Raw genomic sequence first — 71619 nt, forward strand, 5'->3', positions numbered from 1 at the left:
CAGAGGGGTTGTGCAAACCCCGCGGAGAGTCCCCACGGGTGCCAGAGGACCCGAGGACAGCCCTGGTTCCTCACCAGGAAAGGCAGCATCCCCACTGCAGAGGCGGTTTCAGATCAGAAACGCTCTCTCAAGCGATGTGCTCAGCAGGATGCGGTAAGGAAAGAGGGGGTTTTCTGAGATCCGCGGAGATTCAAGATATTCTGCTTTGTTTGAGAGCATAAACTTTTCCTGAGTTCAATCTGAAAGACAAGGAGAATTTTGCTAAATTTAGCGTCGCCGAGATGAAGAGCCATCCCTGCGTTTGACTCCGAGTCGTGCTCTCCCAGGAGCTGTAGTCTGAAGATGAGTGTTTGTGGCGTTTTTTATGTTACCATGGGGATTGCTATAGTAACAACTCTCCTAACCGTTTATTAATTTACTTTGTTATAAAACTAAAGGTAAACCAAATATCCGAAGAAACAACAGCTTTAAAGAGGTTTCGCTGTTCCCGCGATCCGTGTTTAACGTTCCAGCGAAAGGGCCTTGAGTTTGCGTTTAAAGGACAACATTTGCAGATAATTGAATCCAGTCAAAGGAATGAGATTCCACAAGGTTTCCTCCGAGACTGGAAAACAACAGCTGATCTATGTCATAACACATTACGGCGCGCGGCAGTTTAGCAATCCTTCTGCAGAGCATCCCTCGGCAGAAGGGAGCTCCAGCCCTCCCTGCCCGCCGCGAAAGGCAGGGCACGGAGATCTCCAAACCGTCTCCTCTGCCGCCGCAGAGCCGGGCGACGGCGGGGATCGGCGTTCCGGCACGGCGGTAGCGTCTCTCCCCAGCAGCCCGGCTGCCCCGCGGCACGGCCGGGAGCTGGGTGGGATGCCGGCCCCGGGGCTGTCGGCTCTCCCCGTCGCTCAGCCCTGTCCCGGTCCCGGGGGTCCAAGGGGAAAGGGAGCACGTGGCAGCGCTGCACTGTGGGGAAAACGCAGGCAGAGACACAAAGGAAAGGCAGAAAGTATTAAATATTTTTAAATGCCTGTTTTATTTTACAAGGTGCAAATATTACACTTTGCAGTTACGTAGTAAATACCAGATTACTAGGTAATTATGCTTAAACATTACCAAGTACTGTACCTGCAGAAATAATTGCTATATTAAGGGCAGTTATTCAGTCCCTTGATAATCCTATAGTTTAACGGTTAGAAACAAGTATATCATTTATTCTCTTCACATAAAAGCTACGGACCGCTCAGGTATTGCATATGATCAATAGAGGTTTTTAATGGAAGTGCTGCTGATCTAACCTAATAACCGGAGTGTCATAAAAGGCAATAAGCAGCTTAAGCCAACATGTGAAGCACAGTCTATATAGCAAGAGCGGGAGCTGTTCCAGGGCCCCAAAGGGTCTTCAAATCACTTTATTTTTATGGGGTAAACGTAACCACGTCAAAAACCAAACTTGACATTTTAAAGCGGTTTAAAACTCACTGTAAAACCCTACTCCGGGCACAAGCTTTCTTTACAAGGTCTCAGCCCTGCAGCTATTGTTGTGTCTCTGTAGTTCAGCGCTCCTGGGTTTATTTTCCTTGACTAGCTTGTTGTCTTCTTTTTTTGTTTAAGTAAGAATATTACTGACGTGCCTTTTTTCGAAGAAAAAACCACGTTCCTCTTTATTCCATGCTGTGTGCTAGGTCTCTCTGAGAGATAGCTCGGCTGTGCTGGGGCAGCCGCTCCCTTAACGCACAGAGCCACATTTTCATCCAAATAGGCCAAATTAGAGGCTGCAGCTGTGAATATAACACCTGGGCTTCCTAAAGCAGGGGCAGGCGGTTTGGTACCCAACTGCCGCTGCCCTTCAGCGCCATCTCCATCCATAGGTACCTTGCAAACACCCCTGGCCGAGGCTGTAGGAGAGGCTCCGCCAGCCCCGGGTGGGTGCACGGGCGAGGTCTGGGTGCGCTGAGGGGTGACCCAGCAGCGGGACCCCCCCCTTGGCCCGCTCTTCCCTTCGCTGCACGTGTGCGGTGTCACGAAGCACACGTCGCTGTGCCCAAAGGTGGCCTAAAAAAAGAAGGAAAAAAAAAAAAAAGAACCAGTCTACTAAAAGGTGAACTTTGCATTTCTGCCAGCACAGCAAAAGAGGCTTTCTGGCTCGATTTGTGTAATAAAGCTTTCTATGCAGCTCCAGTGCAAGCACACTGCGTCCCTGCACTAAAATGTGTATCTGTGCCAGCAAGGGAAAGCACCTGATCCATTTGATTCCCTGTAGGATAAAACCAGGGGGAGTAAAAAAATCTGGGAGGAAAACTAAGGAAGAAGGGAACTATACAAACAGTATTGATAACCTGCACGGACTTCAGCCGTGCCCGTTGAGCTGACTGGTTTCTGCAGTCAGCAGCGGGTAGGAAACGGAAGCCACCAGGCACGGTGCCACGTGCTGCGCGTGAAGCCGCTGGCGAGGCCATGCCTATGGACTTACCAATACATTACACACGCTGTACAAATACAGCATGGAAAACAGACATTTCACAGATGCCAAGGCACCTTCCTCCATGTGCTGGTGGGGCATGTCCTCTGCCCTTCCTCCCAGTGAGGAGCTGCTGCAGCGCTCCCGTGCTTTGCTCCATCGGACATGGCGGCTTCTCCTTCCTCCTGCAGCCTCCCAGCACCACGGACGAACCCACCTCCTCCTCCTGAACGGGGAAGCACTGAGTCCTTGCCAGATTTAGGAGCTTTCTTTTGGCAGAACTCCTTACCGAACCGGGGATGATGTTACGCCTCACGTCTGCTCAATGACATGAGCCTTCATCTGCAGCCTGGAAGGCAGAAGTGCCTTCTGCTCCAGCACACCTAGGAAGGACCGCGGTGGTCAGCCAGGATGCGCATCCAGCCAGCATCCTGCTCGGGTATCTGCAACTTGATTTTCAACAACGCCCTTGTTAGAGCCTTGCCCCTGTTTAATGGCCACTGCCCGGAGGACCGGGGTGCCTGGGAGGTGAGGGGATGCTCAGCACCTCTCTGATTCCTGGTGACCAAGCGCAGCGCTCGCGTGGCCCAGCTGTGAAGGACCTTCCTGGTGATGCCAGAAGTTCCTCAGTCACCCTCGGTAAAGCGTGACCTTCTGCTGAGACAAATGTCCCCGCGGCCGCAGCCACCTGCGGCAGCTCACCCTGCCTGCTCCGGGTGGGTGCCAGCACCCTCTGCCCGCACGACCTACTCCACTGCACCCCTGGGGCCACGAAGCTACGAGCTGTCCTGGATGCTTGCTCACGGGCTGCCGGATTTTGGGAGCAAACTGCAACGACTCTGGTCGGGGAGAACTCCCTCCCCTGCCACGCTGCAGCCTGGCAAGGAGGAGCCCGGCACGCCAGATCTGCCGGCAGCGCTGGGACGATGCTCGCGGCGGAGACGCAGCTTTGGGGCTGCCCAGCGCCTGAAGTACGTCCACGTGCTGCTGGGTCCACACCAGCATCTTCCTACAGGGAGACGGTCTCGGGGGGTGGGAGAAGCGAGGGGCCCTGTTTGCCTGCCGGCGACGGCACCCTTGGCTGCGCCGAAGCCTCCCCGCGGCTCGGAGCGAGTGACGCGGTGCGGGTAGAGTTCTGCGTAGAGCCAGCGCTAGGAAATCTGTCTCTTTGTGAGGGAGAAAATGTCACTCTCTACTTAGTGCTGCTTTGCATATTCTTTTGTGAGCACAAAACTGTCGTTGGCAGCAAAAATTGCTTTTCTGCGGAAGTTGCGGGGTCACAGCGCAGGTGGAACAGCGCGGAGGGGACAGACAAGGGCGGCTGGGCTCATCCGCAATGTCAGGCCGGATTCTGCTCGGTCCTTACATCACCCAGGTGGCAAGCAGGTATCCGAGCCGTCCAGCCATCGGGGCTGGATTCAGACCGGGTGCTCTGCGTGGGCACAGACCCAGCACCCCCAAACAGCAGCCGATTCCATCCCCCCCCCAAAAAATGATCAAAAGCAATAAAAATCGCCCTGGACTGCTGGAGGAGCAGGGAGTGTGCGTGGGGCTGCAGCGAGCGGTGGGGACGGTGGGGTGCTGGTCCCCGCGGCGGGGTGCCCGAGGAGCTGGTGGCAGGGGGGCTCTGCCCGCCCGCCGCCCCCCGCCCCGCCGCAGCGCTGCCTCGCCGAGCAGAAGTGGCTAACGAATCTCCATCTGGCAGCCGGCTTATGCTGGCGGCCCCAAATCGAGTTAGGATGAGTAAGTGGAATTGTATTTCGGTGTTATTTTTAATATTTGAAATTTAGCCTGCGTTGGAGGCACGGTATTGGCTCGTTTTGTGAAGTACCCACCAAACGCCAGCTCGCGACACCATCTCCGTGTCAGAGGAACCCAGGGAAATGTCACAAGGAGAAGCACGTACCAGAAAGGAATTTATTTTTGAGTTTTCAGTGCCTCTAATACTAGTTGAAATGTTGTAAATCCAAGGTAGAAATTTCTATTAGTATCTCATTTGCAAGAGTCGCAACTGTGCAGAAAGATCTGGATTCTTTCGAGGGCAAGGGAAAGGTTTACGTGCTGTAGCTCCAAACGGGAGGGAAATCCAAGCGTCCCGACGGAGGCACCCCACCACAGCCCGTCTACTGAACACCTCATTCCACAATGAGAAGGATTTATCACGGAATCACAGAATCAGGGAACGGTTTGGGTGGGAAGGGACCTTTAAAGGCCATCCAGTCCTGCCCCCTGCCATGGGCAGGGACAGCTTCAACCAGATCAGGGTGCTCAGAGCCCCGTCCAGCCTGGCCTGGAATGTTCCCAGGGATGGGGCAGCGACCACCTCTCTGGGCAACCTCTGCCAGGGTTTCAACACCCTCATGGCAAAAAACTTCTTCCTTATATCCAGTCTGAATCTCCCCTCTTTCAGTTTAAAACCATTACCCCTTGTCCTGTTGCTACAGGACCTGCTAAAAAGTCTGTCCCCGTCATTTCTTATAAGTCCCCTTTCAGTACTGAAATGTGATTTAGGTGCTTCATCACCTGCGGACTGATGTCCCACGCCCAGGGTGCCTGCGCGGAGCCGTGGCCGGTGCTGGAGCGGAGCCCGGCGGTGCGGTGGGGGTCAGTGGTGAGCATGGACAACCCCGTGGGGAGAGCCCGCGTGCGATGCTGGGGTCCGAGCCGCAGCCTTGCTGAAGTAGGACTAAGGAACAGGAATCATACGGTGCCGTTGGAAACTTTACTCCTTGTCTAGAGAAGTGATTTACAACTTTCAGATTATAAGACATTTTCTGCCCTACTTAGAATTGGGGCAGATTTCCAAAAATGTTTGGGTATTAAAAGATACGGCGAAGCTCTCACCAGGTCCTTCAGCAGGAGCTGAGCCTTGACACCTGTGACAGTGAGCAGCCTAGTTTCCAGCGAAGTATCAGGTGCCTGCCTAGAAAATCCGCTTCCAAAGGAGCGATCCCCACGTGTCGCGGTTGCCAGGCAGATCAGGACCCAAGCCCCAGATCCTCAGAAGGTACTTTGGCACCTCTGAAGCCAACGGTTGTGGCCACGGGCGTTTGCGCAGCCTGAACGCGTGTGTCTGGGGTGAGCGGCGGGGAGCGAGCGCCTCGGGGCACGCTCGGAGCACCCACACCGCGTGGTGGGTCAGCAGCCGAGCTCGGTGGGGCTTGCAGGCGCCGGAGCGAGTGGGGCGATGGCAGCAGGTACCAGGGCTGTCCCACAGGTATCGCTGAGCCTCCTGGGGTGGGCTCCTCAGAAACCTGCTGGAGAAACGGACCCTTCCTTGGGGAGATGCTGGGCAACACCCCGCCGGGGACCGGCCAGGCGTCTTGTGCCCTGCTCTTGGGAAGCCTGCATGTGTGACGTGCAGCAAAGCTTCCATCGTCCCCTGGAATGACCCGAGCACCTTCAGGTCATGTTGGCCTAGTCCATGGAAACGGGAGCAAGGGGAAAAACGGGAATGAAACGGTAAAGGAGGACCTGCCGCAGAGGCTGCCGCGCCGAGGCGGTGCGGGCGGAGGACTCCGCGGCAGCCCCCTCGCACGACGCTGTCTCAGAACTTCCAAAAAACTCCATTAGCTCTCTCCGCTTGAAGGTGACATTTATTTTCAATTCTCCCCGCAGTACGATGATGAAATTACACGAACTTTAAATCAAAGTTTAGTGCGACAGGATAAATAAGCCTCACAGCCGACTGCACCGCGCTGGCGTCAGAACAATCGCGCCAGGGCTGCGGTTTTATCATCTTAACAAATGTTTGTTTTCCGTTTGCATTCGACAATGGAATTAATAAACTATTTCGCCAATTTGAGTTTAATGAAAAGTGCATCCCGCGGCTCGGCTCCTGACCCCGCTTATCTCATTTATAGCATTCGTAGTCTTTACGGCACGGGAAAAGCAGGCACTTTGATTTTCGAACACCTCAGCTGCCAATTTGCTTGGTAATAATGAGGGCATGTAACAACACGGGCGCGTTGCTCCGGTTTGTCTCCCGCCCGCCCCGCAGCCACCGGGCGACTGTTAAACGCAAAAGCCACCACAGCAGATAACGAAGGAGACCATCGGAGTGTAGGCTTTGGCCACAGCGGGTTCAATAATAATTAATATGCAGGCTAGCTAGTTGTGTCACACACCATTTCAGACTCGAATTGCATCTGTCAGTCCAAATTCTGACTGCATGCGAGGCATCCAGCCCCGAATCTAGTTAGACAGCTAACTGAATTAAAACAAAAATCTACAGATGCATGATAAATGCACAGGATGCTATGTCACACATGAATGACTTCTGTGCAGGCCAAATGACAGATGTATTTCCTCGACTCCAGGCCAGACTCCAGCACAAACCACTCTTCATTTATCAATAATTGGGCCTTAATTTCATTTGGCAGTGCTAGAGCAGCATGCTCAGCTTCCTCTCCAATAGACTAACACTAATTAGACTTTTTTTGGGGCATCAATCTTTTTATTTTATCCTCTAATAATCAACCATAAGCATAGCTATATCTTGCCTTTTTCGAGGGACATGGTAGGCTTTACCCATAACTCATTATTAGCGATAATGGAATGGGAATGGGAACCGTTCTATTATTTATGTCTGAGAGAGAGAGCGGCACCAAGGCAGGAGCAGGGGATCATATTCTGCCTGTTCACATTGAATCAATGTCTTGATTCGTTTGCCACCTCTTTTGAATAATAAATGTCATGTTCTATTAGTCCTTATATACCAAAAAGGGGGTTTTAGTTACACAGAGTCTGTTTATCAGGGAGATTTTGGGGTAGAGTTAAATGCAGGCACCGCGATTCGGATGTCAGTGTGGCACACAGTATCCGGCACTGGGACCGTTACGGTTCAGTCCTGAACCGCTGAGTACTTCTGGGTGGCGCTGGGTGTCTCCACGCTGCTTGACAAAAAGAAAAAACATCTCCACGGGGACTACCAGCACCAGGCGTGAGCGGGTTCCTTCACTTCCCAGGGTAGGGACGGCAAACTGTAAGACCCAGAAGAAATCGACCCTGTACAGAATTTTTCCCTCTACCCCACCACATGTACGTAGACGTGTGTGGGTACGTGTATATACATGCATACACGCACACACATGTGCTTATAGGGCATGAAAGGATGCGCATGGGAGCATGCATGTGCGTACAGGCAGAGATGGGATCATTGTACGGCTTACTGACACCGCACGTTGTGCCATCAAAGGGTTCCTCCCTGCCGAGTCGAGCTTGGCAGCTAAATTCCCTGCGGTTTCAAACGCAGTGATTGAACTGACCTTGGTTTACAGAAGTTTTGATCTTATCACCCGTCTTCCCCATAAGCTCCGAGATGAGCGCGATCTCTCCGAAGCCTTTTTCTGCCTTCCAGGGACAGAGTGCAAAGACGGTTCCCATTTGCAGAGAAGCCCTCAGCCTTCGGTAAGTGCTAAGCCCTATTGATTTGCTCCAGGGAGCAGGGCTGCTCGGCGCCGCTCGCGCTCCCCTCAGTGTTTTCGCGCAGAGCGCTGTGTTTATTGGCACAGACTAAATCAGTGATGTGGTCCTCGGGGCTGATTGCTATGCCCAGATGATCTGCTGGAGTTTGCTGCGTGATCCAATCTATGGCATAATTGAAGAGGATGAGGAACAAAATTCATCCTTGTTTCACCCCAGTAACCACGCCAAATTCAACAGAGAGCTCTCCATATGGTCCAACACAAGTTAGGTAATGTGTATATTATGCCATAATAAATGAAGTCTCATAGGTCTTAGTGGCTAGTTATTATCAAAGATCTTTCCTAGCAATTCGTTGTGATTGGAACAGAACGTAGCAACTGGAAAAATGATAAATAGTGCTGCCGCGCCGTTACGATAGCGATGGAAAAATCTGGGCTTGCAGTCTTTTGCTAAATAACAATGTGCCCACATGTGTTCGCTCTCCGCTTTTGGAAAAGCCTAACCGCTCCCAATTCCAAGTCGTCTGTTTCCAGGCTGAATGCAGATGCATTTCAAGGGCCTTTACCCAAATAAGCTGTGTAAGTCCTGGGAGACTTCTCATCCCAGAGGGTGAGGTATCTGGGAGTGCTCATTAGCTCTAGTGCTGTTCCGGCAAGTGAGGAAAGGCACAGCATGCCGGGGAGCCAGGCTCTCCTTTCCATTTACTTGGTGCCACCCAAATAAATGCAGTATTTAGGCATTTCTTTAAGGTTTCAAGCAGTTCCTAAAGCTTTTTTTCCGGTCAGGAATGCACTCAGGTTCACATCCTTCTCCTCCTTTGTGGTTACTATTTTCTCATTATTACTATAATTAAATTTTTTACGCAATGATTACATTCGCTCTCAAAAAAAGTTCAGCTGGCAATATCAGATCACGCAGTAATATTCCACGGGGGTAGCAGAAGTGCCGTCAATGAAGTATTTAAATAAAAAATAAAAAAGTAAAAAGTAAAAGATTGGTTTTCTCTCCAGCTCCATCAATGCCCCTTAGCGCATTAAGGAGCCATATATTCCTTTGCAATTCTGATAAACTATTATTAGAATTATTATAGATAAACTATATAATTATTTGTCACTGCTACCCCCTACAGCAGCAAACTTTATTGCCAGTGCGATACCTGCCCTACTTCTTTATTTCCCTTGGTGAGGACACTAGGGCGGCTCCTTCCTCTGGATCCAGGCGCTCCTGGCTGCTACACACACGTCTCTGCGGACAGAGGAGGTCCATGCAGAGGACATGCAGCCTGGTTACTTCACGTAACCACCTAATTGGAGTCTCTTACCCCAGCAGCACCTTTTTCCCTTTCTCATTATTTTATTACATGCGGTTTTCAGAACAGAGGTTTGCTTCCCGACTGTACCTTTGCTGCTTGAAGTAACCCCGGAGAACTAAACATTGTCTTTAGTTTCATTCTGGGCACGAAAGCCAGAAAGCCCCAACCTTCCGAGAAGTCTAACCCGACTCAGTCGACTGATTACCAAAGTCAACGCCTGATTATTTGAAGATGCGCAACTCCTGCTTCTGTCTATTTACTCAAGCTGCAAGCCTGCCACTTAAAAAAGATTTGTTAATAGGGCTTCAGTGCCACCGGGCCCTTAACATTTCTTTTGGCCTATAAACTAATTTTATTGTTTTACTGTAGGGAGAAAAATTGCTGCAATCGTCTTGGAACGAAAAGTATTACCCTATTAAAGATTAACAAAATCAGGTTTTGAAAAAATATTATTTTGGAGTCAATATGAGGTTGCTGAGCCTCGTGTTATTGCAGAGCTTTGTGCTTTCCTTCTGGCTTCTTCGCGCCCAGCTTCTCGCCCTGCAGCTCTGGGAAGCGGCCGGAGCAGGGAGGCGTGGGCTCTGCTCTCCACGCCGTCCCCGGGTGGAAGATGTTCCAGAGAGCTCAAGCCCCGCTCAGACGGGGAAAGCTGAGCCCGCTGGCTCGTGGCGAAGGACCCTGCTGCAAAACTGCAGCTCTCTCCCAAGCTTCAACCCCCGGGGTGCCATTCCTGCGCGCTTCGCCCCAGAAAGCTCAATGCTTGGACCCCCTGGGGTGTGGGGCAGGACGAGGCCAATGGGATCCTGGGGTGCATTAGGAGGAGTGTGGGCAGCAGGTCGAGGGAGGTTCTCCTCCCCCTCTACAATGCCCTAGTGAGGCCCCATCTGCAGTGCTGGGTCCAGTGCTGGGCTCCCCAGCTCAAGAAAGATGAGGAGCTACTGGAGAGAGTCCAGTGCAGGGCTACGAGGATGGTGAGGGGACTGGAGCATCTCTCCTACGAGGAGAGGCTGAGGGAGCTGGGCTTGTTCAGCCTGGAGAAGAGAAGGCTGTGAGGGGACCTTAGAAACGCTTATAAATATCTGCAGGGTGGGTGTCAGGAGAATGGGGCCAAGCTCTTTCCAGTGGTGCCCAGCGACAGGACAAGGGGCAACGGGCACAAACTGAAGCAGAGGAAGCTCCAGCTGAACCCGAGGAAGAACTTCTTCCCTCTGAGGGTGACGGAGCCCTGGCCCAGGCTGCCCAGGGAGGCTGTGGAGTCTCCTTCTCTGGAGATATTCCAGCCCCGCCTGGATGCGGTGCTGTGCAGCCTGCTCTGGGTGACCCTGCTTCGGCAGGAGGGTTGGAGTAGATGACCCACAGAGGTCCCTGCCAACCCCGAACATTCTGGGATTCTGTGATTCTGAGTAGGTTGGTGGCACGCTGGGCAGAGCCCATGGCCCCTGGTGCCCGGTGTCCCATGGCCGGCTCCGCTCCCTGCCAGCGTGCCGGCGAGGGATCTGCGCTGCGGAGCATCCCCGGAGCACCCACCGCACCTTCCCTCCCGCTGCCCCCACTTATCGATACCTTCCTGTTCCCAGACTTTTCTGGTCCGTTACCATGGCAATCCCTCGCCTCGGTAGGGTCCTTGTGAACTTGTTTACCATCCCAATTATAACATTTTCAAATCCAGGCTGATTACGACAGCTCTGTGTCGCCCATCTGTGCCTGATCCGATCAGCACTTCCACCACAATGCATTGGCAGGTCACCACCGCCCCGCAGCGCGCGCTCCCCCGCGCTCGCCGCAGCCCCAAAGCAACAAATTTAGGCGCTTGCGGAGAGCGCAGCATCCACTGCTCAACGCCCGGCCCGCGAGGCAGACCGCGAGGGCAGAGGCTCATCCAGGGGGCATTCACCACGCTGGCAGCTCCCAAACTTCCTCCAAAGAAAGCAAAATATAAAAAGGGACTTTTCTGTTGGCTTTGGGATCATGTCTCTGCTTGCGTCCGCGTGGGTTTAGACAGCATGGAGGGGAGCTGCCAAACCTCACCGGTGATGCTTGCAAGTGAGGGGTGGAAGGTGCCCTAGCCACGGCAGCTGGGGACCCGTGGGGTGCAGGACCCCCTGACCGCCCAGGAACCATGGGGTGCAGGACCCCCCGACCACCTAGGCATGCCTGAGGGTGCTTCAGGTAAAGCTGGTTTTCCTTCTATCCGGTCCGGACGGACAAGTATCCATGGTTGGGCTGGACCTGAGCGAGGAGGGGATTTAATTCTCCTGAGACTGGACCTGCTGGCACCTGTGGGCACTGGTGACACGGGGGATGCGCCCAGCCCAGGGACACAGCTTGTGCCACCAGACCACTAGGCTTTCAGAGGAATTCTGGCCACCTGAAAACGGTCAAACAATCCCAGTACAATCTCAGTAAGTCCTGCAGGTGCAGTTGAACTCCCACTACAAGAATCACAGCGCACCTACTCCTCTCTCCCTGTACAGTTCATGCAGGGCAGCCTGATCTCAACAGACAGCATTGCTGGTGGTGTGCAGGTGGGAACAAGAAAATTGGTTTTTTACAGAGCTTGAGTTTCAGTGATAAAAGTATTGCCATGCACTGCTTGGGAAATCCCGGGCCGCCTCGGCCACGGTGTCAGCGCGGGGAGACTGCGTCTGTCACGGAGAAGATGGGTCTGATCCTGCGCTGCCCTGCGGAGGGCAAAAAGTTGGTGCAGTTACAGCAAGGATTGACTTGGACGCAGGGTTGAATATTAAAAATGGGTAAGAGACAGACATTGAGAAAAAAGCAAAATCATATTCTTTTTCTGTTGCTTCTTTTTATGGCTGTGGTTCAAAAGACGATGTGGTGATCCTTTGGAAATGAACCACTTTTTCTAGTAAAAATGCAATTGTTGAAGGCATTGGACATCGTCTAGCCAAGCAAAGGTTCAAGCGATAGGCAGTGTCTCTCAAAGTCCACAAAAACCAGACCAGTTTTGAGGCACACAAGCCCTTCTTCAGACCCAAATTTCATGAGGAAAACCTGTTAATTTAACAAAGAGGACAGGAGAAGGTGTGAGAAACCAGAGGCTGTAGCATACCTGCCAAAGAATAGATTGGAATGGATCTCTTAATCCTGCAGGCAGGAAGGTACCGAGATCCATGATGGGAATTACAGCCAAATCATTTCAGGCTAGAGATAAGCAGGTTTTGGTACAAATTTTCAACAGGGATGAAAATTTAGCCATTGAAAGCATCTAGCAAGAACTATAAAAGCCTGTCCCTTCAAGTCTTAAATCAAGATAGATCTCCTTCTGAGAGGGTTTCTCGAGCCGAGCAGCAGGACTGTGCTGGATGCAGCTATTCTGGGGCTTAGATTAAATTAAAGGATGATAATGGTCCCTTGTCTCTGAATCTGTAAAAGAAAAGTACACTCAAAAAAAAAAATATGGGCTGGTGTCACTTGTGCCAACTTGTGACTCAACTGCAACATGCGCATATTTCTCACAGTTCGGGATTTTTCCAAATCACTCGGCGTTCTCAATGGGTTCGTTATGAGCCTCTGAAAGAGCATTGTTAGCATCAGCCGGGGACGGAGCCTCCGCTCCCTCCGCTTCCGTCCCCTCCCCGAGCCCCGGCCAGCCCGGGGAACGCTGCTTCCACTGGGTTTTCCCGACGAAGATAAAGCAAATCTGTCTGTCAGCACGCGTCTGATGAAGTATTTTCTTGCTGTGCTTCAAAAAATAAAAAGGGCTTTGGCGGATAACTGGGAAAGCGCAACGGTGCAGATGTCCAAAAAGAAGTTCCTGAGACACCATATACAAGAACAGTATTTCTCTGGAAAAGAACAAAACAAACCAAAACAAAACAGACCAGGAATTCGTGGCCCCTCAACGAAAACATTATGATCTTCCACAAGTGTCACGTTAACCGTCTGAGCACTTCCTTCGCCTCTGCGGGCGTCTGCCTCTAAAGGCGTCGCTTCCCCACGTACCCAGAAAGCACTTTTTTTAGCAACTAAACGAATTTTGGGTTCAGAACGGATACTAAATTATGGTCTTTTTTTGCTTTTGTCCAGCAGTTATTGAAAGCCGATTCCAGGAATCTAATCTAGCCTGCTGGGGACGTATACACCAGTCGCTCTGCACCGAGCCTTTGCTGCTGGCCCGGGACGGAAGGGTCCTGCTCCCGCGCAGCAGCCGTCTCTGCTGCGGCACCTCCGCCGTCCCCCCGGGATCTCACCCCCCGGGTCGGTTCTGCCCAGCTACGGGCAGCGTTTGGCACCACAGCCGGCACGGCGACGTTTCCCTCCCCGCCACCCCAAGCCTGGAACCGAGCACGGATTTATTCTCTCAGTACAAACATCACAGGAGATTATAGGCTTGCGCAGGCTTCCAAAGCACCGTTTCTCTCTCTTTTTTCCTCATCTCATTTTCATCCCATTTCTGTTTCTCTGATTCCAATTTCCAGTTCTGGAACAGCAATTGAGAGCCTTTTGCTTACGAGCGGCAGCAAAAGCTACCAGTGCCTTCACGAGCGGGCAGCGCTGGCGTGCCAGCAGCTGAGCAGCAGCTTCTGAGCCGCGGGTCTCCATCCTCCTCCTGCCCACGGCCCGGCTGCCGCTCCCCGGGCTGGGAGGGATCGCTCCCGGCCTCGTCCGCGTCCGCCTGCCCGGCACGGCTGCGCTGCGTGCTACCATGTGGCCGTGGGGACCTGCTTCTCTTTCAACCCATTTGTAACGCTGGAAAAATGATGGGTTTTGGGGTGGTTGGGCGGGTTTTTTTGTCAGATCCATTTTCTGGTTTTGTTTGCCATTAAATCCTAACATAATTTCAGATGTGCCTGTGGCAGACAATTTTAGTGAAACGCCGCCTTGGCTGCCAGAATACTTCTACCGTACTTTGTTTTTTAATCCCACGAAGCTGAGAACATCCTTCGCTTAGTTTGGAGAGACACAGCTGAAAAACAAAACAAAAAAAAGAGCACAGAAGGCCCAGTTTTAAAAATGGATGTGTCTGTGCGCCAGGGCCGGGACCTGGGTTCTCTTACCCGTGTCGGCAGCGCCCATGGCCAAGGGCTTGCTCCGGCAAGCCCAGAGGAACAGGGCACGGGGGGTCTTTCGCCCCAGCATCCCTGGTGAGCTTTAGTGACCTCAGGCCTGCCTGGATGTTGCCCTGGCAGAAACCCTCCGGCAGCACAGATCGTGTAAATCACTGTTTGCTGACCGCAGCCCCGGCTTCGCGGGTGGGACGGGTTCCCAAGCCGCGGGAACACAGCGTGCAGCAGCGCGTCACCTACCACGGGGAGCCTGGGCTTCACCCTTGCTTGAAGAATATTTGCAAATGACCTAACCTCTGCCCAAGTGACCCTTTTCCCGTTGGTCATTTCCTTCGCCACAACCAAGCTGCCCCCAAATCAGCGGCATCGCTAACGAGCTCACAGACATCACCGCTCGCTCCTTCCCGCAGACGGGTCCTCCCCGCGGGCTGGCCACCCTCCCCTGACCACGCTGCTCCCCGACGGTACCCCGCTCAGCGCCAGGTGCTGCTGCTGCAGCCCCCCCTGTCCCTGCTCCCCGCGGGCTTTCCCAGCAGAGCTCTATCCCCCGCTCCCCATCCCTCCGGGAGCAGCCGCAGGTCCCGGTGCTCCCGCCCTGGAGAAGCTCCCGGGGCTCTTCTCCCGGCTCGGCCAGGGCTTGTCGCACGGCCCTCGTGCTGGGCATCACACGGGGAAAAGCCCGGGTGGAGGAAGGCTCTTCCCATTCCCCTTCCTGCGGCACTTTCCAGGTGAGGCCACTGGTTTTTCTTGAAGCACAGTGTTCTTTATTAATTTGGTATTATAATAAATTTATGCTGCTATTATTAGGTAGTGAGCTGCTGTGATATGCTAATATTAGAAGTTCCTGGGGAAAAAAAAAAAAATCATTTAAACTCTTCCTGCTCCCAAGCTCAGACAAATGGAAGAAGACCTGGGTTCAGTGTCCCTCCCGAGGATTTATTGTACTGCAGCCCAGGCCTGCCAACATCTTGTTTCTGCCTCGGTGGGAAGAGAAACAGGACCCAAACGCAGCTTTCGGTCTGCAGCACAACGGGGCTTTGCAGATAGCGGGGTGGGCTCCACAAGGCCGGGGGTCTGCGGTGGACGCGAGCCTCCGGCGTGCCCGCTGAAGGGCAGGTTAAGGCTTTCGTTGCTGATCAGATGATTCATCTTCCTTGCTGGATCTTTGGTTTAGATCCCATTTGCAGGGCGTTTGACAAACAAACCAGAATCAGTTTGGTTACCTAAGTTGATTGCTGTGTTGGTTGTTTAGAACAGAAACCTCGTACTAGATGGACTAGATGACCCACAGAGGTCCCTTCCAACCCCTACTATTCTGTGATTCTGTGATTCTGTAATACAGGACAGGACAGCCACCTCGGTTCCTTCCAAGGGACACAGCTGTGTCCTCCAGCTCAACACGAGCCCTTGCTCCCACTCCCTTCGGTCGCTTTCCTCCTCTGACTCGGTGGCACGAGCACAGCCTCCCCTTCCCACAGAGCATCTCCCCTGGTCCACCGCGTCCCCCCGAGCATCTCCAGCTGACTCCACCACTCCCTCTGAGTCCTGGCACGTGCCACAAAGCCTTCAAGCTCCGCTGGCGGAGGTGGACCCGTCGTTTGCTTAACTACAGCCCGGGCTACCTGATTACCGCATGCCCTATGCAAATCCTGCCCATGCCGCTACCTTTCCGGTAATCTCTTAATTCTCCTGACTCTCCGGGAAGATGCTGCCGCTGGATCTCAGGCACATTCTTCAGCGCAGGGCTTTGCACACCAGTGTCTTGCTGCACGTTTGGCTTCAGGCCCAGGGCTGGATTTAGTCCTACAGCGTTGATTTTAAATTCTTCAAAAAAATGAGGGTGAAGTGGGGAGGGTGGCTGGAGATTTCTGCTTTATCACTATTGGGGAGACGGATTCAGCTTCATGGCACAGTGGAGGAAAATTCAAAGAAAATGGGTTTTGGTGAAATTTCCTCTTGCTCTTGATGGGAAACGGGTCAGGAGCTGAGCTGACCCCATGCCCGCAGAGCCTCCACGGGACCACCCGCTCCACCAGCCCTTCCTCAGCTGGAGGGGAAGGAGACTTTCCGGCTTTTTCTGTGGCTAAGCCTACTTCTACGAAAAGGCCCCATTTCTGATGTATCCGGTGTTCCCAGCCAGATGGGGAAGTGCTGAGAATGGGAGCTCTGGGCAGTGGGGGAGGGCTTGGGGCTGGGGGTCCCGACATTCCCGCAGCGGCATGACCCAGAGACCCCTCTTGCAGCAGGCAGCAACGCTGAGCGGGGCATCCAGGCGGGGACATCTGCCCCGCTCAGTTGGTCCTCGGCGACGGACAAAAACTGAAAGGTGAACCGCTTGCATGCGCTTGATCTGTGGGTTTCTCCCAGTTGCTTTTGGGCAGAGTCCTTGCAAACGACAGCTGGGGCTGGGAAGGGAAGGTCCTCACCACGTCTCACCCCTCGCACCCAGCAGAGAGGAGCAAGTGGGCAAAGCAAGGACGCGGCTCCAAACCGAGAGGAGCAAGTGGGCAAAGCAAGGACGCGGCTCCAAACCCGTGCTGGAGGATTACATAAAGCATCCCATCAGGAAATAGAAACGCCACCGGATGACTCATGCAACCAGCATCTCGCTGGAACTGTGAATTTTTTCTTTTATGAAAATGTTTTGGGACTTTTCTGGAAATCCATAGTTTAGAGTTTGTGTTCAAGAATGGTGTGAGCAAATATTCACGGACATTTTCTCCAGCGAAGCCTGAAGAGCAGCTAGCCGTTGTCAGGGTATGTCAACAAAGATCACAGGACGGACCAGGAAAGCAATGCTTGATTTTCTCCACGGCTGATGGCTCAGAGCACCTGCCCTGAGCTGGTCCTGAGCTGCAGAGTTGCCTCTGTCACCCGGACGCCCCGGGCACCGGCAGAGCTGTGCAGGCAGAGCGGAAGGGCATTGCCCTCCATTTTCTGCAGATGCAGGGATTCTGTTTTTGAAGGTGGTTTTTATTCTAGCAGAGAAGCTGAGATCGACCACCTCTGCCGGGTGCTGGAGCCTGAAGCCACGGCGTGGCTGCAGCTACCAGGAGGTTGTCCCCAGCTCGTGTCCCCAAGGCCTGGCCCCTGCCCTGCTGCTGGTCCCAGGCAAAGAGCCAGCCTCTTCTCCTCATGAAGAATAATTAACTTATTAACGCAGAAACCTTCTGGTGTGTGAGGAAACACTACTTTGCACAGGAAGACCCTTTTTTTTTTTATTTTTAACTGGGAAAGACTGAAAGACCAATGATCAATAACAGCAAGAAGAGGCTCTCTCTGCACCTTGAAACGCCCTGTACTAAACCTTGGCTCCCTGGAAACCCAGCTCGCATGTTCACTGGAGATAACGCGGGGGTAAGACGGGTGGGTTCTTTATACCTCACCTTCAAAGCATGCACGCCAGAGCAAGAGACAGTCAGATCTTCACGAAACGTGGTTCAGGAGGAAATATCAAGGGTCGCATCTCAGCTTTGGTAAATTGGTATAAACGACATGAGACAAACTTGTCCATCAGAGGTTCCAAAATGTTTTGATTTGCCTGTTTTTTTTGCTTTTAACCTGGTAGCATCTCTGGCAAAGCTGGTGGCAGCATGGGCAGGGGCAGTGCCTGCCTGTGGGCTGGGTCAGTGGTGGGACGCTGCTGTCCTGCCCACAGGTCTCTCCCTCTCCTTCTCCCTCCCACTTCACCTATGCTGGTTTGCAAATACCATGCATTTAGCTCCAAAACAGTGCTGCTTCCAGTTCCTAGAGGAAGAATTTCTTCCCTCTGAGGGTGACGGAGCTCTGGCCCAGGCTGCCCAGGGAGGTTGTGGAGTCTGCTTCTCTGGAGATATTCCAGCCCCTCCTGGACAAGGTCCTCTACAGCCCATTGTAGGTGACCCTGCTTGGGCAGGGGGTTGGACTGGGTGACCCACAGAGGTCCCTTCCAACCCCGACCATTCTGTGATTCTGTGTGATTCTCTGGAGAGGGTGAATAAAGGTGATTTTCTAAACCGAGGACTTAATATTCAATTTTCTGTATCATTCACCCTTTTTTAATGGTTTATTATGACCGAGGGTACAACTCCATTGAGAGATCAGTGCCTGCTGAAATTTTAAAAAGAATGGGGAAATTGTATACGGTTATAGAATTTTTGAGATGTATGGTAGTTTTAATCTGAGCCACATTATCATAACTTAACAGAGGCGATGTGAAACATTCAGATACAATAGCTGATGTAATTAAATGTAGAAGAGAGTTGCAGGGAAATGACAGGTTTCCATTTTCAGTACAAACACTCTTCCAAAAATTACGGGTGCTCAGCAACAAATATGACACCTATCTAAATTCAGGAAGTACAAAATGTTCACATTCATACGAAAAGAGAATGTGGAAGCAGAAATCAGACAGAACGGTGGAGACGGTGCAGTGGCGAAGGCGGCGTCGGAAGAGAGAGGGGCACGGCTGACCCCCGCTGGCACCTCTTCTGAGCAGGAGAGTGCAAAGCCTGACACTGGTTTTGCTGGGGGAGGCTAAAAGCGGCGTGGTTCTGCCTTCCATCCAACCCACACGTTGCAAGTCCTTCATGTTTTCTGAGCGGTGATGACCCCGTGCTGTTCCCCGGAGCTCCTGGCCAAGCTCTGAGCCCTTCCTCCTCCTCCTGCTCCCTGCAGGCCCGCAGAAGGGTCTGGCAGGACGGGGCTGTGGAAGGATGTGGTGCTTCTGGGGGTGTTCCAGGGATGGAGGGCGTCAGTGCCGAGCCGTACTGCACGGAGAGGAGAGGACCTGGAGGTGCTGCGTGGGAGGTGGGGACGAGGCAGAGCAGTGGGTGTTCGCCGTTTTATTTGGCTTGATGGAAACGCAACAATTGTCTCCATTCAGCGGATGAAGAAATGAGTCACCGAGAAGTTGATGGTTCGCACGTAGCCGTGTAGGACATCTGTGTCACGTCGGGCGGCGGAGGGCTCCCCACCGGCTGGCCTCCACCCCAGCCTCCAACCTCCCTCCTCTGCCCCCGTCTCCTCCGCCACCTCCTTCCTACCCCGACGAGCCGAAACGCTGCGCGGTGAGGGCACGTCAGGGCGAGGGGGTTTCTCGGAGGCGGGAGGCTCTGCAACAGCAGAAGGGACTTGCTTTAATGTCAACTATTCCATTACTGAAAACTAGGGGGAAGAATTACACCGGGCTGGGAGCCGCCGACAAACAGGCAGCTGGCATGGGAGGGAAATTTCTTTATTCTGTTACCTTGCGCTTCTGCAAGGCACAACTTTGCCAGTGGGTGCCTAGCTGCGGTCCAGGCTCCCCGTCTTCCCCACGTCTGCCTGCGCCCCAGCCAGCAGCACCCCAGCAGGCCAGATGCTCGGCGGGGAGCGACTGGTGCGCGGCCAGGGAAGCGGGAGAGCATCCCTCACCCCGGCTGCGCGGCTCCAACGGTGCCGGCCGACGACGGGGAAACCACGGAGGCATTCACCTTTCCCTGGTGATTCCTCATGCGGGAGGGGAGCGACGCGGGGCACTGACCGTGAACTTGAAGCCCAAGTGAAACAGCAGAAACTCCTTGCCCCAGCTGAGGAGCTCGTGGAAATAAAGCGTGTGAAGCTGGGGAAGGGTCTGATCCGCTGCTGGCGTAAATCAACGCCGCAGCCCTGTCAGGAAAGAGCTCATACGCGCGCGGGACATGGTCGGCGAAGCCCAGCCATGGAGGAGACGTTAATTAGTGGTCGGTGGTGCGATTAAAGCGAGCCAGGAGCTGGTTTGGGGAGCACTTCCCGGGGCCAGGGCAGGCGGGCAGTTTCACGGCTGGCGTTTCCCCGGCTGCGGAGGCCGTTGTTGCCCTCCTCGTCCCCGAGGGCCGACCGCAGCTGAGCTTTGGCTGCTGGCTCGAATCCCCCGGCCGGGAGCGACTGCCAAAACCGCGGGGCTGCACTAGGCAGCCCTCCCGTGCCAAACCCGGGAGCGCGGGGGGGATCCCTGAGCTGGGCAGGAACGCGGTGGGGACGACGTGGGGACAGCGCCTGGCCCTGTGCACACACAGGGGATGGAGGGCCCTGCCAAGCACCAACGCACGCAGGATGGATGCGCGTTCCCAATTTGCACCAACCCTATAGAAAACAGGCAAATTCAACTTCTCTGCGTTGAACGGCGTGCAGACCCAGGCTGCTTTGAATATCTTCACGCAGAGACTTTGCCAGAAAAGCACACAGCTGCATGGTAGTGAGATCCTCTCCGATGACTGGATAGAAAACCAGAAGATTTGGTGCTGCTTGTAAGACTTCCTCCTCCTCCTCCTCTGAGGCAGAGCCCGTTCGCTCGGTCGACAGTTCTCCTGAGCATTCTGAGCAGAAGGTAGCGATGGCGACTTGGCAAGACCCGCTCTGAAAATCCGTCTTTGGATCATGAATCAGTACCATAATTTCTGTGTAAAGGAACATTTCAGGAGGATTTATAGCATAGCATGCTAACATCGGATCTGCTTGTCACAGATCGTGTTAAAGGCTACAGATAAAAGGTTTGCAGTTTACAGCCCTGGAAAATTAGAATGAATTCCCTGCTGTGAGCACAGAGCAACGACTAGCAGAAATCCTTCCTGAGACACTGAGTCGGACCGAGAGCCACAGCTGACTGATGGCAAAAACAACTCCAGGACCACGACCGTGTGCCCGGACGTCGCGAACCCGGAGCCCCGGGGGCCAGGCAGGCCGGCGGCGAGGCAGCATGGCGCGGGGAGCGGCGGGGAGCCCCAGAGCTGTCTGCGTGCGGAGACACGCGGCGAGTCGGTTAACCCTGACAAAGGTTACGGGGTACACTGCCATGGCTGAAAAACAAATGAATATCTCTGGAGAGGACCGTTTTTCTGGACACTCCTTTCTTTGCCGAAAAGACCTCTTGCTTTTTAATTCAAGACCTCTGACCCGTAATGAAAATCTTTTCCTAGTTAGTTTTTTTTTTTTTCATATTTATGGTTAAGATCTTAAAACACACACACACTTCTCCTGTTCCAGAAGTCTTGGTGTGAACCAATCCTTCCCCAGCTCTGCAGCCAGGTACCGGCTGAGTTCGGGGAAGTTCAGGTCAAACCCAACTTCCCCGACCAAAGCACCTATCTCTAAATAGCATTTCTGAAAACCCAGAAACATTCTCGCTTCATCCAACCCCCCTTCACAAGCATTCAAAATTACGGAGTTCCACTTAGAGCTGCGATCAAACCTCCGCACCCCTGAGCGAAACCCGTCCCACGCCAGGCCAGCACAGGGAAAACAGGAGCTCTGCTTGCAGCACGCCGCTAGGAAAGGCTCAGGGGACTCACTCAGGTTTCTTCTGGGAGGTTTTCGGATGTTCAAGCTCAACACCCAACGTAAAATTCCTAAAACATTGAAACTAATACGTAGAAAAAAATTAAGAAGTTTGCCGGAAAAGCTTCTATAATGAGATCACAGAATTTTTCACATGGAAGAGATGTACAAAAGCTCCATGAACATGTTTTCTCTTTTCAAAAGCTGTTTTCTAAATGTCAGTTTTATCGCCTTTTTTTTAAACCATTTATGACCATATGTGTTTTTATGATATTCACAACATGCTTGTGCCACACAAGATGCAAATGTAATTTCCTGTTATAATGGCACAATATGCATAGCAACAAATGAGAAATGAGTGACACAAAATAATGAAAAGTGCCTCTCTGGGTGCGTGTGTGTGCTCCTGGAAGGGGGTTTGATCCCCCTGGAAGGGAATTACCCGGAGCCCTGCCAGCGGGTTCAGGCTCCTGCTCCTGCACAGCCGGTGCCCACATGTGGGATCTGCCCAAAACTCACTCCAAGGTGTCATTCAACTCTTCGATTCGCAATTAGAGAAACCTCTTTGTCACAGATGCAACGTCTTGGTACGAGCAGGAGCTGGGTTGTCCACTAATCACCCTGTTACATCTTCCCCTGCTCCAGCCAGTCCTTTCACCAGGTGATCCCCGTCTCCATCCCGTCTGGACCAGCGCGAAGGACGCTTGTGCAGGAGGGTGGAGGAGCGGGCATCTCCCCAGAGCCGCAGCCGGGGGCTGGGGGGAGCAGCCGACCTTGGAGGAAGATTAATCACCCTGGGTTTGTGCATCCCCGCGAGGCGGCACGAGCGCTTGCAGCGTGTGCAGGACCTGGGCATGTGCTCGGAAGTTAAGAAGGTGAAAGATGTCAGCAAAAATGGCTGAAGGAAGACATAAAAGAGTAAGATGACCTGGCACAATCAGCCAAAGGCATTTCACGGGGTCTTAAGAGACCGCTGCTGCCAGTCTGGATCTCGGCTCCCTCTGCACTAACGCTGCGGCAAGAGGTGGTGCCACCCGTGACGGGACAGTGCGGGGACAGCAAGAGCTGAGAAGAACAGGGAGAAAAGGGACACCAAGAGCAGGGCAAGGAGGGGAACAGCGCTTCACCGCCGAGCCCCCAACCCCTGGCACCGCTCGCTTCTGGCACTGGGAGTCCTCCGGCGACGGGAGCTCCTCCACCTCTGCCATGTGGAAACCCTGATCTCCTCCAGGGATAAACACGACAAGTTTGTACGTGGGCAATGCTGCTGCTGTCGCTTGCAGAGCACCCGCCACCGGCTGCTGGGGCCAGGGCCACAGTCACCTGGGAAATACCCCCCCGCCCAGGCTTGCAACCCGTACGGCTGCTCCTGGTGACAGTGGCACACGGCAGCAGAGCTCGCAGCCAACCTAATAAGCAACGCAGCGCGAGATGCTCCCTGGGGCCAGCTCTGCCCCAGGACACGAGCCGCACGCCGCCGGGAAGTGCCACCCTGCCATCGCACCGGGCGACGGCGCAGCACTGCCCGACACGCCGCTGTGACCCGCCGGCTGCCGCGTCGAAATTCGGGGCCGGCAGCCTGCCTGGGGCACGGTGGCAAACCAGGAGACGCGCCGGTGGGACGACGCAGGGGCAGGATGGGAGCAGCGGTGCAGAATGGGAGCCGAGCAGCGCTGTGGCCCGGGGAACCCTGGCTTTGGCGGAGCAGGCTCCTTCTGCGGGGGCCACGGTCACCATCGCGGTGCGGCACCGGCGCAGGGCGGCTTTTGAAAGAAAAAAAAGCGGAAAAATACATCACCAGGAAATGCTTGATTAAATATCACTTGTGCACGTCAGCCGAATCACCGAAACAAATACAATAAGGAAGCAAATAAACAAAAAAATGGGAAAGAATTTCCTGGGAGGCGAAAGGCGTTTGGGGCTGCCGGGGTGGTTCTGGGCCGGGGCTTGACCCCTCCCTGGCCACAGTAACGGAACAAAAAGGGGCTTTCAGGCGGTGCAGCTGACAGCAACTCATATTCCACCGCAAACATGCATTTCTAAACCAGCTGCGAACTTCAAAAGCCTCAAGCGAAATATTTTATTTCCTATTTTAAGTTAGCTCTGAGTGCACGACGCGTTGTGACTTCGGCTGGCCGGGAGAAGTGTTTACTGAAACAGCTCCTCGCAGGAAAAAGCTGGTGGAAGGAACCCCGATTTTGTGGAGAGACCACATCGCGCTTAGCACAGAAGAAACTACAGGGAAAAGTGTTTTGAAACCAAAAAGCGCAAAGTTTTCATCTGCTATTTTAAACAGTTTGATATTTTTATAATGTTTTCATTTGGTGTTCCTGTTACAGAATCACAGAATGGTGGGGGTTGGCAGGGCCCTCTGTGGGTCACCCAGCCCAACCCCCTGCCCAAGCAGGGTCACCCAGAGCAGGCTGCACAGGACCTTGTCCAGGCGGGGCTGGAATATCTCCAGAGAAGGAGACTCCACAGCCTCCCTGGGCAGCCTGTTCCAGGGCTCTGTTGTCTTACCGGTGTGAGGTATTGCCGCTTATTCGGTCAGAAGAGGATAAAGTATAATGCTGCAGCGCTTCGCTATTTTCACCCTGCTTATTAATCATTCAGGAAATTCGCTATTTTCATCCTGCTTATTAATCGTTAAGGAAATTCGCTATTTTCACCCCGCTTACTAACCATTCAGGAAATTCGCAATGAAATATCAATTTTACGTTGTGTCCTCCGAAGAACAAAGTACTTTGCATTACTGTACGCTGGTTCCTAAGCCTGATTTATGGCTTTATTTGCGAATCCACGATCGATGACACCTCATCGCGGAGTCTCCTTTGCCCCCCACAAAGTGCCCAGCCCTCCCGAGCGCGCGCCGTCGGTTTGGCCACCGCGCCAACGCGGGGGAAGCGCTCAGAGAGCCGGTGCCGACACGCACTCCGCTGCCGGGCCCAACGCTCCCGGATAACCGAGACGTATAGCAGCGCGCAGAATTTAAAACATCTGAGACGAAATTTTGACAGATCAGAGAGTCCAAAAATAGGAATAGGCGGGGAAATCCTATTTCCTGAGAAATTTTAAACACATTCGTACATTTTTTTTCGAGCCAGGAGCAAGTGGCAAGTGTTCTCCTTTGGCACAAAGTGCAAACGGAGCGTTTGGGCTACTTCTGGCTCTGACCTTCAGTGACTCGTACAGTCTGTTAGAAAGGGAAGAAAAAAGTTGTTGTACTTAAAATATTCATACCTCGGCTTGCCGGCTGACACATGTAGCAGTTGGGAGGAAAACATTCCTCAGGGCTTCAGCCGCCTGATTTTAGCTTTTGTAGGAATTACTCATTGAATAATAAATTTCTATGAATTATTTACAGATTTTTCGTGTAATACACGGGAAGACAATTCCCACCTTGACGTGCATTTTGAAGCAGGCAGCTTTACCAGGACTTCGGAGACAACCCTGCCCCTCGCCCCTCGCGCGGGCGCCGGCGACTTCCCCCCACACCTCGCCGAGGTCACGGGTTGAAATCCCGGCAGAGACCAGGTGTGGGCTTCCTCCACCATCTGTGGATGCGGGATGGAGTCTCCTGCCGTGCCGGTGGAACGCCGTGCCGCTGCCTGCCTGCTCCCTGCCCGGCCGGGGATGCGCTGGGAGGCAGCCGGGGTGAGGGGGGAGCATGGGTGCCTGCACCCACGCCCTCCCCTGGTCCTGCTCCTGGGTACGTGCCTAGGAACGGCACCTCAGCACCGTCAAGTGCAGCAATAAAGCAAGAGAATTTCCTGCAAGTGCTGCAAAAGCAGCTGATGGCTTTAATCACATATAAATTTTGGTTCAAATCGACTATCTTTTTCCATCTATGAGTTGTGTCTTCCAAGTTATTCACTCTAAGGCCCTGGCCCAGGTTGCCCAGAGAAGTTGCCCCCTCCCTGGCAGGGTTCAAGGCTAGGTTGGACGGGGCTCTGAGCACCCTGGGCTGGTGGAAGGGGTCCCTGCCCATGGCCAGGGGGTTAGAACGGGACGCTCTATAAGGTCCCTTCCAACCCAAGCCACTCTCCATGATCCTGTGGAGTTATTTGTGCTCAGTGCAGGTACCATTGGCCTGCCTTGCCAACCTGTGGTCACTTGGTACCTGCAGTGCGTCCTCTGCTCAATCCCTGCTGGGCATTCACCTGTCTCTGGTAAGGCACAGGCACCCACTCTCACCCATGGGCAGCCGTGTGCCAGCCTGGGAAGGCTCTGGAGAGCAGCAGGCACAGCAGGGACAGAAGGACACCTCAGTGGACACTTGGTCACACCGGCATTTGCACCCACAGGAAAGTTCACCTCGCATGAGGATGCTGCGGGTGGTCACACTGCCCAACAGCGTACCCACTCACCAGTCTGGCCCAGTGACCAGCATACCGCCCGTGTCTCGGGGTGCCAGTTCTCAGGCACAAAGCATCATCTCCCGCTTCCATGCATGGACCTTTCCTCCCCCTGCCCTCTCAGCTGCCTGCCCATACCGTTAGGCTGGTTTACAGAACCACAAAATCACAGAATGGTAGGAGTTGGCAGGGACCTCTGTGGGTCACCCAGCCCAACCCCCTGCCCAAGCAGGGTCACCCACAGCAGGCTGCACAGCACCGTGTCCAGGCGGGGCTGGAATATCTCCAGAGAAGGAGACTCCACAGCCTCCCTGGGCAGCCTGGGCCAGGGCTCCGGCACCCTCAGAGGGAAGAAGTTCTTCCTCATCTTCAGCTGGAGCTTCCTCTGCTTCAGTTTGTGCCCGTTGCCCCTTGTCCTGTCGCTGGGCACCACTGGAAAGAGTCTGGCCCCATCCTCCTGACACCCACCCTGCAGATATTTAGAGGCATTTCTAAGGTCCCTTCACAGCCTTCTCTTCTCCAGGCTGAACAAGCACAGCTCCCTCAGCCTCTCCTCCTAGGAGAGATGCTCCAGTCCCCTCCTCATCCTCGTAGCCCTCCTCTGGACTCTCTCCAGTAGCTCCTCATCTTTCTTGAACTGGGGAGGCCAGAACTGGACACAGCACTGCAGATGGGGCCCTCACCAGGGCAGAGTAGAGGGGGAGGAGAACCTCCCTCGGAGGTGTCCCGCCACTACCACCTGGAAGTGGCTTTCTCTGAGCCGCAGCTCAGCTGGGGGATGCGCAGTGGACCCGGGGCAGGCACCGGGAGAAGGCTGGGCCAGGCTGCAGGCACCGAACACTGGTGGAAAGGGAACAAATTGAATTTTCTTCCTCGACAAATACTCTGGAATCGCAGCGGGGGACGGAGTTTCAGCGGGGTCGGGAGCGGACGCGACTCCCTCTGCTAGAAGTCAGGGCTGGCTTGCTCCCCCCTGGGCTGGAGCTGGACGGGCGTCTCCCTCCTGTGCTTAGAAATCATACGCAGAGGGATTTTATTTTCCAAATGTGTGCGAGATCATGTTGTCTTCATTTAGGAGCTTTTGTATCTCATCATAAAGAGCCCTAGAACAAGAGGATTAAGGCAAAACTCGGAAAATCAGAGCCCATGCTATTGCTTCTTGACGGACTAACAATTCAGATCTAATTGATCACGGCATTAATTATACATAATCTCTATGTACTCGGGTAGCCTTGTGGGATATTTCTAATCAAATTAAAACTAATTCAAAGCAATCTGACATTACAGAATGTTTTGTCTCTATTTTAGGACAGCGAGTCAGGGGATATGAAATGCATATTACATCTTGATCTGAGTGCACGCGCTGTAAAAAGGCCTCTAATAGAATGACTTCCACGCAGCGCTGATTACGAGTACGGTAGTCGTGTGGCTCACAGAAAGGAATTTTTAACAAATAAATTAATCTGGCAACATGAAAAAGCTACGAAGTTGAAACGTCAGCGTGGGTAGGCGAGCGGATGCCCAAGGCGGGAGCCGGGGAGGACAGCGGGCGGCTCTCCCACCCCGCACGGCGCACGGCACAGCTCCGGTCCACAGCACGCCGAGGAAAAAGGGTTTTCTGAGCAGGGGCAGGCTGCTTAATCAAAGCCCTAATAATATAATAATATCCATACATTTGAGGATTAGAGGGCTTTTCATCATTTTGAACTGAAAGCACGGGTCGATATGTTTTGATTTCTTTCTATGAAAACACTCCGAGGAGTTGGGAGGATGTATTTAAGTTAAAAATAGTGGGTTTTAATTGAAAGTAAAAAGGCGGCGCGCTTACCTCACAGCTTGAATGGAGCCCATCCAAAAACACACAGCGAGAAAAAAGGCGCGGGGATGCGATGCTCATCTGGTGTAAATCAGCGCGGCTTTATGGGCTTCACCCCGCCGAGGGCCTGGCCCCCCTCACCGCCGGCCCCGGGGGCAGCAGCCCGGCGGGGCGCTGGGTGCCGGGGGCTGCCGGGGTGCCGGGGGCTGCCGGGGGCTCCTCGCCCAGGTGCTGCCGCCCGTCGCTCCCCTTTGACCCGAACCTGTTAAAATCTTTGAAGGTTTCACGTTGGCGGCTCTCTGGACGTTTAGAATAACAGAACACGTTGGAAACTTCAATAAAAAGTGGTTTATTGATTCTAATTAAATCTTTTTTTTTTTAAAAGGTATAGCAGACACCGATCCTAGTTAACTTTAATTTAGGACTGACATTTACATGCTGCCTAAGAAGCGGGAATTCAGAGTGGACAATTCATTTTAATTTTGGTGAAAAATATCATTTAAATGCCAGAAAACTGCATATTTAACATTTGCAGTAATTAAGTGACTTTAATTTAATAATAAATCTCTCTTGTCTCTATCTATTTACACTCATTCCTCTGTCTTGGCCTGGCACATTCTGTAGTGATTGAACTGCCACTAATTACTGCTTTTCAAGTGTAAATATGGTTTAATACTTTTTTCTAGCCAGGTAGCACGTTTACTATTTAGCCGACAACAACGTTTTGTAATGAAATCCTTAATTCGGGGGCTTCTTTCCCACGTCAAGCTTTCGCGTCTGTCCCGGAGCAGAAACAAGTCGAGACTAACCAGCCTGCATCTGGTCTGGGCGTAAATTCCTCTAAAGCACCATCTGGAATGGTTTTTGTACACACAGAGAGAAAATTCTACAATACACCCCCCCCTTCGCCCTTAGACATCCTCGAACCGTTGTTAAAAAATTCACTTTTTCCATTTTCCTCCTTGGTAGCATTTTGTTTTATGGCACCCAGGACGCAAATACAGAGCCCTGACGAAGTTTTCTGCTCAAAGACGGGGATTCAAGTCTTTCCGCAGCATTCTGCACCACGACCTGACGGACAGTGCCATGTTCCCCCTCTGACCCCCTCCTGGTTTCTCCTTTATTTCCTACCCAGTGCAGAAGGAGAGAAATGTGGTTTCCCTCGGCAATTTCCCCCTTGGCGCAAACACCCCTTAGGGGCTTCTACCGTGTAAGGAGCTAAACCTGGAAGATTTGATCTGGATTTCATGCTGAAGTGGTAAAAAAACCCAATACTTGCCATCTTCTGATGCAAAACGAGCTGCCGTGGCCAAGATTTTAAAATATTTCTGAGCCATGGTGGGACTCCAAGTCTACCAAGCCTCCAAGTGAACAAATACGGGGAGAACCTGCAGGGGATGGGGAAGGGGAAGGGGAAGGGGAAGGGGAAGGGGATGGGGAAGGGGAAGGGGAAGGGGATGGGGAAGGGGAAGGGGAAGGGGAAGGGGAAGGGGAAGGGGAAGGGGATGGGGAAGGGGATGGGGAAGGGGAAGGGGAATGGGAAGGGGAATGGGAAGGGGATGGGGAAGGGGAAGGGGAAGGGGAAGGGGAAGGGGAAGGGGATGGGGAAGGGGAAGGGGAAGGGGAATGGGAAGGGGAATGGGATGGGGAAGGGGAAGGGGAAGGGGAAGGGGAAGGGGAAGGGGAATGGGAAGGGGAAGGGGATGGGGAAGGGGAAGGGGAAGGGGATGGGGAAGGTGAAGGGGAATGGGAAGGGGAAGGGGAAGGGGAAGGGGAATGGGAAGGGGAAGGGGATGGGGAAGGGGAAGGTGAAGGGGAATGGGAAGGGGAAGGGGAAGGGGAAGGGGAAGGGGATGGGGATGGGGAAGGGGAAGGGGGTGGGGAAGGTGAAGGGGAATGGGAAGGAGAAGGGGAAGGGGAAGGGGAATGGGAAGGGGAAGGGGAAGGGGAAGGGGAAGGGGATGGGGATGGGGAAGGGGAAGGGGAAGGGGAAGGGGAAGGGGAAGGGGAAGGGGATGGGGATGGGGAAGGGGAAGGGGAAGGGGAGCTCAGCAGGCAGCGTTGTCTGTGCTCCCCGGCAGCCCCCATGTTGCCCTGGTGCCTGCCGCTGCCCCGTGCCCAACCCGCCTGCGTGCACCAAGCCTGCTTGCCCCGCGTGAGCCCACCGCAGCCCATCCTCGAGGCGCCCAGGGCTCGACCCTCCCGCCCGCCCGCTGCCCTTCAGCCGGCCCTGCTCGCGTCCTTGCAAAACGCACCGGTAGCGAGCACCTGGGGTTCTGTGCTCTGCACGATGCCCTTCACCTTGGGTCGCATCCATACATCTTCCCGGGCCTCGACGTCCAGCGCGGAGCTGCCGCTGCGCCTCTTTGCTGACTGCCGAGGATTTTGCTCCATATGTTATCGCTAGCAGCGTACATGTGTCAACCCCCTTTTTGAGCAGAGTTAGCTTAATGATACCTATTATTTAGGAACCGTAAATCAGTTTAATATTCTAATTAAGCCGTTCACTACCTTCAGACACGCGGTGTACTGGAGCCCTCACGACCATATGGATATGCGGTGGGAGTCGCGCAGCTCGGCACACTGGGATTTAGCCATATGACTCCCATTAATAAATGGGAGGCATGGAAACGCACCCATGCCCCCCAGTCTGACACCCTGCAGTGCTGGGCAGAGAACCGAGGGGCTCAGGCACCCGACGCGGCTCAGTATCAGCGGCCAAGGCCGACACAGAATGCTGAGGTCCTGGGAGACCCCCGCACCCCATCCCCCTGGGCGGGAGGTCGGGGCGAGAAGCCATGGGAGTAATGTGAGGGAGATGGGACGTGGGACTGGGGGCTCCGATACCAGCCCCAGCTCGGCTCCTTGCAGCATGGGTATCCAGCAGGGTAAATCCCGAGGGGGGTCCCAATGCTGCACCAGACCAGACCCCCACCGGGGGAAGCGGGGACCCCCCGCCCCACCTCGGGCAGCACCCCATTCCTGGTCCTGCTCTGGTCAGCCGACGGCCGCAAGGCTGCACGCTGGGTTTGCCCACCCATGGACGCACCTCAGCCCAACAGACTCATTGGGGACAAGCTATTCTCTTCAATGACTCCAATTATTTATAATTTCACAATTAGCCCTAATTAATATTTCAAATGAGGTTGAGCCCAGAATCCAGCAGGAAGACTGTGATGGCAGGATGCTGCCGGGGCGGCTGAGCGTTGGCTCGCCCGCAGCCTCGGCTTGCCAGGCCCGGGAACGCCGACCACGCTTCGCTGCACCTGACCGAGACATTTCAAAGTAACCGATTCCAGTGATTTTTCTTCTGGTTTTTTTTTTCAATTTTTAAAGAAGGGGAGTGGGATGTGGTGGTTTTGCTCCCCAGCACCTGGGTGCCTTCTCCCACGGGGCTGCAGCAGACCCCGGTGGGAGGGTCTCCGAGGTGCCAGGCGAGCCCTTTTAAAACACATCCCTCTCTCTTGAGATGAGTGGGGAGGGGTGCAGCTGCCCCCCACCCCGCAGCACCCCAGCCAGCCCCCAGCCAGCACTACCCCACGGAGAAAGCCCCCCGGAGAGCTCCGCTTTGCTGTAGGACGCAACCCCTCGCAGGTCGCTGTGGCCGGACTCCGTCGCAGGAATCGTGTGCTGCACAGCAGATGTTTCTAAATGTTGGGATTTACTTTTTATGAAGGTTTTACAAGAATCAATTCCAGTTTATAAGGCTTCTCTTTTTTTTCTTTTTTTTTTTTTTTTTTTTCCAGAGGACAGAAGAGGATTTGGAGAGTGCTTTCTTCTGTTCTGGTTGAAGTTTTACTTATTGCTTTTAAAACTCCACGATTTTATGCGAGCTGCAGCCTGTACAGACAGAGCTTGTATCGCATTTCACAAATCACCGCTTCTCGTACCACGGAACACATGAAATACTGGAGCTGCGAGGCTGGGAGCTGATAGATTCACTGGGCACAAGGTGCAGAAGGAGAAATCAGCTCCGTGAGTGGCAGTAAACATTTTTTAATCTATTTTGAGGGAAATAGGGGCTGCTGGCGGAGCCGATCTGCCTGCAGGAAGGGAGCGACCCGGGGCTCCAGCCCTGCCAGGCCAGTGCCCGGGGACAGCCAGGACTGGTGAGGTCCCCAAACCCCCCCATCCCATGAACATGGGTGCAGAAAAGCCTCCTTAGAGAGAGACGTCGGGCTCGAAGTCCAGTCAGGTTCAGTGATTCAAAGCTGGAACTGGGAAAAACGTCCATGGCTGGAGTAACCCCTTGGAACAGCGGGAATGGCAAAGCCAGGCCAGGGAGAGCACTGGCACTGCCAACCAAAAAATCCCATTTTCAGCTGCTTCCAAGTTTGCCACATCGCCTACTGTGTGGCAGTCTCCAGGTCACCTTCTGCTTTGGGGCGGTTTTTTTCTCCATGAAAATAAATTCAGCCATTTCTGAGAATGCAGCTACGGAAAAATGCATTCTTCCCGTTTTAAAATACGAGGGCAGACTTTTCTTTTAGAATAATGTTGTATCACACAGCTTGTATTCACCTCCAGCGTTTCACACAGCGTCTCCGCTGTACTAAGCGTGTGTGTATATATTTAGAGAGCGAGAAAGTAAATATCGCTTACAAGCAAAGGTCTCAGCCGAGATATTTGTTAAACAATCTTCCTAAGGTGACTAGAAATTGATTTTTCCGGCGATGTCAACGTCTGTTGACCGAACAAGATAAAAGGACTAAATATTTGCTACGGAAACACACCCAAATTTCAGCGGCGCCCAGCCAGCAGCCCCTGTCTCCCGGCACCAAGAGTCCCAAACCAGAGCGAGCGGACCCGACTGGGGCCACCAGCTTGGCAGCGCGGGCAGCACCCAAGCCCAGAAACCCCACCGATGGGCTCGCCCGGCCGAGCATCGCCAGGGCTCGCCCCAGCTAACGCAGCCCTGGCCCGCCACCGACGGGATCTTCCCTATTTCTCGAGGAAATTCTCTCCTCGGGGATATTTGCTGGTTTTCAACCCTTGATCAAGTTTCCAGGCATTTTGTATAACACTTGATTTAGCTTTGCTAGACTAAGCACATTATTAATTGGTTCTCTTTTTATTTACTATACTATTGCTTGAAATATATACTACACTCGGTAATTGAATTTTTGGAATACAGTAATTAAAAAAGTCAAAAGAGCAATAAACAGAAGCGTTAGTAAATAATTGCATCTGAGAACGAGCATAAATCATCCAGATTAAATGATTTTATATCATATTTGAACTCTTTAATTTTAATTTATGGTTTCCAGACAATTTACAGCCGCTGCTGACTTTGTTTTCCTCTGCCTGCCGTGTAGCCCTAGTGCTGATAAAAAGCTTTTCAAGAATTCTTAGATTTTTTTTTTAATATCATTTTCTCAGGTCATTTTTTTCGCGCTCAGCAGGGGTGAGCTGTGTTCCAACACTGGGGTCAGCAGCAGAGAAACCATCAGAGGTTGCTGCTGGCGTGGGGCTCGCGGTGGCGGTGAGAGTCTGGGGCCGGGGCGCAGGCAGCGGTGCTGCGGCGAGAGCAGGGCGAGCTCGGGGGGCTGCTCAGACCCCCCCGGCTTCTCGTCCCTGCCTGCCCGCGTGGGCAAAGCCCTGCTCACCTCCCGGCCGGGTGCCTGGCACCCCAGCACAGCGGGGTGGTGGGGGGCCGGGGGACCCCAGGGTGGCTGGGTGCCCGCGGGGGTGCGGGGGTGTGCGCAGGTGGGTGCTCCCCAAGGGAGAGGGTTTAAAGTCAAGATTTCCAGCCCAGCCTCACAAGGAAATTCTGCCACTTGCAGAGGGGGCAGGGGCTGCTGGAGCACAACGGGATGGAGTTTACAAAATATTTATCAAATATTTAACTTTTTCTCTTGGAAATGATACGTTATTCAGCTTTTATGGCCTTAATTTCATTTAAAATTCCTGCAAGTCCGACTACCAGAACAGGACCGTGGCTTGGCTTAGTATTAGGAGGGAATTCATGGGCTGCGAACGCTACTGGTGTTTGAAGTTTGCTGACTTTTTTCCCCGTGAGCTGAACTTTATTCACTGTCACTTCTGAAATGTGCCATCTTTCTGGATTACACTTGATAAGCACTTGCTGAGGATATAAGCTATCAGTTTTGGAGTTTTGATCTCCCAGAATCCAATTTTTTCTGGCTTAAGATCAAAAGATGACAAATATCTTGAAAGAAGACAGAAGCTTTATTGTTGCTATTTGAGGATATCAGCATGTCAGAAGCAGAGACGGGTTGTAAACTATCCTCTTCTTTGGGACAAGTATTTCCAACCTACACATTAACTTCGGCTTGATAATTTTGCACATCTTTATTGGGAATAAAAGATGTTCTGTTGTACTGCTGATGCCGTCCACTCGCTGAAATCTGACAGTCGGCGCGGTTCCTCTTCCTGAGGCATTTGAAAATGTCACTGGGGAAGTGCCGCTGCCAGAGGCACATTTTAACTGGCACTGGGAGGAATCAGCGTAGCTCAGAGCATCTCTTCGAGAAAAAAAAAAAGAATTAAGAGACTTGTAATGCCGGCAGCCACAAAAGCCTTCTACAGGCAGCGAAGGAAGCAGGCAAATGATTTGAAAATGCTGGGTGCGGTGGGAGGGTGCCAGGGGCACGGTCTCAGAGCACCTTCCCCCCCCGAGGAGCACGACATGCCCTTCCCAGCCCCTCACCACGACGGGTCCGGGTCCCACAGGGGCCGCGCGGGATGGCGTACGTGGGGGGCTGTACGGACGGGATGCTGGGCACGGGGGCGGTACGTGGGTGCTGAGCTGTGGCAGGGGAGGTTTAGACTGGATATTCAGAAAAAAATCTTGATTGAAAGAGCGGACAGGCATTGGACCAGGCTGCCCAGGGCAGTGGGGGAGTCCCCATCCCTGGAGGGGTTCAAAAAACGTGTAGATGTGGCACTTGGGGACATGGTTTAGCAGGCGTGGGGGTGTTGGGGTGACGGTTGGACTCGGTGATCTGAGGGATCTTTTCAACCTCAATGATTCTCTGATTCTGTGACTCCACGATGTCCAGGAGGCTGCCTGGGGAGGCTGTCTGGGGATGGGGATGCTCTGTGTGACGCTGAGCGGGGATGGGTACGGGATGCTGAGCAGGGGTGGGGTATGGGATGCTGCTGGGCACGCAGGGGAGTGACTGGGATGGCAGGGACGGCACTGGCACGGCAGGAAGCTCCCTGGCAGTCTCCTCTTTTTCACCTTTCTCGGTGGCCTTTATGGCAGCCACCGGCAGGGATGGTGCCATGTGCCGGGCGTTGGTGGCCCACAGCAGGCACCATGATGCTCACCCAAGCAGTGGCACCATGCGGATCCCGCTCAGGTCCCCATTTTCCTTGGGGGGACGGGTCAGCCGGGCACCAGCCCTGCAGGGAACCACCAAGCCACAGACCCCCAGATCACGGGAAACACCAGCCAAACCTTGGGGCTAGAGAGGAGTGGGGGAAGCGAGCAAACCTCCTCCCTTCGGCCTCGCGTGCCCCACGACGCTCCCGTGGCTCCAGCCATGGCCCCGCAGCACGGCTGTGCCCGCCAGCGCCGGACGCAGCCCCGGTGCCGGGCTGTGCCGCAGGCAGGGATACGGCAGCCGGCACCGTGCCTCGGGGGCGGCCACGGCTTCGCCGCTGGCACCGCGGGCTGGAACGGTCGGGGAAGCTGCGTCCCCCCAGATAGCTGCAGTGCCGCACGCAACAGAAGTGCTTTTAACCGCAGCATTCATTATTCTGCAGCATTAATTATTAATTTTCTTCATAGCAACCCGGTGCCTGGGGAATCACCTGCTTTTCTGGCTCCCGTACAGCAGGAAGCAAACTTCCCTCCGAGTGCTTGCGGTCCCAGCCCCCCTTTTTGTGCAGACAGAGCCAAAATAATATCCCTGAAGACAGTTCTGAGTGAGGTAGGACCTATAGCCCATGGCCCACCAAAAGGAGAGCAAGGCTTTTTTTTGCACAGAGAACAGATTTTCTCTCAGTGCCTCCATGCATTTCGGAGGCTCATCCCAAGACGTCGCTGACTTCCATGGAGTCCAGCCTCCCTCCGGCTGCATCCCTGCCTCTGGAGCAGCACAGAAGCACGGAGCAGCTTGGTGCAGCAGCAGCGTCACGTCGGGTGGGTAAGAGGAGGAGGCAGGGAGGATTTGTAACCTGCCTGTCGTCAGTAGAGGTGCCGGAGCATCGCTTCAGCACGGCCCCTCCAGGCAGCATCCTTATCTGTGGGCACCTGCTTTCTGCAGGATTGGGTCTTTAAGCCCTCGCCAATATTATTTGTGTTGGGTTTTTTATCTGTGGCCATCAGAAAGGTCTTCAGGACTCCTAAGCTTATGTCAAATTACTCTTTCATGATATATTCTGTGGCTTTCATAATATGCTTTAGCACCTGGTAGAGCAGCAGTGATTTGCAGTAGTTCTGCCTTTTGAGGCAAGGTTTGAATCACACCTATGTGTTTATCGAGAAAAAAATGGTGTCGGTCATCAGGAAAAAAAAATGAGAAATACGTGGACTAAATACGTCTTTAGATCTCCCCTTGCCAAAGAAGAGGCATTGTCATATTAGTGTGCTGTTGTATTAAACAGCGATGCTAATTAAGGATGTATCAAATTACTCACAGGTAATTCAATTTTTTAACCCACAAGACAGTGGCAAAATACACGCTGAAGTACCACACCAACTGGCACGCGTTCTTTAGAAATGTCTTCGTAACGTAATCCGAATGTCAAAAGGCAACACCCACCCAGTCCTTCCAATATTTCTCTCCCTTTAAAGAGAAATCCCAAGCCACAGAAGTCATTTTGACTAAGGGAAAAAAAGATATGTGTTATTCCAGGGCAGAAACACTGGAGGGTTTTGTTGGAAGTCCTTAACTGCCATGAAATGCCTTTGGGAATACTTGATGCACTGCTCCTGGGGAGGAACAACCCCAGGCACCAGTACAGGCTGGGGGGGACCTGCAGGAGAGCAGCTCTGCGGAGAGGGATCTGGGTGTGCTGGTGGACGACAGGTTAACCATGAGCCAGCAGTGTGCCCTGGCTGCCAAGAAGGCCAATGGGATCCTGGGGTGCATTAGGAGGAGTGTGGGCAGCAGGGCGAGGGAGGTTCTCCTTCCCCTCTACTCTGCCCTGGTGAGGCCCCATCTGCAGTGCTGTGTCCAGTTCTGGGCTCCCCAGTTCAAGAAAGATGAGGAGCTACTGGAGAAAGTCCAGCGGAGGGCTACGAGGATGAGGAGGGGACTGGAGCATCTCTCCTAGGAGAAGAGGCTGAGGGAGCTGGGCTTGTTCAGCCTGGAGAAGAGAAGGCTGAGAGGGGACCTTAGAAATGCTTCTAAATATCTGCAGGGTGGGTGTCAGGAGGATGGGGCCAGACTCTTTCCAGTGGTGCCCAGCGACAGGACAAGGGGCAACGGGCACAAACTGAAGCAGAGGAAGCTCCAGCTGAACCCGAGGAAGAACTTCTTCCCTCTGAGGGTGATGGAGCCCTGGCCCAGGCTGTGCAGGGAGGTTGTGGAGTCTCCTTGTCTGGAGATATTCCAGACCCACCTGGACAAGGTCCTGTGCAGCCTGCGCTGGGTGACCCTGCTTGGGCAGGGGGTTGGACTAGATGACCCACAGAGGTCCCTTCCAACCCCGAATACTCTGTGATTCCGTGATTCTGTGAAGTATTAGGCGCAGTTTTGCAGCCTGGGATGGGTGCAAGAGAACCAGTTGTTCATATTTTGAGCTGCATACACAGAGCCATCAGCCTTTATAAAGCGGCATCACACTTCCCCTAAATAAATGAAGTTTTGCCAGATTTTTTTCTTCTACTTTTGTCTTCCTGCTATCTGACAGGTCCCATTCTCATTTCATGATTATTATTTTGGGAATGCAGAGAGGACATTGATTTTAAAAGGACCAAAGCAAAGGTCAGCAGCAAAACAAAGCAGAGGTTGAGGCAAATTCAAATCCGCTGGGTCGTGTGCTGTGGGGAAAGGAGGTTGCAAAACGCAGCAGCATTTCAGATGTCCTAAAGTGGAAGCAGGGATGGACTGAAGGTCTTCCAGTCTCCTCATTTTTCCACTTCCTAGAGCAAACACTCCTGACAGCTCCGCGCACCCAGACCAGGAACCGCTCCCTCCGGCTCGCGGTGGCGTAGACTTCTCCCGATTTTCCGAAGGCTCAGAGCTGTTGGAACCGGCTGAGGCGCGAGCCTGCCAGCTCCGGGTACAGCCTGCGATCCTTCTGCGTGAGACCCATTGGGTTTAATGGCTCAGATGCAAGAACAAGCTGATGCACTCTGCTTTTGAGCTTGGCATTGTGATATGCTTGACAGTTACATATGAATATTAGCCATCTGCAGGATATGAAGATACAGCTATGATTTCTCTCTTTCTCCATCTCCTCTTTTCTTTTTTTTTTCTTTTTTTTCCTTTTTTAATATTTTGGTGGAGCATATTATTGCAGAACCTTGTTTACCAGGGGTCTCTTTGGTCCTGGATTGAAATGAACACTTCTGAGCACTATTTGGCAAATTCTACTGAGAGTCAGATAATAATTACAAAAAAAAAACACAAACCCAAAACCTGTTTCAAAGCTATGTTGAGAGAAACGGGCTGTGGATAACTGCAGTTCTGATATGAGGAGTTTATCTGAACTTCAGACTATCCAGAATTTGAAAGGGAGTTTGGCGCTTGTGTTGAAACAAAGGTCACTTATCTGCATAGTCTGGAGGACTAAATATATTTGCAGAATAAACCTCGCCCACGGGGCATTAGTCTTGCCTTTTTAGGTTGCTAAAATTAATTATTTTTGCATAGCTAGAACTCGCTGTACGCGCTATTGCTCTGCAGCCCTTCTCCGCGGCAGGGCTCTCCGGGTGCCACTGCCATGGGGGACCCAAAGCAGCGCCTGTCCCCTTCCCAGGGGAGCAGGCACCGAAAGGGGCGTGCGGTACGGCTCACACTTGCACGCTTGCTCTTCTCACCTGGCAGAATCGAGCCAGCAACCGTGTCCCTGAGCACACAGCTCAACCCAATATTTTAAGACAGCATTTGATCCAATGCTCGTCTTTCCCGGCTGCTCGCTCTGCCCGCAGCCCAGCGCCGCGGAGGGAGCATCACGTCACTGAAAGCTGTTTCCACAAACTGCAACCAACCAACAGCAGCACACCAACCCCTGGAAATGCTGGCTAGCAGTTGAAAAGGTCCTGCAAAGCGGGGAAAATCCCTTTTACTTGGACCTCAGCGAGGCAGCAGGCATCCCGTGGCTTAACCCTTCCCCGGCCACCATCGGCAGGCGCTGCCGGCTGAGGCGTCCCCGGCCCAAAGGCAGGGGTGTCCCCAGCAGGCTTGCCAGCGACAGAAGAGAACGAGCGTAATTGCTTTCAAGAGCACAATTAAAAAATCACTTACTTGGGCTTTGTGTGATTTTGCCACAAATCATTTTAGCATGATGGGATGTGTATTCTGTGCCTTGAAAACATATGTTGGGGCATACTGGCATGTGGAGAAATTTAATCCAGCGCATTGATGTGCATCTAAATATGGGAATAGAAAACATCTTGATTGCCCATGGAAGGAATAAACCTTCGCTGGGCAAAAATCCTGCTCAAAGGAAACGTTTCTCCCTGTAATTCTGTTGACCTCCTGGGGATATAGCGGGAGAGGAGGAAAACTGGCTCCTGGCTTAATGTCTCTCCTGTTCGTAGGATCACGAATCTTCTCACGAGGAATTTGGGAGAATTCCTGAGAAATTCCTGGGACCGGTGAGCCGGTGAGATGGAGACTGCAGCTAGGGGAAACAGCGGCGGGTCCCATCCCTGCGGCGGGGCAGAGCCGGCGAAGCCCCCAGCACGCTCATCCCGCGCAGGGTAAAATACAAAGAAAACCACCACAAAAATAGTAATAAAAGCCTCGTGACCAAACCGGTATAACCTATCGCGAGGCTTTTGTCCTCCTCCAGCTCTTGCTCCCGGGGACCTGGACAGAATGAGAAGGCAGGTTAGAAAGACCAGCCGCTCATCACCAACACCCTAACACGCCACCTCTTGCAACGCCCGTGCTAGACTCACGTCACCTAATTAAGCGCTCCGGGGAGCCAGACGCTTTGCATAAAAGAAAACAAAAAAACCCCCCAACGAACCCCAAAAGCCCAGTGAGACCCAGCCCCACATCCCGGAGCGGTGGCTGGAGGGGTAGCTCGGATGACCTTCCTGCCGCTCCCCGGCCTGCGTCTCCCCAGAGCCCCGGGGTGCCTTGGCCAGCCGTGTCACCCGTGCCCTGGGAAGCGGCCGCAGACATGGGTGGGATCCGGACGCAGCGTGGCCGAGCTCGGCCCCGCGCCCTGCGGCAGCGGCCCTGGCAGCTGGGGAGAGCGGTCTCCCCGGCTGGGTGCGCGGCGCGTTCGCTGTCTGCCGCCCGAACGGGCTCCCCGGTAACTTTGCAACTTCTTCATTAACAAAGGTTGTGTTTAAGATTCCTGTGTCTACCGCTTAATAACACCCAAATTAGTCTCGACGGAATTAGCTGTAATTAAGGACATTGTGAAATATGGTGGGGGCAAACAGAATTACACTGTATTACTTTATTAATAATATTCTTTAACTACACTGTAAATTGCTATTAGGCCTGCATATTACCGCCTGGATATGGAAATACTCTTTTGCTATGCTAATCTAACACAATTTTCTTTTAAATGTAAACAAATTATACTCTATTAATATGCTGTTCTACTTGCATAGTTAATTATTGTAACAGTAAGGAATAAAATTGTTCTGCTTTCTCTGTTTCTGATGGAAAAAGGGCTACATAAATAGTTTAATAGGGAACTAATTATGCAAAAAATTTAGATGCCTAAAATGTGTTTGTAATTGCATTAAAATGGTCTTCTGTTCAAATATTGGAAAGCCCGCTAATTGGAGGCTAGCTGGAAATTTAAATATTGTGAATCAATGATTTTAATACAGTACATGTTTGGTTGTGTTTCTGTTCATATTTGTCTTTGGAAATGAAAAGAATATTTAACGGTGTTTAATAAGAGGAGCCCTGGGTCTCATACCAATGAGGTTAGTCAGCGGCAGGCAGGAACCGCAAACGCCGCGGCGTCAACCTTCGCTCGGGCGACGGCTGGCGGTCTCCCCCGCCCCAGCACCGCCGGCGGCACCCGGGCGAGGGTCGCTCACCCCTTCGGAGATGTCCCACCGCCACCCAGCAGCCCGGCGCGGGGAGAGGACGGCGGCAGCGGGTAAGCCGGTGGCGGCTGCGGCGGCGTGACCCGGCGGGGAGGCCGGCGCGGAGCGCGCTCGTCACCGGCGCGCTAGCACCCCAGTATAGCAATTTGGAGTGGAAACACGCAAACAGCTTGCGGTACAAAGAAAAGGATAGATTTCCAAATGGCTAATCTCCAGCCGCCCACACAAGTTTTGTCTCTCTTTAGCACCTTTCTCTGTTGCTAAGTCTCGCATCCAAAAAAACGGAGAGGAGACACTCCAAATTATGCAGCAATATTGTGCCGAGCAGCTGAAAACAGGCTCAGAGAAGATCTCGGAGAACATGGCGAAATCATTCTTTAGCAAAAGGCCCCAGGGCAGGGCAGGACCAACAGCACGACGTCCTTCGGTCCCTGACGTGCCGGGTTGCGGTGGGCCGCGCAGCCGTCTGAGCACCACGTCAGCATGTCTGCCATCCCTCGCTGCCCGAGAGGCCGGGGAGGACAGGCAGCACACGCTGGCAGTCTGTGTCGCAGGGAAAGGGTGACAATCCTGTCCCACGGCCCTGCCTGGCTGCGGTGCTGCCCGCCCTGTCCGGACTGAGCTTCCTGTGCTGGGGAGGACCCCGTGTCCAGGCGAGGTCTGCTCCCACGTGCCGCTGTCTGCTGCCCCTGGCTCCCATCTACTTGCAGATCCCACGGAGCACGGTCTGCTCCGCAGCCATCCACGTGGCCCGAGCGGGACTGCTTCTGACTGGAAGCTCAGCGACAAGCACACAGCAGCGGTGGCAAAACAGGAGCTGTTTGCTGTGAAACGGAACACAGCGGGGAGAAGTGACGCAACCCAGCCCGCGGTCTTCCCAGGGGAGAGGGGATCCTTTGGTGTGCCACGCAGCAGGGAGACGCAGCAGGAGCAGAAGTCCCCCGGCAGCGGGTACGGCCGATCCCTCCCGGTTGTGCCGCCGCGGCAGCCCCGAACCAGACGCTGCTGAAGGGACGCGGCTTCGTGGAGCCAGGCAGAAGGCCAGCAGCTCCCAGCTCCGGCTGGGCTCGGTGACCAGGCGAAGCCCCTGGGGAAGGGAGCTGCGACCCTGCCAGACATCACCGCGTCACCTGGCAGCGCTGGCTGGGGCTGTGCCGTAAAACCCTGTCTTAAAAGAGGAGTGAGGAAGGCGCACCGGGGCTACGCTCGGCGCAGGGCAAAGGGCTGCTTTTATCCTCAGTCCCCGCTGAGCGTAATGCAGCGTGGTCTCCATGGCCCCGAAAGCAGGGGGGCTGCAGCCCTGCCCATCTGCTCGGCGCCGGCACCCAGCGCAAGCCCAAGGCCGCCCGGGCATCGCCAAGCATTGCTGCGTGTGCTGGCAGAGCTCCGCGCCGTCGTTAGCCGACTCGCCGCTTTGGAGAGCGTTAGGGATCGCCGGGGTACGAAAGAGGCCGTGGAAAGGCATTTTCATCCTGCGCTTGATAATCCCTCCATTTGCCTTTCAGGCTGATTCAGATTAAATGGAAACACTTAAGGATGTTTTATGTTATTTGACGTGACTGACCTGTGCCATGCTATTTTTGTATTTAAATGAGAGGGGGAAGAGAAATCCTTAAATACACCTGAAGCAGGCACGGGCAGAGGAGAGCCCTCAGAGTGAAAACGCCTGACAAATTAGATCGGCCTGTGAGTTATCACGTCAATTTTCATAGTAAATACCCTATCAAACAGAATTTCTTAAGCTTGCTTGTAAGAAGCTGAAGAAATCATTTGCTACGGTGGAAAAAAAGGAAAAAAAAAAAAGGAAGAAAAAAAGACCTGTCACATCCCAGCTACCCTGCCAAAATCCCCAAACAGCTTCCTCGCTGTTGAAGAGCAGAGCATTTTAAATATCTTTGCAGAGTCTTGTCTGTTTGTCTGACAGATGTCTGCAATGTACTGGGAACTGTATTCATGCTTAGAATGTAAATAAGATTATAGGTCTTTAAATATTCCCATTACATTGTATTTACCTAGATGCTGATGAAAATAAATAGGAAGCATTTCTGTTGGGTTTTTCCTAGCAGCTTTTCTCTCTGCATCCCACCAGCAGGCTTAACATTTTTTGCCTTGTCAGTTAAACGCCCAGGTCTCCACTCTAATCTAGTGGTTAGTCCAAAGCATACATCTGCTCAACTAAAAGGGCAATCGCTGGCTAAAAATATAAATTGCTCATTTGGTATCATTCGTATCCTATTTTTTTAACCCTCTCAGAAGAAATAACAGAAGTCCTAACCACCGAGTTTATCCAGACCCCCGGTCTGCTCACGGGGGAGCGCGGTGTTCTCCGGGGAGGAGAGCCGGCCCCCCGTTACGCCAGATACCCGACCGCACCAGGGTTCGGCACATCAACGGAGCAAGCTGGCGCTGGGGATTAGCGGGGCTCTTTGCCTTCGCCTGCTCCGACATAATTAAACCCGGGGAGCAGCTGCCGAAAGCGGGGCAGCTTGGGGCAGCCCCCCAGCAATCTAGCCCACAGAGCGACTGGGTGCCCCGGGATGGGTGCCCCGGCTTGTCCCCAGCCCCACAGCGCTACCTTCGGGGGAGGCAGGGTCCCCTCTCCGGTGGGGAAGAGGGGAGCTGGGCTGGGGAGGGGGGCAAATGGCTGTTTGGGGGGCAGGGGGAGCAGGGACCCACTCCCCGCGGTCCTGCCGAGGCAGGGGCCAGCGGGAAGGAGCAGCTCCGGGGCACCGGGGGTGGCAGAGGAGGGGCGGCCGGGGCAGGAATTAGTCATTCCGCTTTTTCCATCCACTGAAAAGACTTCATTCCAGAAATTAATTCAACGAAATCTACATTCATAAAACAAAGCCTTTCTTCAAAGCTCAGAACCAGATGAAACGGCCCCACTGATTCACCCTTCCCCTGCCCCCTCCCGGGCCTTGAAATAGGTTGAGTGGTTTTGCTAAATACCCGGCGATCCCCGGCTTAGATCTTGGATGCCAAGAGTCAACCCAATGTTATGGCTGAGCAATAAATCCCTTAAAAGCAGTGTTTGAATTTGTAATGGAAATGTTGACAGACCCTCAACCAGAGCGGCGCAAGCTCCACAAAGTCAATCTTGTAATTGAACCTGACTTCTACATCGAGCCACATGTGCGGGGCTTTGTGCGCTGGGCAGCGGTTGTTAATATAGCTGCTTTCACCTGAAACAAATGAGGTCTAATTAGATTAATCTGTAAATCAGTGCTCACCAGTTGTATGATTAATGAGCGCTTTGCGTTTCTCAAAGATCAGATGAATGGATTATTTGAAGAGATTTCATAGGAAATAATAGATTTCCTTATCTGTGACCGGGGCTAGCGGGGATCCTGCGCCTTCTGCACGAGCCTTCGAAGGGGGAAAGAGGAAGCCGAGATGAAGAAATCGGAGGCTCAGTCTGTCCTTTTTTTTGAGGAGCTGAACTTCTGATTGTGTGGGTGTCAGATGGACACTCTACAGCTGTTCTGGAACCATGTGTCAACATTATTTACCAAACTAATGTGATGATAATTACGGCATAAAGTACTGGGAGAAAGCATGCAGGCAGAATGGACATACATACTTAATGATTTTATTCTCCTGCATTCAAAATCAGTAGGAGCCGAGCTTGTCGCTGGAGACATGTTGAAGCAGCAGTGCAAGCTGTCTGTGCAGGATCCAGTCATGACTGTATGCGGCAGCATGCATTCAAAGTAAAAAATTAATTTACAAATGGTTTTCAGGGTTCCCACCAGATGGAAGAGCAATGAAGTCACGAGCAGTCCTTCTCTGCCGCTTAACCCTTGCGCTGACGCGCTGCGGCGGGAACGCGGCCAGCCATAAAAAATAATCATCTGAGGCCCCATTCAGAGTTTAGTCTTAAAATGGTTACTTTAAAACCAAAACACCTGTACTTTTACTGCTGGCTACGACGGACTGCAACATCACATGCAGAAGGCAGATGTGTAACTGGAGCCTTCGTAACTGGTTCGAATTATAAAAACATTGCTTTAAAAGAAAAGGAGGGGGCTTGGGATTGCATTTTTAAGAAAGGCTTTTATTTCAAGATCAAACCTGAGTCTTTAAAGCGTTTCTTCACACCACCTTTCGCTCCTGCTGAGCGTTGGTTCTCTCTACAGCGAGTCCCACTGACACGGGTAAAGGTACCCGTTAATTTCCGAAAACTGGTGGAAGCCGCGGGGCATCGGGCCCCGGAGGCTGCGCAGCCACACTTCCTTCTCCTAAACCATGGCCGACGGGGCATTGCTGAGCCCAAGCCCCGCCGCCGTCGTGCCCAAGGTCGTGCCAAAGCTGTTCCGAGGTGCAAAGCACACTTTGTCCCGAGGGGTTTGGGTAAAACCCCCTGAGGTACAAGGAACCCCCTGCCCAAACCACGTTCTGTGGCCGTGGGAAGACGTTCCGGACGCCGGGGGGGTGGCAGGGCGGGCTGCTGCGGGACGGGGGGACAGGGACGCACGCCCCGGCTTCCCGAACCGGCTGGGCACGGGGAGGAAAGGCCAGGTCCGTGCCTCGGGGACGGTGGGGACAGGGACGCAGGTAGGGCTGTGCTCGGCAGGGCCGAGCCGCTCTCAGGATGCACGGCTTCCCAGAAAGGCTTTATCTCTTCAGGAACTGAATTTTTCAGGCGGCCTGCGAGAAGCGGGAGGGCTGAACTTGGACGGGCTCCGTGCCTTTGCGCAATGCTGTTATAAAACATTCATTGTGGTAGGAGACGAAGTTCGGATGTGTTCCTAGAGCGAGCCATAGCTTCCCTCCCACTATTTTTTCACAGGGGGGATATAAAATCCATGGATGCGCACCAACTTTTATCAGAGGAAGAGCGATTTCTCCTTGGAGAGATGAGCAGCCGTTTCTCTCCAGCCTCCTGGAAGCCCTCCGCTGCCGCCTGGGAGCTGCGGGACGAGGACAGAGCCTGCAAACGGCTTTTCCTCGCGGCTTCGTCCCAGCCCGGAGCTGTAACCACGTGCCCTCTGGAATCAGGGTTTCGGAGCCGCACGCCGGCGCTGCAGGGCTGTCCCGGCGCACGAGCAGCGGTGCCGGGGGAGCGGGGGGCAGGCGGGGGGCTCACGCTGGGGGTGACTCCCTTGCTGTGATTTAGAGGCGGTTTCGAAGCAGACACGGAGAGGTTCGCGCGGCGGGGCTGGGGTGCGTGGCAGTGGCAGGGGCCGCTCGCCCCAAGCCTGGCCCTGCTGCCCATGGCCAGCTCCACTAAATGTCCATATACGTTGCTCTAAGAAGGTCTGGATCTTTCTTTCCCCCGCATTTTGTCCAGCAATATTGCAAAGACCATAATAGGAAGAAGAATTTCTTTTTCATCCTAGCCCTTTTAGTACCTTTTGCGATGATCCTGTGGCTCTGCAAAGTGACCTGACCTCCACTGCACGCTGCCCCTTTTTTTCCTCCTCCTTTCTTTTTTTTTCCTTCCTTTTTTTTTTAACTCTGAGCTCATTTGAAAATTCCAATTTCTATAATAATTTGATGCAGCTGCTAAGATGTTCTTTTTCTTTTGATCACTGTTATTAATGATGTGCTGTAACATATGCAACGCTAGCAATCCCAGCTACTATTTCTTACAAAGATCATTTTGTACTTCCCCCTCGTTCTCTCCCCCCTTCCTCCCCCTGCTCTGATGAAGCTCATATGTTTTAGGAAGTTCATCTCAGAGTTATTAGTCTAAGAATTAGGAAATGTGTGGGCAGCTCCTCTGTGGTAGAAAAGAAATTGAAAAAAGAAACCATTCCCCTTTATTCCCAAAAGAAGGATATTGGCTTTATTTTTGTTCTCGAGTTTACTGTTAAATATTTCACGGTTCATTCTTGGTGTCACCTTTTGTAACTCTTATTTGCGTCGATGTTTTGATAAAGCTGAGGTTTCTAGCTTATTATTTTTTTAATTTCTTAAATGCTGCCAGACCAAATTATGATCTCGGTTACGTAAATGCAAATGCCAGGTAACTCCACGGGAGTCTGCGGGTTTGCCCCAGATTTATAACACAACAAGTGCGATCGAAATCGAAAAACAGGAGTCTGATTTTCCTCTCGCTCCAAGGTATTCAAAACCAGTTCAATTAAAATGAGCATATTTACAGCTGCATGAGGCAAGGGACAGGCACAGTTTGGCCCTAAAAACGTGTTTAAAGGCTGTAATGGCCCACGGTGTGTTCTCCTCCCCTCTCAGGAGCGAGCCTGCGGAGTGGCTGCTGTGCTGGAGCCCGCTCGGGAATGCAGGGAGCCAGCAAAAGGCGCCCATCCCTCGTGGGTGGGGGTCTTCCCGACAGACACCCCGTGCTCACCCTTGGCTGTTTGCAAAGGAGGTTGCTTAGGGTACGCTCGGGATGGATTTTGTCTCTGTGTGCGTGTGCACCGGCCGACCACGTGGTTGGAAACAAGAAATTTGGAAGGACAGTTTGTACGTGTTCGAACCGGCTTTCGTGGCCAGCAGGTATAACTAAGCACAACCAAGGACCTACGTGATTCGCTCACTGGACAATTTTTGTTTTTTTTTTAATTTGCCTCCTCTCATTCCTAATAATTTACATATAAAAATACAGGGATTTGGAATTATCCAGCCCAGAAAGCCACGCCGGAGGTGGGGCCACCCCAAGGAGGCAGCAGGCGTGGGGTGACCCCGGTGCAGGGTTGGGTGCTGCCTTGCTGCACCCGAGATGCTCAGCAGAGCATCTCAGGGACAGGTTCTGGGTGGGCTTTGGGTGTCCGTCTGCCAGCCCAGCACTGTTGGTCTGTCTTCACCCCACATCCCCCCAGAAAAAGCCCAGGGACCGCTGGGCACACGCCCTCCCGCACACGGAGACGGGCGTGCAGAGGCACGCACACGCAGCAGCGGGGCACGGGGCGGCAGGCGCGGAGGTGCCGTTGGCAGCGGGCAACCTGCTCGTTTCAGGAACAGCAACGCCTGCAGAAGAAAACGCTTCAGGTTAACGAGAGACCGGGGGGAACAGGGAGGCTGCTGTGCCTTGAGCACGCAGCAGAAACGCCCGGCTTTGAGGCTGACGCTGCTGGAAACGGAGAAAGAAACGAACAAAGCCCCGCGTTCCGGCGCTGTACGGCGGCATCAGTCGGCACCCCCAGGACCCCCCCAGCCAGGGCCGTGGGTGACCAGGTTGCCAGACTGATTTCCCTCTTTCCCTTTGGCTCCCTGCTATGCGAATGCGGCAAACTCCATTATTTTTAGTCTTCCAGCAGGAGAATAAAGGGAAGCAGGAGACATGATGGAGGGCGCGCGCATTGACAAGCTCTGCTAAATGGCTCTTTATTCACGAGCCTGGCTGCAGAAGTTTTGGTGCCCTGCATTTCTCCCCCCCACCCCCCCCCCATGTCAGAACGAAGCAACCATGAAAAAATAAACCAGGCTGCGATTTTTTCCCCCTTCTTCTTTTCTTTTTTCTTTTTTTTAATTGCTTCGCTGTACGGGCAAAACAGGTGCTGAAATGTGAAACCCTACTGAGGGATTTCCTCGGCAGAACAGCTTGGTGCTAGCACGGACCTAAAGTTAGACGTGCTCCCAGCGCTGCACGCGAAAGCGGCTGCCTCTCCGGTGGAAAGGGGCTCCGTTCCGCTGACTGTCAACAAAATAGCGCACTGCCACTTTAAGAAAAAATAAACTAAAATATGAACTACCAAAAACCCTGCCATTTCCAGCCTGGGCTTGATTAATGATTTTTCTATCTAATAAAAGGTTCACAAACCATCTGTTTTTCTCCCTAATGCCTTGCCCAAAGGTTTTTCGTTCCTATTTCAGGCTTGGGGCCAACTGACATTCCCCTCTTTTTTTTTCCCAGCCTTGTAAACAAACCCTTCTCTCTTTTTAATCTTCCAGTGCTGTTTCCTACCCATCGTTATGCATATTCATTGCGAGTAAACATTTTTAGTGTCTACACTTAATCTCTTCCACTGGCAATTACTGTTCTATGCTGTTTTGTAATGCAGAAGGGCCAACGCTTTCCCTTCTAATAACAGCTGGGTCGCAGATGGGGCCTGCAGTCATTGTAGAAAATAAAAATTTACAAGATGCCAGTGGAATTTATTTCAGTTTTATGGAGTCACAGGAGGAACCTTTCTGTTATCCGCCTTCAGTGAAATCTGCAGGCACAAGGCAAGCTTTTGACATTTAATCAAAGGGGGGTTCAGGTAGGGTCTGGAACAACGCGAGGAAGAAAGCAGGTGGATCGTATTAGGCAATGCCATGGTTAATTTATTTAGAAGTGATTGGCTTAGATGTGTGCAGCCAATATTTGACATCGTGTATATATCTTGTTTAGCATCCCGCTTCTAAATCGTTACCGCTGTCGAGGCGCTGAGCTGTCGCTGCGGCCCGAACCAGGTGTTAGGGCTGGTTGCGGCGCGGCGGTACCGGTGGCGACGGCAGCGATGCGAGCGCGGCAGCCGCCGTGCGCCGGGCAGCCTCCCCGTCCCCCCCGCGCTCCCCGCTACGGCAACGGCTCCTCCTGCGCGCCGGCATCAGCCCTTCCCTTAGCAAAGGAGTTCCGTGAGAGATTTCCTACAGTTTGACGATATGGAAATATCTTTCCCTGGAATGTTTTGAAAATCTCATGTTTAGGCGATAGCAGAGGTCTCACGCAGGAGTAGTCTCTCCGTTACACGCCGGTAAGTCGTTCTGCAGCGCTCCTGAGCTAAATGCAAATATATAAATGAAAAAGGAGTATCTTTAAATTTTCCAGGCCGTGCTCTGCTTTCACCAGCCCCGTCAAGCTGGGGGAAATTGTGACCTCAGCGCACCCGCTCGGATTTACACTGGGGTAAAAGACAGCCAGAGCAGCTCGGCGCCGCTTGAGGAGACGTTTAAGGCGGAGGGGCTGGCAGCTGCCTGCGCCGTTCGTGTCTGCCTGCCCGGGCAGAAGAGCATCACGGTGGGTTTTGACGTTCCCCAGCGTGAGAAGCTATCTCAGGAAGAAATGTGGGACAGCAAAAGACCATGGCACAGGGCTAGGTGGGGCACTGGCAGCGACATCCCAGCTGTGCATGCAGCTCCTGTGTGGGCATGGCCACAGCGTGGCCATGGCACACCCATGCCATGGCCGTGGCACTGCATGGGCACAGCACGGCCACGGCATGACCACGGCACACCCATGGCACGACCACGGCACGGCCACGGCACCGCAAGCGCGCAGCACAGGCACTGTGTGGCCATGGGCAGGGCCACGGCATGATGTCGGCATGGTGTGGCCACGGCATGGCACAGCCACAGCACAGCAACGGCACGGCAATGAGATTAGGAGTTGAGGTAGTTTAGAGGAAACTCACAATAAATAAAAGACATATTTCTATTCGGTGTGCATTGTATAGATGAATTTTCCAGATTTTTTTAAGTAGTTGAATCAGAAGGAGATAAAGGAAAGTCTCACATCCCTCTTTTTTTTCCCTCCTCCTCTGTTACTAGCATCCAGAAACAGAAACTTGTCGACTCACTCAAATTAATTAGATTTTAAGTGGTGTGGTTTTTATTGTTCATGCATTTTCTTCATTTATAAACCCAGGGTTTTCAAGGCTGAGTCTTTCTCTCTACCAAGGGCAACAGATCTTTTCCTTTATATAAAAATTCATAATTTTTGCTTCTCAGGGCACCCTGCTTCATGTACAAGGGAAATACAACTTTCATGGGGAGAAAAATGGGAGAAAAACCTTTAGTTATTGCGAAGAGTTTATTCTTGTCTGACAAATATTTCCAGGAGCTTGGATTTATGGAAAAAAAAAGCTATTAAAGTGTGTGGCTTAGTTAAAACTTTCCCTCCCCCCTTCCATTTTTAAAAATATGATATTGCTATTTTTATATGCAAACTATGTCCAGAATATTGAATTTGGTACATTAAATACCAGAGATGAAGATCTTAGTAGCTTTTAATGAAGAGGATAAATTCTCTTAACAAGATTTCCCTGTATATCGTGGCCGGTCCCCTTTTCCCAACCCTTTCCTTCATTTACAAATTCGAAAGCTGCAAATAAGCCGCTGTGAAGTTTGCTAATCTCAGCGAAATGCTGCTTCTATTGCAAATATTAGTAAAGATTACTCCTCCTAAGTCACGGGCTGGTAGATGGCTCGGCGGGGACCTCAGGGGTTATCCAGCTTGCAGATCCCAGCAGTTCAGAGCGGATCTGGGTAATCCCAGCACGAGCAAGGCTTCGCTGCGGGTACAGGGTACTCAGGAACCGTCCTCCTTCTCCAGCGAGAAGTGGGATCAGGGAAGGGAAGCGCTAATCGCTCTGGAAAGCTCACCAAGCCTGGAAAAACTTAGAAGCCAGAAGGGAAAATCAAGCGGGAAATTGCAGGTGCCAGAGAGGAGCCCGGGCTGCAAGCACAGCCCCCCCGGCCCCGGCAATGCCGTGGGTGCTGGGTCGGTGGGACAGCCCCGGGGTCCCTGCTGGCACTGGGGGCTCTGAGCACCCCGAAACCCCACACCCTCACCCCATCACATCCCCAGCAGCCCAACCCCGGGGCTGTTGTCCCGGGCTGGCTCCGCAGGCAACCCACAGCTGGGGCAGCGCTACCTTGCACCACACTGGAGGCAGGCCCCTGCCCTGAAATCAAAGTCCTTTTTTTTTTTAATTGTGCCATAGAGAGAGAAAGCCAATAAAAAATAAACAACAGGCAGTCTTGATACATAACCTAAAATTATTTTTGCTCTGTTACTGCAGAAACAGCCAGAAGAGGGACCATAGATTAATTAGCATACTCTGAGCTGACATCACCGACGATGTTGCCGAGGATGCTTATAAACCCAAGCACTGGTCTGGGCATTTGAGCTCTGTTATTAACAAAAAGGAAGGGTAATCATTCCTGACAAATGAAAAGCAGCGTTGGTGGGAGAGGAGAGCAGGCTCCGGAAAGGAGCTGCGGAAAATGGAGCACTGCAGATCGCTCTGCTCCAAACGGCTTGCGCGACCCATGAAATATTCAAGAGCCGATATGGGCTGCTTGGGGCTACGGCTCCCTCCGCATCCTCGTGGTTTATGGTACGGTGTGAGGCTCGCTCTCCACCGCGCTGATCATTACTTGCCGTGCCGTGCTGGGCGTCGTTTGCGATGATGAGAGGCTCCTCAGCTCCCCGACTTTTCCCTTGCTCTTCATCGCAGGACTAACAGGTGGCTGCCTGCAGGAGCCCGCTCCCCGCCGCACCGGACCCCAGCGCCCAACACACTGCCTGCCCCAGCGCCAGAGAAGAATCACAGAATCACAGGATGTTAGGGGTTGGCAGGGACCTCTGTGGGTCACCCAGCCCAACCCCCTGCCCAAGCAGGGTCACCCACAGCAGGCTGCACAGCACCGCGTCCAGGCGGGGCTGGAATATCTCCAGAGAAGGAGACTCCACAGCCTCCCTGGGCAGCCTGGGCCAGGGCTCCGTCACCCTCAGAAGGAAGAAGTTCTTCCTCATCTTCAGCTGGAGCTTCCTCTGCTTCAGTTTGTGCCCGTTGCCCCTTGTCCTGTCGCTGGGCACCACTGGAAAGAGTCTGGCCCCATCCTCCTGACACCCACCCTGCAGATATTTAGAGGCATTTAGAAGGTCACCTCTCAGCCTTCTCTTCTCCAGGCTGAACAAGCCCAGCTCCCTCAGCCTCTCCTCATAGGAGAGACGCTCCAGTCCTCTAATCGTCTTTGTAGCCCTCCGCTGGACTCACTGCAGTAGCTCCTCAAGAAGACCCCAGACCAGGCTAAAAAATACATCTCTAAAAACAGATCAGATGGGGGACACGCCTCTGCTGTATTCAAGGAAACAGAACTTACTCATCATTAATGATAAAGAAATGGGATTGGACCAAAGAGGTACTTGGCATCAATAATTAGCTTCTTTTCCCAGTAAAAAAGGATGAGAAATTAAGAGGCATTCGTTCAGCCAGAGCTTTGGACCACTCCTTTCCTCAGGCCACTTTCTCCTGTGTGATCTGGTAACCTTAAGGCCACGCCTGACCGCCCTTCAGCGGCACCCAGCTGGCTCCTCTCCCCCTGCCACAGCCCTGTGGCTGCAGGGAAGGGGCACAGGCTCCCCCCAGCCTGCCCCCCCCTCAAGGCAAAACAGTCAAAAAGGGGCACACAGCAAGGACCCGCGAGCTGGGGGTCACGGGAGCTAGCTTAGCAGGCCTTCTGGGCTTGTGCACCTTGTATTGAGGATCTAGGACTCCTGAGTTTCTGAGTGTTGGAGGGGAGGCTGGGGAGGGAGCGAGACCACTCATTTTTAGCAGGAAAAAATTCAGTGAATTGCTAGTTGGATACCAAAATGAATGAGTTTCCTGAGATCTGTGGTTGCATCCCTATGCTAAAAATATTGGACATCTCAACCTTTCTTGAAATTACAGATGTCCTTCCGTGAGATATACGAGACTTCTCTTGACAAAATCTGTAGCATTAAAAGCTGTGGGATATGTTTGCCAGGTACACGTCACCGTATCAAAAAGAATAAGAGCTCCCAGCATGGCAGGACTAGCTGTAGGTGCACAGCTAGATTAATACACTGCTCTGTGCTGAAGGACTCTACCCAGGGTACAACAAGGCGGTTCACTAGTCTGCAAAAAAATAATTTAATTGCAAACTATTTGCTCAAAATGAGTTTCTTGGGGAAAAGCGATGGTTTCTCACCTATGATGCATAATTCTGAGAACGGGGAAATTTACTGCGCTTCATACTGGGCACGTAGGACAGGGAAGAAGTCACTCCAGGAAGAATCTTTCTGTTTCTTTTGATGCTATTTTCTTCCAGACAGCGCTGCTGCCGCATTCTGAGCTTTCTACGACATAAGAGCGGGTGATTGGGAAGATAAATGCCGCTCCTACCCCTCCGAAACAGGCGTTTGCAGGGAGTACAGCCGTCTGCAGCACGGCTCCGAAAGCAGCCAGGCTGCCGTAAACTCCCTGGAAGAGCGACAGAAACACTTTGACAGGTGGGTTAGCTCTCTTTGAGCTCTGGCTCGGTGTTCCCGTCGCAGGCAATGGTGCAAACATAGTTTATGCTATAAAAGATAAGGGTCATATGCATACAGAGTGTCTCCATTACGGCTGGCACGTCGTTTGCAGTTGTTTGTCACGGGGCGCTTGCGTGTTACAAGTGACATTGAAAATATAAAAGGGGCAGGACATAAAATCTGCAGCTAGTTGGGGCAATTTTTCAAAGCTGGAAACATCTTAACCAAGCTGCAATGAGGCAACAACTTCCAAAGCAGCAGCTGAAGCAGCTGGAGTTACTTAGTCAGAAGAAATCATCTGATAACAGTATATATATTAACATTTTCTGAAACCAAAATGGCAAGTATCAACTGAAAACCCAAAGTCAAACCCAAAATGTGTATGTAAAATATGCAGCTCTGTTCTCTTTATTCTTATTATTTACGATATTGAGGACAGTTTCAGTGACGCATAAATGAGATAAGTACAAGCCACAGAGTTCTGTTTTGGTCCAGATCCCAAGCATTGCTAAAAATCATTTTCTTAGAGGATTTATTTTTTCCATTTTATTGTGATAAGGATAATTTTTGAGTTTGTTCATCAAATGGTGCTTATCAGTTTCTAAGATATCGGAGACTGGTTTTATTTTTACACTCGTTTTTCACAGTAACCCTGCTAGTCTAAATTTTCTTGTGAAGCACCATAACCATTGACAGTGGTAGACAGCGAAGGGTTATGCTGCCTAAAATGACGCTTCCAGAAATTATGTTCACACGCTACTGAAACATAGGCCAGAAGCACCAAGAAAACCTCAAAAAAGAGAGGCAGAGAGCTGATAATGTGGTACTGATGGTTAGCCAGAATTAAAGGGTTGTCAGGGATCTTACTGATCTGACTTGCATCATTCCTTCCACCAGTGATGACTACAGAAATTTGTAGCTACTGCCTACCAGCAGAACACTGGCCGAGATTAGTGAAGATTGGAATTGTCTTCTCTGGCACGGGCTACGGAAAATCTTTGTGTGATAACCATTTCCATCTTCACTGTCAGTACATCGGTTTAGGCTCCTCACAAGTCAGTGGTCCCGCGGCGGCTCACAGAATCACAGCATGGTTGGGGTTGGAAGGGACCTCTGTGGGTCATCTAGTCCAACCCTCCTGTCGAAGCAGGGTCACCTACAGCAGGCTGCAGAGGACCGTGTCCAGGTGGGTCTTGAGTATCTCCAGAGAAGGAGACAGGAGAATGATGCTGAGGGGGAGGAAAGTGGATGCTTTCTAGCAACGAGCAAAGGGAATGTTCAGACTGGGAATGACAGAAATTGTACTGGAAAGCACCATGGGTGAATTCAGAGCCAAGAGCAAATGAAGTAAATGACACCTACATTTTGAGAAATTTCGCAGCCCACTGAAGTACGCGACAGTAGATTCAGGAGCAAACCAAGTCCAAGAAACTGCAAGAGCATCAGGAGACACGTGACAGATTTAGTACCGATAAACAATTGATGGGTATGTGCAATATCTCTCTGAGGGAGTTTCCCCCCCAAAAAATATCTTTTAATTCCACAAATTTGTCATCTTCAATGTCAGACAACTTTGGGAGAAGAATTAGCAGTGAAATCCAGTCCGATCCAGCAACAGGGCTCTAGACAAGCCGGAGGTAGAAAGCATGAAAGGAATGGAGCTCACGGGTGTGCAGGGACCTGCTGGGAGCTAAAGCGTGGCCAGAGATGACTGAGATCTGAGGTGAGTTAATCAACGCACACGAGAAAAAAAGAGACGTAAGAGTCACAGATATTAGCAAACAGACAGCGAGAAGGACAAAGCAAAGGGCAAGGAGAGGTTTTTAAGTAACCAGGTCCAGACGTCGCAAAAACTGTAGAAGAGGCAAGCGGTGATGGCAAAGAGCAGACCTTTGTCTCAAGGAGCTGAAGTGCCCAGGACAGCACAAGCCGGGGCAGGCACTCGGAGCACTCAGGCTGGAAAAACACCAAGAGAGACTGGAACAGGAACACGGCAGGCTCCATGCCCCACGGGGTATCAAAAGCAGTGTTTCTGCAAGAGGAAGAGAGAACGGAGAGACGTCAGCTCGGGGGAAAACAGCTCTTCCTCCTTGACAGACTCAGCATATAGGGCCTCTCTGCTCTCAAATGCATAGAACAATTCTGCTATTCTGTGCAGTACGGGTCACTTGTAGGAAAAAAGAGCCTCAGACACAAAACTCAGGCTGCTGAAGACACAGGAGTTCCTGATCTGGGCAGCGGAGACAGGGGCTGCTCGATGGTTTCTTTGCTTGCAGTCAGTTATGGAGAGGAGCTCAGTAACAAGACCTCCAGAGAAAACACTACGGTGATGCGGCAATACAGATGAGGCTTTAGTGGTTTGGAGATGTTTTGCAGATGAAGGCAACCACCAGCCCAGGACTCTCCTCTGTGGCTTAGAACAGAGAGGGTCAGACTTCGGAATGGCCATTCCAACGAAGTTCAGCAACTCCTCAGGAGGGTTTCTTCAAAAGGCAGCCTCTGAAATGGCAGCAATCATGAGTCTTGGCTGTTACAGATGATCCTGTATCTCCCAGGAAAAAAGTTAGAATTTTATTGACCTCTTTAAATGGTTAGGAACATCTCTGTCATTGCGGGTATGTGTTTGGGAAGAGGAGGCAAGAGAAGTGAATGTGATGCAGAACTTTCTTAATAAAGAGCAGTAACATGTGTCATTTCATGTGCACTGCACTGAGAAATTACTGCTTACTATCTAAAACGTGTTCCTAATTTTAAGAAAAGGAGAAGAGGAAGAGGAAGAAGAAGAAGAAGAAGAAGAAGAAGAAGAAGAAGAAGAAAAAGAAGAAGAATGAGAAGAAGAAGAAATATGAAAAAGACTCAGGAGTGTGAAATCAGAAAATCAGATTGAATCCTGGAGTTTCCTCTAAATAAATATTAGAAATATTCCAAGAATGTTAAAGCAGAGAATGGTCATATCTGTCGTATCTGTCCTATACTTAGACAGATTTTTAACAGTGAGTTCAGAAAAGCAAGCTAGTTTTGCTTTTTTAAATTTTAATTCTAGAAGTAATGTCAGCACATAACATAAATCTTTGCAGAAATAAGACATTTTTTCATTAAATAAACAGTGGATTTCATGCCTAACTATAGCAAAACTTGCTCTTGACGTGATATGTTCATGTAGTTCACTGGCCATGTATTAACACATAACACAACAACAGCTGAAATCTGGACTGTATGTGGTCTTTCTCAAAGCTAAAGCTCATTTCTACCGTTTGCTCCAACAGAGTTTCTATTCTGCTCCACATAAATCAGCAGCAAAGCTGCCATGGCCTCTTCTGGAGCACCCACAAGCCCATAATGAAGCTCTCCATGAAATGGAGGTCATTTTCCTCGTTTCATGCGGCTCGGAAGAACAGTATTCATGTTTGGTTTGTGCAAAAAGGCCTCCTTTTGTACAATCAGCTGGGCAACTTTGCATTTGGCACCATCCAAGCACATAAATAACAAATTCATTACTCCGAAGCTCTAATCTAGGGTTTGGTGTATTCTATGCAGTAGTGTAAAAGCAATATCAAAGCAATCGGTAGGACAAGCCAAACTTTAACCCACTCCTATGGCTAATCTGCAAGACCACTGCAATGGTGCTTCCAATGAGCTGCTACCCTAGGACCAGCAGCTGCCAGGCTGGGGCCCTGGCTTGTGCACACACACGTGCAAGCAGTGCAAAACACCTCGTTGCCTGAATACCAGCTGGGAGACTTACCCAGGTCTCTTCTCCTACCGGCTATAGCTACAAAAAACAAACACCTCTTTGATATGTAAAGCCATAACTGGCGCTGCTTTCAATTTTTTGCCATATATTCGTCAATACAATCAAATTTTGCTTCAAGTGAACACCTTTCATTAACTAGCAGTACAGGTACCAACTTTACTGCACTCATGGGCCATGCTGTTTGTACAGCACAGCCTAACACGGGCGGAACTGCCATGAAGACGGTAAAACTTTACATGCTAGTTCCTCACACGCAACAAAACTACAAGCCAACCGCTCTTCTACCAGGATGAGTGCCCAAATGCAGCTTTGCACCATCCTCTCACGGCGTCTTGTGATGCAGCCCTTCTAAAGCTATCATCTGAGAACATACCTCTTCAAAATTGGTGTTATTTATTATTTTTACAATGGTTATAAGTGCTGCAGATCCCTCTCAACAGTACGTGAAACACCTGCACTGTCCCCAGTCGCTTTGCAGTACAACCCAGACACGAGCCGATGCTGTGCTGGGGAGGAGGGTGCACTTGATGACCTCTCCAGGTCCTCTCAGACTACTTTTTATTATTTGGCCAGAGCAGACACGAAGTTTGGCAAGGTACGGGTCTCTGAAGGTGACTGCAGACCATCACGGTAGGTGGCTGTTCTCTGCAATGTGATCATTGGAGAGTGCACATCATTTTCCCCCATCCATTTCACTTCCGCACTTTCCCAGCACAAAACGCATTTTCCAAAGAGCTACAGAGAATGGTCAACACAGTAAAACAATTCATATGGTGGATGATAGGAATTTTTTCTCCATTTTGACACATTTCAATGTTTGCTGTGCATTGGCCTGCCCATTAAAAGCAGCCAGTGCCTCTTGACATCTGTACTCTATAGCCAGCCTTATGCTATTAACCGTCTCTGCTACCACAACCGCTGCTGCAATAGCCACGCTCTCAGCCATGCAGTCACACAGATCTCGACTTTTTTCCTGGCACAACCTGTACTTTTAAAAGTAGCAGCAGTTCTCTGAGCGGTGCCGAAGCCTAAAAAGAGCTGGCACGGGGCGTAAAGGGACCCCGGAGCCCCTTTGCCGCCGCAGCGCGGTGTCGCGCACATGGCCCACCTCCTCGCCCTTCGCTCTCGCTGCGACGGGCCACGCAAGCTGCCGGCCTTTTGTCGGTGTTTTCTTTAAATATTATTTTGCGCTTTTGGCATGGGGATGGAAGCGTAGTAACCAGCTGGCACGGCCTCTTCGCTTTGATTGCAGCATTGATTGTGCACCACATGCCCTTCGCCTCCTCCTCCTCCTCGGTTCGCTACATCACTGCAGCTGATTGCTGTGGCCACTCGTAGAGAAGGTTTGGCAGCTGCGAGACCCAGATGCCAACTTCTTTCGGCAGTGGCCTGTGGGTGTCAGCTTGTCTCCCTGTTTGGCATTTCCTCTGGCAACGAAACCTGCTCTGTGGCAGCGTGTCGTCTGCAGAACGGAAAAGTTATCCCTGAAATACATCCGAAAGAGCCGTGGAGAGGATGGAAGGAAAACTCTGTTGAATTGGGCAGAAAGGAACCTGATGAAGTTCAACAAAGCCAAATGCAGGGTCCTGCACCTGGGGAGGAACAACCTCATGCACCAGTACAGGCTGGGGTGGACCTGCTGGAGAGCAGCTCTGTGGAGAGGGACCTGGGTGTCCTGGTGGATGACAGGTTAACCATGAGCCAGCAGTGTGCCCTGGTTGCCAAGAAAGCCAGTGGGATCCTGGGGTGCATCAAGAAGAGTGTGGCCAGCAGGTCGAGGGAGGTTCTCCTTCCCCTCTACAATGCCCTGGTGAGGCCTCATCTGGAGTGCTGTGTCCAGTTCTGGGCTCCCCAGTTCAAGAAAGATGAAGAGCTACTGGAGAGAGTCCAGCGGAGGGCTACGAGGATGATGAGGGGACTGGAACATCTCCCCTACGAGGAGAGGTTGAGGGAGCTGGGCTTGTTCAGCCTGAAGAAGAGAAGGCTGCGAGGGGACCTAATAAATGCTTATAAATATCTGCAGGGTGGGTGTCAGGAGGATGGGGCCAGACTCTTCCCAGTGGTGCCCAGCGACAGGACAAGGGGCAACGGGCACAAACTGAAGCACAGGAAGTTCCATCTGAACATGAGGAAGAACTTCTTCCCTCTGAGGGTGACGGAGCACTGGAACAGGCTGCCCAGGGAGGTTGTGGAGTCTCCTTCTCTGGAGATATTCCAGACCCACCTGGACAAGGTCCTGTGCAGCCTGCTGTAGGTGACCCTGCTTCGGCAGGAGGGTTGGACTAGATGACCCACAGAGGTCCCTTCCAACCCCTACTATTCTGTGATTCTGTGATTCTGTGAATTTCGCATTGGCGAAGGAAGATGCAAGTCCGGCTTTGAACCGGGACCTGTCCGAAGGGGCTCTACCCTGGCAGCAGCAGGTAGCCAAAGGGGTGGGCCTGGGCTCAGCTGGTGCCCGCTCCTTGACTGGAGTGGGTCCTCTGGGTCGTGCCTGGGTGCACAGGGACCGCTCGGGCCCTGCCGCTGCCCTGCCGACCTGCGACACCGGGCGCTCTCTGGCACAGCGGTCCCGGAGGATATTGCGAGCCACGTAGGAAGGACACTGTTCCTTATTGTAAAGAAAAAGGTGCTTAACATTTTCTTGGGAAAAGACACATTCAGAATCAGGTTGCCTCCCAATCCAACTTGACTCCCAAAACGAATAAAAGAAATACTACAGGTTTGGTATTTTTCCAATAATTTTCCTCTCTATATTTGAAATATACTTTTTTTTATGACACATTTTTACATGTCACTTTAATCCAAAATATCAGTTACTAAGAAGGGAATATAACTGCATTTTATTTTGTATATAAATCCTTAAAAAAGCCTAATACCCTATAAAACAATAAAAAAGATGAATGAAATGAACGCTAAACACACTGTTTCTTTAAATAATACTTTAAAGTACATTTCTCAGCTAGTTAAGGCCTAAACAAGGAGTTTTGCTTTCTGTGAGCTGGTAATACTGGTTGTCAGAGAAAGGAAGCTGTAAATGGAAACGTGATTATTTCCCCCTTGAAACCGAGGGATGTTGCTGCCAACTTCAGCAACAAAAACTGAGGGCCTTAGCCGTTTGCTCAAATAATTTGTAAGTGATTACTTGTGCCTATTATACAGTTAAAACAATGAGTGGATTGCAATCTGCAGCAATTAAAAAATCTGCTTTTCTCAGCCTTAAGATTGTATTTTATTTATTTATGAATATCTCATTCATGTTGCTTTTCCACGTTTCAAGCCCTGCACGAACTCTTACGCCACATCCCGAAGCGGATGCGCTGGGGGACGGCACGGCACCCCAAGGTGCAGCAGATCCACCCCTCGCATCCCCGAAATGCTCAGCTCTGCACCAAGAAGCTGGATTTAAGCCATAATAATTAAATGCCATTATATCCTCTTGTTGATGTGTGCAAAATGGGCAGGAATCAGCTCTGGTCTTGCCTTTCGCGGGTGTAAGGAATCACAAGCTCTACGCTGCAAGGAGCGGAGAGTCAGGCTCGCGGCGAGGTAGCTGCAGGGTAATGGTCTTGCACAAATCACACGGCAATTCAGCCGTGGCTGGGAGTGAAAAAGCACAGGGGGTTTTCTTTCTGGTGCTCTGATCTAAGCACTACTGAACACTTCCTCCAGCTATAGAACCTGGGCAATCTTCTGTGCTGCAGCAAAGCGGCTGCTTTGGAGCTGACAGAGCTGTGCCGCACCTGCATCTAATCTGTTCCTGGTACACGTTATAAAACAATTCTCCATCTTTTATTTTGTTCTTTTATCTTTACCTCTTCACATTTCAAGAGATGGGGAATATAGTTCCTGACTTCCACTTGCCAAACAAAAGTCCTCCCAGTAATGTCACAGCTGCTCTTCTCGGGTTCCTAGCAGAAGCCCTGGACCAGGGGCCGCCTTCCCACTCCGTGCACAAGCACTATCATCACGCACAACAGGGCTGAGCGTTTAGGGCACTCAGATCAGTGATGATAAGGCACCACGGCACTCCAGCAGAGGAACACGAGCTAACCCTCGCGTTACCGGCACCGCAGTCCCGCCTGCAGTGAGGACAGCAGGAAATCAGGAGGTAGGAAAGAAAAGGACTTCTCCATCGCCCCGTGATCCAAAGTGGATTAGACAGAGAATTCATGACTGCTGAACACCAACAGAAAAGAAAAACCCACAAATAAACAACGGCAGCAATCTGCTTTAGGTAAAAAGAGGGGAGCAACAAATGCTCCAGGAAGTACCAAGACATCACCTAAAGACTGCGAAGACGTTCTTTGGCAAGACTGGACAAATTGAAGCTGCTACAGCTAACGAACTGCCTCGCTGGAAAGCTGCCTTCCCGCAACGGCAACGACTGGGAGCCTTCCCATCACCTTGAGACAGGCATGAATCCTCTGCTTCACCACACGGATTTTACAGGCAGCAGCCTCAGAAAACCCTGGGGAGACCCTTCCTCCTCCACAGTCAGGCTGCCCTCTCCCTGTCCCTGTCCCCATACCCGTGGTTGTAGCTGGTTGCTGGCACAGGAGGAGGAAAATCGATCCCCGTCACCCGTGAGGGGTCTCAGAAGGGCTGGAGAAGGAATTCAACAGTATCTCCCACATTCACACACTTCCTCCCTTTCTCTCTCCTCAAGCTCACAAACATGCACAAACGCCCATATTTAATACTTTGAAATCTATGTATATACACACATATGCTGTTATTTTTACAACATTTGATATAGATTGTTGAGTGTAACAGCTCCCAACTAGAAATATTTTACCTATGGTGAGATAGTATAAACCTAGTTTAAAATGCCATTTTCCTAAATAGAGTCATGAAATAACTGCATGGCTCTAAAACATCGTTTCTAATTCTTAATTAACCTCAGAGTAATCTGGGAAAGGACAGAGTTTCTTCGTTTCTCCTCCCCTCTGTGGCTGGTACCATGCCTGGGAACACAAGCCTCGCCACCAGTTTTAGCACAGGCGTAGGCAGGTCCTTGCCGAGGAGATGTCACGGTGACCACAGCGAAGGCAGGGAGAAGTTTTCAGCGAGTCTGAAAAAGGCAGGAGAGAGATTTCACACGCTGCCTGTGTCTTTGTCTTGTCACTCCAGCCCACCGCTCTGGAAGGGAGCGCGGCGTCAAGCACAATGACAGACGCTGGGGAGCCATCCAGCACCCGCCGCCTCCCCGGAGCCGCATGCTGCCGCTGCTGAATGCCAGCCCGGAGGTGCCGGGGTGGCGTGGAACGGGCCCAGCATCCCCAAGTTTCGCATCCTCTCCTCTGCTCCGCAGGCTGAGCCGCGAAGGGACGTGCCGCTCGGGAAGGGATGTGGGAAACGGGGAGCGTGGGGCCGGGGGAGCATCACTGCCCAGGCCGACGAAACTGGGTTTGTCCATTTTCCCAGCTAATAACATACCACACGCTCGATCACCCAAGCATTGATGCCAGAATTACTCAAATACCAAGGGAGACAGCGCAGTCCAGGTGGGTGAGGTGCTGGCATGGGAACCCTGAGATCGGGTCGAAGCCCCTTGCAGCCCACTGCTGGTTTCCCACATCTTCTCTACCATTTCTCCTGCGCTGTTGTCTTGGTTAACGGGTTTGTAGAGTTGTGTGACTTGCAGAGGAGGATGCTGCCTGCCTGGGCAGAAGGCAGAGCCATAAAGTCAGCCACAAAGACAATTAAAGTAAGATTTAGCTATGGCTGGGGTGGGACTCCAGAAAAGGAGCTTTTTGCGGGGTCAGAGAACTGTGATATCCCTGAGAATCAAAGCATTCAGCTGTGCTCCAGGCCTAAATTCCCAGCGGTCACTTGGAAGTGAATCTCAGTGCCTCAACAGGCTTTTAGGAATTTCCAAGGATTAGGCTTAATCAGTGATCTGAAGTAATTTAATATATTTCCAGTGCTCTCTTCTTTAATACTTAATGACTGATGATTAGGTTTGTGTATCAGATCTGAGATCTGCAAGTTATGTGGCAATTAATGTTTGAAGTACTCTGTAACTTCAAACATAATGATCATATTTGCAAAGTAATTACAGAATATATGTGCCTAATAAATAATAACACTTAGCACTTACACAGCACTATTCACCTGAGGAGCTCTAAATGAAAAAAATTCCAAAAATAATAGACGCAATTCAAACGTGAACGAAGGATTTCAGCGACACCTCACGAGAAATGATGTAGTGGTTTCTGCGTAGCCAAAGCACGGGCCATGTCACGGTGCCAGTGCGGTCCCACGAGCTGCAGGTAAAGCAGCTGATGGGATGCCGCTGCCTGCGCCCCGTGCGCCCACCCCTCTGCTACAGCCCGTCGCCCTCCCAGCTGTGCTCGGACCGGGGTACGCATGGGCACGCCATCAGCGAGGTGCGCGCTGGGACAGCTTTAAAAGAACCCCACCCTACAAACAATAAAAAAACACCTTTTTTAATGGTCAGCCCACTCAGCTGGCAGCCTACAACGCACTGAACCCCCTGGGGAGGAACGGAGCGGAGACGGGACGCGGAGCAGCAGGATGGGGCTGATGCCCAGGACACCAGGTGGACCCGGCCCCTCCCTGGGTGCTGGCTCTGGCCTCTCCCCGGAGCCCTGCTTCGGGAGCGTGCCACCGTCCCGCACGCCACCCGGCCATACTCGACAGCAACAGGCAGGTGAAACCCCAGCCCGCAGCGGCGACGAGACCGCTCCTCTTGCAAACAAACACTGAAGTGCCCAGTCCCTATTCTGAAGCAGCCAAAGCATGAACAAGCTTCACATCCCACAGAATCCCAGAATCCCAGCATGGCAGGGGTTGGAAGGGACCTCTGTGGGTCACCCAGCCCAACCCCCTGCCCAAGCAGGGTCACCCACAGCAGGCTGCACAGCACCGCGTCCAGGCAGGGCTGGAATATCTCCAGAGAAGGAGACTCCACAGCCTCCCTGGGCAGCCTGGGCCAGGGCTCCGGCACCCTCAGAGGGAAGAAGTTCTTCCTCATCTTCAGCTGGAGCTTCCTCTGCTTCGGTTTGTGCCCATTGCCCCTTGTCCTGTCGCTGGGCACCACTGAAAGTAGTGTGCCCTGGCTGACAAGAAGGCCAATGGGATCCTGGGGTGCATTAGGAGGAGTGTGGGCAGCAGGTCGAGGGAGGTTCTCCTCCCCCTCTACTCTGCCCTAGTGAGGCCCCATCTGGAGTCCTGTGTCCAGTGCTGGGCTCCCCACTTCAAGAAAGATGAGGAGCTACTGGAGAGAGTCCAGTGGAAGGCTGCGATGATGATGAGGGGACTGGAGCATCTCTCCTAGGAGGAGAGGCTGAGGGAGCTGGGCTTGTTCAGCCTGGAGAAGAGAAGGCTGCGAGGGGACCTTAGAAATGCTTATAAATATCTCAAGGGTAGATGCACATTATTCAGAAGAGTGGGTCTGTATAAACAGGCCAGCAATCAGCCGAGAGACCCTCCGTAAGCTTTGGTGCAGCAGCTTCCAGCAGACCCCGCTCCAGCCGCAGCACCCCTGCCACCTCTCCTGGCCGGCCGCGTGCCGGAGGAGCGGTGCTGCTCCGGAGCCGGCACACCGATGCCCGTCTGCCCTCGTCTCCTGGCTCCGCAGGAGGTTTCGGGTTCACCCATCCCTCTCCTGTCCTTATCAGCAGAGGAGTGAGTTAGGAGCAAGGGAGTGATGTACCGCCGCAGGGTCCGGCCTCACTCGTTTCCATTACACAAACTTCCTCTCTGCTTAATTCCTGGTTGACCTTGAAGTTTAATTGCAGGCTAAAAAGAACAGTTACGTAACGGAGGCAGCAAACCTAAATAAAACAAAAACAGAAGGGCCATATGCCACATAGCCCAGAAAAATCTAGAATCAAATTACACTCTTTGAATTATTTACAATATTTCTTCTTGCCAAATCTAAGCAAATATTCCACTTGCTTCAGCTTCGCTTTAAGAGCTTTAACTGTTTACTGTAAACCCAAGCATACAATAGCTCTTTCATCAAACATTTAACTGCACATTTCACATTAATAAATATTACAAGGATATCTTATTATAAAAAAGGCTAGATGTAGTTTTCACGAGTCTTCTAGCTGCTGTATTGAAAATCAGTCTGAACAAGGCATTTCCTCTGAGGCCATGCAGTCTAGTAGCATTTGAGCTACTGAGTAAAAATAGCGAAGCTAATATTATTATTATTATTTTAATAGCAGTTTCCCACCACTTATTGCAATGGAAAAGCGAACAAGGAAACATTTCATAATCGCTTATTGTGTTTGCGCAGATTTATTCATTGTAATATGATTATAAAATACTCTATACTCCTCAGCATGACTGCTCACTCTCACAGATTAGGCAACTGTCTGAACACGTCTATCTTAATTTTCAGCAGGGAGCAACAGGAGAGCTTCCACCACAACGCGTCATCCCACCTTTAGGCATTTAAATTAAAGATTTAAATGACAGGACATGGGTTTTGGAACTACATTTGGAAAATGGTGACCACTGTCTTAGTACCGTTATCTGGAAAAACAGGGTAATACTTGTTTGCCCGCACCGCAGGAACATCCTGACAGTTGCTGACATTTGACTGGCACTGTGAAGAAGTAAAGAAGTGATGTGATTAATCACTGTGTAAGCTCCATGCTTTACAGCTAGGTGAGATGAGAATATCCCTGCCTTGACAAGTCGTGTTCTTGAAAGACAACGTAGACATAAAGAATGAGGAGGGTTGCAAGGATAAAAAGGAAAGGGGAAAGAGAAGATTAACAGATTCAACTAGTGGCTTCCAGCTCCGTATTCCCACACCGACACCACCACCCGTTGCCTCCGCAGCTGGTTTTGCATCCCTTTTGATTGCAATACACTGGAAGTGACACGCACGGAACCAGAGTTAAGGACAAAAAATCTCCAACCCAACCCAGATTAGCATTTTGAAAACTCAACTCATTTTTCTGGTCCTCTTTACAGAAAGAATTCAAGTGCCCAAAAGACTTTGTGCAATCTTTTACATGCAGAAATATTTTGTCCCTTCAGTGCAAACCAAGGCTGCTCTAAAGAGCTGGGGCTGGGGTCCCAAAGCACCAGCCTCGGAGCCTGCCGCGTGCCAGACGCCCGTCCCCGCACGCCCGCTGGAGACCGCTCCCCGCACCGCCCAGCGAGGCTGCCCCGCTGCCGGGGGCTCGGGCCCACCCGCACCCCGGGGCGGCCGCCCTGCCGCGGGCCGGTGAGCCGAGCCGGGGTGGGCTGCGGGAGGGAGGCTCTCCCGCTCCCGGTGAAGCTGTTTTGCTCTACCTGGAACACACGAACTTCCCGGGACTAGAGAGAAAGAGAGCGAGCCTGCGCCGTGGGCTTCTGCTCAGCCACATCCGTGAGGGTGTCCCGGCTCCTGGCCCACAGATCAGGCACGTATTTTCCATAAACACACTGCATTTTGTTTAGTATGCATTTCATACAAGTATAATTGCAGAATAAAAATGTGAGACGTCACTGCAGCAGGACCTGAAATATGCCACCTTCTCCTTGGTCAGTCTCTGGCCATCCTGCACTCTCTTGCTTTCCCTCTCTCCCCTCAGCGTTGTTTCCCCCGCAACTCCCAGTGAGTACCTGGGTATCTGTCCCGTGCAGAGTGGAATGGTTGCGATCACCGCTGAGGTTATCTGGGATATGCCTTTTCAAGAGAAGAATGACGACTACCCACCAAGGAAATCCAAAAATCATCTGACTCTGCAGAGACAGAGCTCTGAAAGTATATATTAATAATATTGCAACCTCCAGCACCCTCTGCACACAAAGAACATGGATATATACACAGGCTATTCAACAGGGAGCAGAAAGTCCATCTGTTTTATGGCTGACCACCACTTTGGCTCTCTAGTGATGTGAAACCCAAACTTTTGCTGTCTTTGCTGTTTTCTCCTGCACCTCCATACCCCTGGTAGGTATGCATCCACTGCTCCCAAAATAAACTTCGCTTGAATCTAACTCGAGACAGGAATTGACAGCATGAATCATGCTGGTGTAAACGTCATCTCAGTAATTGGAACATGGATATATGCCTGTGGAAATGATAAAAGTAGCAAATAACTGTGTTGCAGAACTAAGGAGCGGAAACCTGGCTCTGCCAAGCCAAAGCAAGCTTCCCTTGGCCTTCAGTAATGTCAAGAGCTAGTCTCATTGCCACTCCTTGCAGCTGACAGCGTATTCTGCTTACTTCACCTGTCCACAGATGGGATTCATGGCACCTAACTTTAGGAGTGAGGCATCTGGTCTGAGCTACTCTTCTCAGCTCCTCTTGCTGGGAATGGAAGAGGCGAGTACCTCGAGAAGAGGGGAATTCATCACAGCTGTTTTCAGGAGCAGCCTTAGGTCAGGACAAATCACCTCTCAGGAGTCCAATCTCTTTCCATTAATTATAGAGGGAACCTTGATTTCCTTAGTCTAAACCAACTAATTTTCACATAGCCAGTGACAGCTGTGATAAATCTGACCACATGAGATATTGTACAAAGATTTTAACTTTCACCCCCATTTCATTTATCTCCAAATATCTGTCATTCTTTTCAAACTGTGATGGATACTTTGTGTCAAGAAATATTACTGAACTGGTGATTCTTTCTTTTATGGGCACGCTATGAGACACAGGCCTTTGCTATAATGCCTTGGAGCACCTCACATAATATTCCCATAAATATAAAATGAGTTGAGTTATCCATACTGTATCCACATTCCTCTTCACTATGACACGCCAGATTCATCTCCCCCCATGGATCACAATTCAGGTAAGTACAAGCAAGCCAGGAAGATGTTTATTTCATTTTTAATGACTCAGAGATGTCTTGAGGTCCTTCTGGTTACAGTATTCCTCAATTGTTTTATTTTATTTATTAAGCTAAGCTACTTGACTTCCTTCTGTGCTTCTTGAAGTGCTCAAGAGAGTCTGAAGAATTAAAAAATGAGATTCCCTCCACACAGCACGTCTTCATATATATTTTTACAATCTGAAAAAAACCCCACTGAGTTCCCAGAACCACGTTTGGAAGTAAAGCAACCTTAATTCAGACTCCTCGTGCTTACAGGCTTACAGGACACAGGTACTCCTTGTTCTGAATTTTCTGTCATCCAAGAGCTCTTCCTCAGCTGTTTGGACCAGGCAGATCCCCTCACCGCTGTCGCGATCTTTTGCCTGACCGCTCAGGTTGGGATTGTCTGATTGCCAGCCAGACATCCCATATAATGAGGCAGCCAGCAGGATATATACATGTTTGCAAGATAATTTAAGTAATGGCACATCCTGAAGTAGAAGTATTTTAAAGATGAGGCTGAGGTTTAGGTTTGTGCTCGGTGAGAAGGAAGTAGGGGGAAGGGTTCTTTTTTTATTTGGATATGAAAACTGGACATTGGAAAAGAAAAGAAAAATCAAGACAACGTACCTTTTTTCCCCTCAGTAAGCTGAGCCTAAGTCTGCACACGAAACACGTGGAGGAGAAAGCCACATATGAAGCCTTTATTTGATGAAGAACTGTTTCACTCAGGAAAGCTGATACAACCTCTCTAGACACCCTTCGGTACAAATAGAGATAAACCAGGAAGACACTTGACAAGAGGAGCAGCTTGCGGCTTATGAAATCAGCCAAGCTGGCTAGGATGAGCCAGATCCGGAACACAGATGAAATTTGCTTCAGTGGATCTTTATGAAAATGATAACTTTACAGTCTTGGGAAAAATCTCAGAAAAGGGGGAACACCGCTAGCACGGACACAATGTCAGCTCGTTCAGGTATCAGCAAGGCAGGCAGAGACATCTTCTCCTGACCAAACCCTCTTGCAAGTCTCAGGGAAGTGTCAAAAAAACTGCGATGGCTACCGAGGTGGGTTTAGCTCCAGCCTGCAACATCTGAAAGCAGTGCTAGCTGTCCCCTTCCCCCTTCTCGAGTCTTTCACCTACTTGGCCACGTACCAGAAAGAGCCCGAACAAAAGTGAGAGACCCTGAAGCTTGAAGCCACGCTATAGTTAGAAGCGGCACTAAGATTAGAGAGCGAGAAGTGTGAGATAGCTGAAAGCCTGTGAATTGTGCTAAGGATAGAAAGTTAGAAGTAGGAGGCAGCCAAACTCGACACTGAGAAATCAGAAGTTGAGCACTAAAGTTGGATGAGATGTATGGGTAGAGAACATAGCCTCTTACTGCTCTGCAGGCAAGGTAGTGCCTAGCAGCCAAGGATGTTCTGCGAAGCCGCGCTGTTCAGATCTGATAGCCTGCTTCCTAAAATAGGGATTATATCACATCTTTTGATAGAACGCGTGATGCACGTAAAGTACCAGGAGACCAGAAAATACGCTTTTCTTGCCCGTAGCTCCCAGGGAAAGTCCTGTCTCCCTTCGGCGCTCTAGACAGAGCCGGCAGCCAGCCAGGTTACCAAGCATTCGGAGATGCTCTGACTTACTGCAGTGCTTCCACAGCCAAGAGACTGGCATTGCATAGATCACAGAATCACAGAATCACAGAATAGGAGGGGTTGGAAGGGACCTCTGTGGGTCGTAGATCTGCCTCTAGACTCCAGCAACAGGCTAAGCAGTGAATTAATGAAAAGGAAGGGGTGAATGATATTGCTTCTGTTGCTGTTACCTCTGTTAAGCAGCAAGGAGCGAACACGAGTTGGTCTTATCCTCTAAATCCAGTTAAAATATGTCATTAGTCAGTGCAAGTCCTCCAACCAGTTTCAAGGTGCAGCTCCAGAGCATCTGAAGCACGCTGCATCATGCCGTTGGAAAATGAATACAAAGGCCTTCCTAATCATATTCAACAATCACCATAGCCTGGGAAATGACAGATCATCTGTGATGAAATGCCAGGGGTCCCTTGGATCTCACTAATTCTGGGGAAATTGTCACTCAGTATATCGAAAGGTCTGCAACCATTTAAAACCCACCACAAATTTTAGCAACAGAAAGTGGTGTAGAACCAAGAGCTCAAAAATTAATTCTTACAAAAAAAAAAAACCAAACCAAACTTGAGAGGTGGGAGATTTTTTGCTGGTTTTAATCCCTGTTAAAAATCAAAGTCTGTCAGTCAGTAGCAATCAAGTACAGCAGGTCAGGGATAACCTGGCAGAGCAGATCAGCAAGGAGAGAAGAGGCACGTTGGAGCTGGCATCGCGGGCAAACCTAGCAGCCTCCAGTGGCTGCCATAATTAAGAAAGACAGGTGGGAACGAAGCTCTGTGTGGATGAGAGAAGGCTCCACGCCACAGCCGCGCTCAGCCTCTACATACTGGATATCTTCAGCAGGCAAAACATCTCCACGCGCTGGCTGTATCCGAGGGGTGCTGGCAAAGCTCTGCTGGAAGCGCCTTCTCGGCAGCAATCTGCATTCAGCGCAGACGCAGGGCTCTCGTGTTGAGGCCACACTTTTTAAACCGAACAATGCAGCAGCTTTTCAGATCATGGTCAATTAAGTGCTGGCAAGATTGCATACCTTCATCCAAGCTGTGGATGGCCATGATCAGCAGCAGCTGAAAAGTAGCCAAGAAACATGTGGATTTGTGTTGCAAAGGCTAGAAGAGGCAATTTTAACCATTAAAGTGCAAACATGTAAAACTAGAGCGATCAGGATTAATTACAGAAACTATAAGACTGGAGGAGTGAGTGGTAGTAGGAGAAGGAAGAGGAGAGTGCTCTGCAGACCTTTAACGGTGAAGACCCCTCCTTGCCCAGCGGTCTTTTCACAGCTCAGAAGACAGGCTGGGCTATGAAAAGATTTGCACGTTATTACGTGAGTTATAGAGAAAATTCCAGTGCATTGCTCCTCTTTTTATTGCGCTCCATTAAAGGTGTAAACCCACCAAGTAATTCTGTTAGAGGCTCGTGAATCAGTCTGGAGCTGGTAAGAGAAGCCTTGTTGGCATGTTCTGTCCCTTGCTAGCTGAAATTCTAACAAGATGCTTAAATTGTTGACTGCGACTCCAGACACTGGATTAGGAAGAGTGCTTTGGCAGGTGGGAGAAAGCGAAGGAAAACTGCCTTTGCTTTTTTAAAATGAAAAATCTGAACTTCATGCGAACAAATGCACTCAAATGAGTCATAGCATTGTGTGAACAGTCATGCAAA

The sequence above is a fragment of the Opisthocomus hoazin genome, chromosome W (genome assembly GCF_030867145.1).
Source record: "Opisthocomus hoazin isolate bOpiHoa1 chromosome W, bOpiHoa1.hap1, whole genome shotgun sequence".
NCBI classification, from domain to species: Eukaryota; Metazoa; Chordata; class Aves; order Opisthocomiformes; family Opisthocomidae; genus Opisthocomus; species Opisthocomus hoazin.